General features: G+C 44.0%; 1 protein-coding gene across 2 annotated transcripts; it reads left to right on the top strand.

The window, feature by feature from the left end:
• Nucleotides 1–21,790: 21,790 nt before the first annotated feature.
• Nucleotides 21,791–55,887, top strand: znf131 (zinc finger protein 131). Of its 2 annotated transcripts, none has more exons than XM_072593546.1 (7): nucleotides 21,791–21,870; nucleotides 25,661–25,796; nucleotides 30,786–30,887; nucleotides 49,772–49,916; nucleotides 52,289–53,034; nucleotides 53,809–53,939; nucleotides 54,846–55,887. In XM_072593546.1, exons 2-7 carry the CDS (start codon nucleotides 25,670–25,672, stop codon nucleotides 55,098–55,100), a joined length of 1,506 nt encoding a protein of 501 aa, XP_072449647.1. In that variant the 5' UTR covers nucleotides 21,791–21,870; nucleotides 25,661–25,669; the 3' UTR covers nucleotides 55,101–55,887. The 2 variants fall into 2 exon arrangements, with proteins under 2 accessions (XP_072449647.1, XP_072449638.1); XM_072593537.1 differs by having other exon boundaries at nucleotides 21,794–21,925.
• The last annotated feature ends 16,202 nt before the right edge of the window (nucleotides 55,888–72,089 follow it).

Below are 72,089 nucleotides of genomic sequence, written 5' to 3'. Positions count from 1 at the left end.
TAGATCCCTGAAAGTTGCCACCCAGGTTGATAAGTGCTGCTAAGAAGGCATACAGTGTGTTCAGTTTTATTAGTAGAGGGATTGAGTTCTGGAGCTATAATATCATGCTGCAACTATACAAAACACTAGTGCGGCCTCACTTGGAATATTGTGTACAGTCTGGTTGCCTCATTATAGGAAGGATGTGGAAGCATTGGAAAAGTTGTAGAGGGGATTTACCAAGCTATTGCCTGGTCTGGAGGGAAGGTCATAGGGTCATAGAGCATAGAAACAGACTCTTCAGTCCAACCCGTACATGCCAACCAGATATCCCAACCCAATCGAGTCCCACCTGCCAGCACCTGACCCACATCCTTCCAAACCCTTCCTACTCATATACCCATCCAGATGCCTTTTAAATGTTGCAATTGTGCTAACCTCCACCACTTCCTCTAGCAGCTCATTCCAGACACATACCATCCTATGCGTGAAAACGTTGCTCCTTAGGTCTCTTTCATATCTTTCCCTTTCACCCTAAACCTATGCCCTCTCGTTTTGGACTCCCCCATCCCAGGGAAAAGACTTTGTCTGTTTATCCTATCCATGCCCCTCATGATTTTGTAAACCTCTATAAGGTCACCCCTCAGCCTCTGATGCTCCAGGGAAAACAGCCCTAGCCTATTCAACCTCTCCCTGTAGCTCAAATCCTCCAACCCTGCCAACATCCTTGTAAATCTTTTCTGAACCCTTTCAAGTTTCACAACATCTTTCCAATAGGAAAGAGACCAGAATTGCACACATTTTCCAACAGTGGCCTAACCAATGTCCTGTACTCAATACTCTGACCAATAAAGGAAAACATACCAAACACCTTCTTCACTATCCTATCTAACTGTGAATCCACTTTTAAGAGTGTGGATTGGGTTCATAGCTTTTAAGGAGCTATGAACCTGCACTTATTGTATCAAACACACAGTCAATCTCCACCCAAAGTCACATATCAGAGGGGTTCTGAATGAGTTAAGAATGAGCTGAGAAAGCCAGGGTAACTGCGTGTCTGACTGAAATAAAACACTCTAGTTTTGGGGGATGGAGTGGGGAAGTGGAGGGTTTGGGGTGAGGTGGGTCAAACTTTGGCCTCCTGCCATTCTTCACAATCAATGCAGACGAGATCAAAGTGAGGAAAGGCTGAGCGACTTGGGTCTGTTCTCATTGGAAAGAAGAAGGCGAAAAGGGGATTTGATAGAGACATAGAAGATCATCAGAGGATTGGATAGGGTAGACAGTGAAAGTCTTTTTCCTAGGATGGTGGTGTCAGCTTGTACAAGGGGGCCTAGTTACAAATTGAGGGGTGATAGATTTAAGACAGATGTCAGAGGCAGGTTCTTTACTCAAATGCCCTGCCTGCCAATGTAGTTAACTCAGCCACATTAGGGAGATTTAACTAATCGTTGGATAGGCACATGGATGATGATGGGATAGTGTTGGGGGATGGGCTTAGATTAGTTTACAGGTTGGCGCAATATCGAGGGCCGAAGGGCCTGTTCTGTACTGTGTTGTTCTATATTCTATGTTCTACATGATGGCTGCGTACTCTTAATCTTTGAGCTAATCTTCATTGATTGTGAAGAATGGCAGGAGGCCAAATTTTGACCCACCTCACCCCAAACCCTCCACTTCCCCACTCCATCCCCCAAAACTAGAGTGTTTTATTTCAGTCAGACACGCAGTTACCCTGGCTTTCTCAGCTCATTCTTAACTCATTCGGAACGCTTCTGATATGAGACTTTGGGAGGAGATTGATGGTATGTTTGATACAATAAGTGCTGGACACTGCCAATTAATCATGTTTAATAACTTAAAATGCACAAACAGTTTTTGCAACTGATGTTTTGCATTGTACTGTGGTAATAAATTGTATGGGCAAGCCTAAGAAAAGCTGAAGATCACTGCTGAAACATGATTGGTTACATCAACTACAAGGTATGTATGTTCATAGACAGAGGTAACGGTGGGTGTTTTCCCGAGGATGGGGGACTTCAAAACTAGGGGGCACATCTTTAAGGTGAGAAGGGAGAGACTTAAAAAGGATATGAGGGGCAAATGTTTTACACAGAGTGTGGCTCACATGTGGAATGACGGTGGATATGGGCACAATTACAACTCATTCAAAAAACATTTAGATAAGGTGAATAGGTAAAGTTTAAAGTGATGTGGGCCAGGAGCAGGCAGGTGGAACTAGTTTAGTTTGGGGTTAGACAATAGACAATAGACAATAGACAATAGATGCAGGAGTAGGCCATTCAGCCCTTCGAGCCTGCACCACCATTCAATATGATGATGGCTGATCATTCCCAATCAGTATCCTGTTCCAGCCTTATCTCCATAACCCTTGACTCCACTATGTCCATCATGGACTGATTGGACACCGAGGTCTGTTTCTGTGCTGTATGACTCTATGACTCTACCGAGGTCTGTACTTTTCTTAATGACCTTTCATTCCATCCTTAGCCAGTTACTCATTTTCTGGATTAAAATGTTGTCCTCTAATTCACTATTTAATTTTACACCAGATTCGGCCGTCCCACAGCAGCCAGGAAGTAGACCAGCAGACAGTCAGCATGAAAACATAAGAGATATAAGCTGGAGATGGCTATTTGTCCATTTGAACCTATTCCACTGTTCAACAAAATGATCGCTGATGATCTAAATCAATGCCACCTTCCTTCATTATCTCCATATCCCTTACATCACTTAGATTCCCAACAATCTGTCTACCCCTGCCATGGATGATCTCAACTCTGATGATCTCAATGGTCACTGGAGGAATTGGAACTGGCAGGTCCAGTAAGACACAGACAATAATATTCACTCACCACCACATGAGACAACTCTCTTCTTCAAAACAATGAGTCAACTTCTGCCTCTGAAGGATCAGGATGATCACCTTTATGACATCAAGCCCAATGCCAAGTTGGCAAAAGGGGTTTCGGTGTACAAAGTAAAATTCATTGAAGTGTATAACATTTGTGAGGGGCTCAACTGCATGATGCTGGCTTTCCACCTGCTCACCCTCTCCACCCCACAACAGCGAACCCCCAAACACAAAAACGCGCACACCACACACACCTAAAATGTCTAGAAATGTGGAGTAAAGTCTCAGGATAATCATTTAGGACTAAGATGAGGAGAAACCTGCTTTAAGAGTCTAATGATCACAATAACACCATTGCTGATTGTTGGAAAAACCCATCTGGTTCATTAATATTCTTCAGGGAAGGAAACTGTTCTAGTTTACATGTGACTCCAGGCCAACAGTTGACTCTTAACTATCCCCTGGGCAGTTAGGGATGGGCTATAAATGCTGGCCTAGACAGTGATGTCAACATCCTCTAAATGAATAATAAACAAATGCAAAAAAATTCTGGATCCTCTGAAATTCTATAACTTAGCAGCCAATGGATGCTCAGTAATTGAGTATCAACAGATATTCACGTACAAAGGAATCTGAAGGTAATTGTATTAAATAGATGGCACATTAACAGGCCATTTGGCCACAACCACCGACGGTTCAACCTAACCAGTCCATACTGATATTTACGACCTATTTGAGCTGCTTCAACTTTTTTCATCTGCATTGAACATTATTGTCCTCTGTTCATTCTTTCCTCCTATCCTCAGTTATGGGAAAAGGCTGGCAAAATGGGCTTGAGGCAAAAGATCAACCATAATTTTACTAAAGTGTAGGACAGGCTGTAAATGGCGTACTCCAGCTCAAAAGGTTTATATTCAAATGTTCAAAAGCTGCTGAGAGTGTCCTCCAGCACTAAATGCTTCATTTTTCTTTTGGATAGCAGAGTAGTTATTCCCACTTTAAATGGGTTTTATATGTTCACAAGCAAGCTCCTTGCTCCAAGCTTTAGTCTGAATTCAGGTCTAGATCCCTCAGGACCTCATCCAACATTCAGAAAATGATGTTTTTCTGGTTTAATCTAACACCGAGCAACAGCAGCACAACAGACAAAACAGAATTAGAGAGAGCAAAGCTTGTTCAATTACAGCATTAAGAAGAACGGTTTTTTTAAAAAAAATCATTGAATGTGGACAGCATGCCTTGAATTGAGTTGCTTGTTCATCATTTCTGACAATAGAGTCATAGAGTTATAGTTATTGAATGTACAGCATGGAAACAGAACCTTTGGTCCAACTCGTCCATGCCGACCATATATCCGAACCGAATCTAGTCCCATTTGCCAGCACCTGGCCCATATCCCTCTAAACCCTTGCTTTCATATACCCATCCAGATGCCTTTTAAATGCTGTCATTTGTACCAGCCTCTGGCAGCTCTCTGCGTGATAAAAGTTGCCCCTTAAGCTGCAGTGGTAGCGTTTGAACATACATCCAAAGAGCATTAGCCTGGGCCTCTGGATTACTGGTGTTATGATCCGAGCTGATGGTACAACTGGACAAGTCAGACGCCAGTGCGAAATCTAGCATGATAGATCTTACGTGTAACTTTTGAAGTTAGTTAACGTGATAGTCAGTCACTGAAACATTCACACAAAGCTGCAGATTTTCTTTCAACGACAAAACTCAAGTTTGTTTCACAAAAGAAGAAATTTAAAAAAAACAAGCTGCCCAAATATAGAAGACTTTATGAAAGATCTAAAGCACACTACAAAATGATGTCTCAATCTTTTGCCCAGCACCATCTACCATAGACTCTCAAGTCCAGAGAAATTATACCCAGTCTCAACTCTTCAGGTGCCTACTGATGCCTCATAGTTTATTTGTTGTGGACGATGCAGACAATTCAGTGAGTCCATTTCTCATCTGTTGGCATGACATTTTCACCATTCTGTGAGCTTAAACGTTCCTCATTTCTATTAACCTGCAGGCTTTGTACATGAACTACAGCGGTTCAAGAAGGCAGCCCACCACCACTTTCTCAAGGGCAACTAGGTACATGCAATAAATGCCTACCCAGTCAGTGATGCCCACAGTGAATAAACAACAAAAAAAGCCAAGTAGACTCTCCTGGCTTAGAAGCTTCAAAATGAAACCTCTCTACTGAGGTAACTGATTCCTTGAACTGCCCTGAAAAACACCTTCTAGGAGAGAAACTAAACTTGTTCCTGTCTTTTCGTTCAGATCAAGCTAGGCAACCCCACCACCCTGTGGCCAAACACTTTAACTCCTCCTCCCACTCTGCCAGGGACATGTGAGTCCTGGGCCTTCTCCACTGCCATACTCTAGCCACCCAATGCCTGGAGGAAGAACACTTCATCTTCTGCCTTGGGACCCTCCAAATGCACAGGATCAAAATGGATTTCACCAATTTCCTCATTTCCCCTCCCCCACCTTATCCCAGATCCAACCTTCCAACTCGGCCTCTCAAACTATCCAACCTGTCCATCTTCCTTCCCATCTATCCACTCTAACCTCCTCTCCAGCCTTCACTCCCACCTTCATCTACCTATCGCATTTCCAGGTACCTTTGCCCCAGCTCCAGATCCCTTCCCCACCCCATTTATCTCTCAGCCTCCTTGGGCCACCCCCTCATTTCTGATGAAAAGTTTATACTTGAAACGTCGACTCTCCTGCTCCTCGGATGCTGCCTGACCGGCTGTGCTTTTCTAGCGCCGCACTCTTTGACTCTGATCTCCAGCATCTGCGGTCCTCACTTTTTCCTAGATCAAGCTAATGGCCTAACATGTTTACCTATTTGTTGTAAAGCCAACGGGTTCTTTGACTGAAGGCAAATTTCCCTGAACTCCCCAGGGGAATGCAATCACCTGCTTTCTGACAAATGTTGGATCTGCTGTGGTTTTGTATTATTTAAAGGAAACTTTCCAGAGAAATAAGCGACACCCAATCACCTTCAATGTAAGTTATATACCATTCCTCACACTGGTCCTGTGACATCGCAACTAAATCACTGTCACCTCCAATCACCTCAATGATCCTGGCCAGTGGGGCAATTTTGCAATTTGCTCTGGGAAAGTTCCCAGCTTCTGCTTCCATTGGCCAGTCCCTGAATAACCAAACTAGTTCATCTTTTGGGAAAAGAACTAGATGGTGCTGGTTATTTCACAAAGCGGGAAATAGGCACAGTCAGGTGCTTGGGGGAGGAAGAGGAGGGAATGAGAGGATAGAAACGATATGCTTCGTGATGTACAATTGATATCCCCTCGTGATTTTTGGTGTCCGATCAATTCATGTCAGAATTTATAAATGTCATGCAAGTCTGAACACTTCTGTCATGAACATGCCACCTAGAAGTGCAGGAGTTGTAAATTCAAAAATAACTTTCCAAACAAATTGGATAAATCCTGGAAAAGGAAAGGGAAACGGAAGTAGGGGCACTAGGGAGTGGCACTAATTGGACTGCTTTTTCAAAGAGCTGCCACAATTAAATGAGGAGAATAGTTTCCTTCCTAAACTATGAACAGCTGCAGATATTTATGAAGTAAAAACGCATATGCTATACTTGTTGGAATTGTAAATGAAAATTATTAAAGATCTTGCCAAGTGCAAGACCTGGACAAGGTGCACTGCAGGAATCCACCAAGGCTCCTAAAACAGCACCTTTCAACCCACAAACCTTTTTGAACTTCATTCATGAGTTGTGGGCATAACTGGTCAGGCCAGTATTGCCCATCCCTGATTGCACAGAAGGCAGTTAAGAGACAACCATGGGGGATTCAAGATGGCGGCAACCCAGTAGGTCTGTGTTTGCTGATCTCTGCCCAGAGCCCAGACAAAGTGGGGCACTTACCCTCCCTTCATCTCTTAAACTGATAAAAATAGGTTTTTTTTTCCTGGCTACTAGAGTTACTTTGCATTTTGAGCAGTGTGGTGCATTTTAACATGATTAAAGGAAAAGGAGCACAGAGTTTGCAGCAGGCAGGGACCACCCTACACCCCCCCCCTCCCCCCCTGCAGTAACGGATGCAACTGCGGCCACGGTATCGGCCTCCTTGGCCTTCCTGGGGGACTTACCTGCAGAGAAGAGCTTGGTCTCGGAGTTCATAAAACTCCAAGAGAGGATCAATGCATCAATGGAGGAGAACTGGGCCAGGTGGGAATTGATATTGGTCATGTTGCAGGGTCATGACCTGGAGATTCAGAGTCTTGGACAGCGAGTTGGAGGGGCGGAGCAACGGGCCACAGGCTTCCGAGACTGCGGCTGAATCCTCAGCAAGTCTGGTCCAGGCTCTGGAATGCCGAGAGCGGGCCTTGGAAGAGCAGGTCGACGATCTCAAAGAATATCCCGTTGCTGGGGCTTCCCGAACGGGCAGAAAAAGGCCAGCTTGTCAGCTTTTTGGAGCAATGGCTCCCACAGTTTCTAAGGCTGGAAGTTGAGGTGGGCCGGGTCGAGCAGGCCCACCAGGTTGCAGTGTGCAGGCCTGGATTGGACCAGCGCCCCCACCCGGTCCTCGTGTGACTCCAACATTATAGAGCCAACCAAAGATGCTGGAAGCCTCTAGAGCACTGGCGAAGGATCTCCAAGCTATGGCGTTCAAGGAATCAAGAACTATGCTTTTTTACGACTTTTCCCCGGTCGTGATTCGCAAGAGGAAGGCCTTTGATGAGGTAAAGAAGTGTCTGAGGGACATGAATAGTCAGTATTCTATGAGATACCCAGCGATACTGTGTTTCAGCCACGGAGGGTCTGTGATTAACTTTGGTTCACCAGAAAAGGCAAAGGATTTCTTGGATGCTTTAAAATAGACTGATTGGCCTGAATTATATGGATAATTATTTTATTCTGCCCCTTCCCCCCCCTTTTTTTTTCTTCTTTTTGTTTTTGTCTGTAATTTGCATGGTTTACCTGGTTGTTGGGGGGTGGTATTGGTTTTCCTTTCAATATATGTCAGGATTATAATTTTATATAATTTTTTGTTATGTTGTTGTTCTGCCAGGAGTGCCTAGGGTTACAGTATGGAAGGGATGGGTTGGGTCCCCACTTTTAACTTTCTTGTCATAAGATATTGGTATCTGTTTTTCTTACTTTGTGTCATCTGGCAGGGGGCATGCTCCAGCTGGAAGGAGTCATGGTGGGATTATCGGGCGGTAGGGGTGCCCCCCCCCACCCCGTGGACAAGGGGGAAAGTCTCCTTTTAGTTAGTTACAAATCACACAACACCAGGTTATAGTCCAACGGGTTTAATTGGAAGCACTAGCTTTCAGAGTGCCGCTCCTTCATCCGAAAACGAGTGTGCTTCCAATCAAATCTGTTGGACTATAACCTGGTGTTGTGTGATTTTTAACTTTGTACACCCCAGTTCAACTCCGGTATCTCCAAATCCTTTTACTTACATTTTGTGTTGTTATTGTATAAGTGTAGAAGTAGTTGTTAGTTGTTTTGATTTAGTATTTTAAAAATTGTGTTTTTAAATCTGTGTGAACTGTATATGGTCTTTACTTGGTGTGCTATGAGTGGGGTTCTTCCTCCTGGGCGGGTCTCGTACTGTCTCAGATGATCATGGCTAGTCATTCATTTAAATGGTGCATCTGGAATGTTAAAGAGAGTTACTCACCAATTAAAAGAAAAAAGACATTGTCAAGTCTTAGAAAAGAGAAGGTCGATGTAGCCTTATTACAGGAAACACACTTGATTGATAAGGAGCATTTGAAGCTGCAACAGGAGGATTCAGCCAGGTGTTTTTCTCATCTTTTAACTCGAAAAGTAGAAAATGGCCATTCTCATCTGGAAGAACCTCACCTTTCAAATGCTAGGCCAAATAAAGGATAAGTCTGGGAGGTTCACAATACTTAAAGCTTTAATACATGGAGAGGAGTATGGGATTCTGAATATATACTGCCCCCCGGCACATCCCTTTAAATTCATAACAGATGCGTTCTCCAGATTGATGGCCTTTGGGGTGTGGCATACAATTACATGGGGCGATTTCAACCGAATTATTGACCCTGAGGTGGACAGGATGCCCAGGGGTTCTGTGGGTATGTCTCTGCAATCTAGGCAACTGGTGGACTTGAACAGGGAGTTGGGATTGGTGGATGTATGGAGATGTCTTCACCCCAAGGGTAGGGATTTTGCCTTTTATTCTCACCCACATAAGTGCCATATCAGAACTGACATGTTGTTTGTCGCATCAACCTTTTTGAAATTGGTATTGTCCTGCAAAATAGGGAATATAGCTGTTTCTGACCATGCGGCAGTGTATATAGAGGTTAAGGTGGGAGTTGGTGAGATGGATTCCCAGCACTGGCGAATGGACCCTCTCCTCCTGAAAGATAGTAAGTTTGTAGAATACTTTTCGCAGGAGTTTAAATTTTTTTGGGATATCAACTCAGGTAAGGCCAGCAACCCATCGGAGATGTGGGAGACTGCCAAGGCCTATGCGTGGGGTTTGATTATTTCTTACTCTGTGACCCGGAAACAACAGAGGGGAGAACAGCGATGTCTGTTCGAGGCTCGTTTGAAGGCAGCTGAGTTAGCATATTTTGACAGGCCATCCATAACTAAATTACAGTGGATTACAGCCCTCAGGACTACTTTGAATGCTGCACTTACCCAAACAGCAAGGAGGGAAATCTTATTTACGAAACAGAGACTATTTGAGTACGGTGATAAACCGGGTAGGTATTGAGTGTATTTGGCCAGAAAGAAGAATGCTCCCCAATCTATAGTATCTATTAGAGAGGGTGCTGGTACTTTGACTTGTGATGCCAAAAAGATTAATGCAGCATTTAGAAAGTTCTATTTTGAGCTGTATCAGTTGGAGGGCTGTGAGGATAGAATGAGGAAGATGGAGTCCTTTTTTAAGAATATGGACCTTTTGGGTGTAACCTCGGAGCAGGTGTCCTTTTTGAGTGCCCCCTTAACAATTCAGGAAGTGTGGGAGGTGGTGAGGCTGCTCCAGAGGGGTAAAGCGCCCAGGCCAGATGGATTTCAAAGTGAGTTCTATAAGGATTTTACAGACGAACTGGCCGGGCCACTCTTGGATATGTACAATTATTCATTCAGTCAGGGTAGCCTCCCATCCTCTTTGAGAGAAGCAAATATCTGTCTCATCCTTAAGAAAGGGAAAGCCCCAGAAGATTGCACTTTGTATAGGCCTATATCGTTAAGGAATGTGGATTTCAAAATCCTTTTGGGGCTGGAGAGGGTATTGCCGTTTATTGTAAAGGAGGACCAGGCAGGTTTAATTAAGGGTCGTAGGTCTGCCAATAATATTAGAAGAGTATTAAATATGGTTCAGGTATGTCAGCAAAGAGTGATATTGGACTTGGTAGATTCCCTAGACACAGAAAGCTGCTAGTGATCGAGTGGAATGGCCATACTCTTTTATGCCATGGAACGGATTGGTCTTGGAGAGGATTTTACCAAATGGGTGGCAGTGCTGTGTAGTGGCCCGAAAGCAGCGGTGCTCACTCATGGTATAAGATCAGATCGTTTTAGCATTGGCAGAGGCTGTTGTCAAGGGTGCCCACTTTTGCCACTATTATTTACACTGGTGATCGAGTCGTTGGCGGAAGCCATTCGGACGGATCCCAATGTAATGATCCCGATGGTCTAGATTTTCCAGACTTTAGGAAGTACCAACTGAGTTCCTTGTTATCCTTTGTGGCTGATTGGGCCTCTCGTGATCCGCGATCAATCTGGTTGGATATCAAGGTCTGTCAGGCAAAATGCCCCCTTATTAACGTGATGTTTATGGACAAGATGAGAATTGTTACGGATCAGTGTAAAAGTCCAATTGTCCTAAACACAGTCAAAACTTGGAGGATGATGTGGCAGGGTGAGGGCAATTTACAAAAAACCTCTCCTTTCACTCCTATGTTTGGAATATTAGGATTCCAGCCTCTGTTGGAATATTGCGTGCAATTCTGGTTTCCTTCCTATCAGAAAGATGTTGTGAAACTTGAAAGGGTTCAGAAAAGATTTACAAGGATGTTGTCAGGGTTGGAGGATCTGAGGCTGAACAGGCTGGGGCTGTTTTCCCCGGAGCGTCGGAGGCTGAGGAGTGACCTTATAGAGGTTTACAAAATTATGAGGGGCGTGGATAGGATAAATAGACAAAGTCTTTTCCCTGGGGTGGGGGAGTCCAGAACTAAAGGGCATAGGTTTAGGGTGAGTGGGGAAAGATATAAAAGAGACCTAAGGGGCAACCTTTTCATGCAGAGGGTGGTGCTTGTATGGAATGAGCTGCCAGAGGATGTGATGGAGACTGGTACAATTGCAACATTTAAAAGGCATTTGGATGGGTATATGAATAGGAAGGGTTTGGAGGGATATGGCCGGGTGCTGGCAGGTGGGACTAAATTGGGTTGGGATATCTGGTCAGCATGGACAGGTTGGACCGAAGGATCTGTTTCTGTGCTTCTCTATGACTCTGGCTTTAAGCTTTGGGAGTCCAGAGAAATCTCCTGTTTGGGAGACCTTTTCGATGGGGATGTCATGATGTCCTTCGAACAACTTCCACCACAGAACACACCAGATGGCCTCCTTCTTTAGAGACCGCAATTTCCCTTCCCACGTGGTTAAAGATGCCCTCCAACGCATCTCGTCTACATCCCGCACCTCTGCCCTCAGACCCCACCCCTCCAACCGTAACAAGGACAGAACGCCCCTGGTGCTCACCTTCCACCCTACCAACCTTCGCATAAACCAAATCATCCGCTGACATTTCTGCCACCTCCAAATAGACCCCACTACCAGGGATATATTTCCCTCCCCACCCCTTTCCGCCTTCCGCAAAGACCGTTCCCTTCATGACTACCTGGTCAGGTCCACGCCCCCAAACAACCCACCCTCCAATCCTGGCACTTTCCCCTGCCACCGCAGGAACTGTAAAACCTGCGCCCACACCTCCTCCCTCACCTCTATCCAAGGCCCTAAAGGAGCCTTCCACATCCATCAAAGTTTTACTTGCACATCCACTAATATCATTTATTGTATCCGTTGCTCCCGATGCAGTCTCCTCTACATTGGGGAGACTGGGCGCCTCCTAGCAGAGCGCTTTAGGGAACATCTCCGGGACACCCGCACCAATCAACCACACCGCCCCGTGGCCCAACATTTCAACTCCCCCTCCCACTCTGCCGAGGACATGGAGGTCCTGGGCCTCCTTCACCGCCGCTCCCTCACCACCAGACGCCTGGAGGAAGAACGCCTCATCTTCCGCCTCGGAACACTTCAACCCCAGGGCATCAATGTGGACTTCAACAGCTTCCTCATTTCCCCTTCCCCCACCTCACCCTAGTTCTAAACTTCCAGCTCAGCACTGTCTCCTTGACTTGTCCGGACTTGTCCTACCTGCCTATCTCCTTTTCCACCTATCCACTCCACCCTCTCCTCCTTGACCTATCACCTTCATCCCCTCCCCCACTCACCCATTGTACTCTATGCTACTTTCTCCCCACCCCCACCCTCCTCTAGCTTATCTCTCCACGCTTCAGGCTCACTGCCTTTATTCCTGATGAAGGGCTTTTGCCCGAAACGTCAATTTTGAAGCTACTTGGATGCTGCCTGAACTGCTGTGCTCTTCCAGCACCACTAATCCAGAAGTTCGGGCTACCTAATAAGGATCTCTTTCAATCTTTCCAAGTTAGAGACTTCATAGAAAAAAAGACCACATTGATGGTCAATCCTTACAAACCGGACATGGAGAAGAGGGTGCTCCGGTCAGTGGGCGCCCCCTCAGTTAGCGCTCTCTGTCATTTACTAGGTAGTAATGTGTTGAAGGACATGGAATGACTATATAAAACCTGGACTCAAGAATTAGGGGTGGAAATCTCCTCAGAGATGTGGGAGGACATTTGGGAAAATGTTAGGAAGATCTCTATTTGTAATAGGTCTCAGGCTAGTCAACTGAAAGTACTCCATAGGGCCCACCTGGCACCAAAACGACTTGTGAAGTTTAAGATGGATCTTCCCCGATGTACCCCAAGTGTATAACAGAGGTTGGTACTCTTACCCATTGCTTATGGACATGCCACAAGATCCGCAGGTATTGGGATGATGTAGCAAGTGCTTTGACAAAGGTTTTGGGAACTGAGATTGGGTTGGATCTGGTGTCCCTCCTTTTGGGTTTTCCAAATTGTCCCTCCCTGAATGTACATGGGAAGAAACTATTTACCATTCTTTCTTTCTGTGCGAGGAAGAACATTGAGCTGGGTATTGAAAAATCTCCCAGGACTCTTGAGCTGGCATAGGATAGTTATGGAACACATCCCCCTGGACTTCCTTACGAGTATGGCACACCAGAAAACGGAATTGTTCTATAGAACATGGTGTCCCTTTTTGAATTATATTGATGTAGATGTATCGGCTATATTATCCAAGGCCTTTGTCTAGCCGTGAGGAATGTGCCTGTCGGTTCAGGAACCTCTGGGAGGAAGAATCCCATATAAATATGTGTCCACTCACTATTGCTCCCAGTGTTGGAGGGCTGTGATGAGAGGACACTGAGTGTAGTAATTTAATTGAATGTGACTTAAGCTATCTTGTTATAACTTAGTACAATTTTATTTTGTCTGTTTATTTTTTTTTCTTCTTTCTTATTGGTTATTTACTGAACTTTAGTTTTTATAGACTCTTTTCATCCTTTTTGTGTTTTGATAGTTTGTGGAGTAGATGAGTAGTTCGTTTTTTTTTCTTTTTGTTTTATTGTTGCTATCATGTGGACAGTGGTCATACTATTTTGTACTAGTTTTGTAATTTTGTAAAAAACCTAAAATCTTTTTATACAATAAAAATATTTACATAAAAAACAACCATATTGCAGGGAGTCCAGAGTCACATGCAGACCAAATTTCCATCCCTAAAGGACATTAATGATCTCAACAATCAGCACTTGTGTCATAGTCACCATTAGACTTTTAAACCCAAATTTTCCTTTTATATTAATTTCATACTCCACCATGGCTGGATTGAATCCAGTCCCCACAATGTTCTAGATTAGTAGTCAAGTGATAACATCACTCAGCCTCACCTCCCCTGCCATTTAGAAGGTCAAAGGCAACAGATACATGGAAACAACACCACCTGCAGGTTTCCCCTCAAAATCACTCACCATCCTGATTTGGAAATATTTCACTGTTCCTTCAGTGTCACTGGGTCAAATGCCTGAGAATCCCTCCCTAATAGTATTGTGGGTCTACCCACAGCCCATCAACTGCAGCAGTTTAAGAAGGCAGCTCACAGCCACCTTCTCAAGGGCAACTAGGGACTGGCTGATCCAGCCAGTCTTGCCTACGTTCCACAATTGAAATTAAAACTGAATTAAAAAAAATGAGTTTTGGTGTGATGATTTCAGAAACTGATCCACACCTATCAATGGTGAATATTTTCTGATGAAGGTTCCCAAGTAGAGTTAGGAATTAGCAGCATGATGCATAACTCAATTATCTCACAGTTCCACCTCCAATTCCTGTGTGTGTATGAAGTGAGCTGGGTCACTGATAGAGGGATGCTTTTTTTTTGAAAGGTTATTTAAGCTTGACACTATTAAAGGCTGCAGTTATGAACCACCCCTGATATTTTGTTATTGTCAGAGTCATTATGGCACAGAAGGAAGCTATTTGGTCCCTCAAATTAATGCTGGCCCTCTGTAGGTTCATTTTCCTCAAGTATGTATCCATTTGTTTTGAAAACAATTATTTATAGTTCTCAATTCTATCCCCCTTGGGGGCTGTGAGTTTCAAGTCATGGCCACTTGCTGAGACGGATATATTTCTTATGGCTAAAGGGTTCAAAGGGTATGGGGTAAAAGTGGAAACCAGGTACTGCATTGGACGCAAAAACAGAAATTGCTGGAGAAAATCAGCATCTGTTGTGACAAATCAGACTTAACGTTTTGAGTCCAGTCGTTTGAGACTAGACTCTGGTTGTGAAAAATTAACTGTATTAGGTGATCAGCCCTGATCATGTTGAACACCAGAACAGGCTTGGCGGGCCAAATGGCCTAATCCTTCTATTTTCTAAGTTTCACTGAATAAAAGAGATCATCATCTCCACCACAGAGTGGGTCAAAATTGCGGGGTGCTGATGGTTTAGGAAGAAATTAGTGGCATATAATATGCTTCCTAGTATTAGTAATATCCAATAACTATAGGTAATTAGGATTGGGTTCTGCCATAAGACATTGACTCAGGCTAGCACACAAAGTACCATTATGCGCACCAGGATTTGTGCAAGAGCATGGATTAGCAGACAACATGGAGCTCAGACCCCAGCTGGGATTTGATATCCTTTGCAGAGGACAGTAGAATTATTCAGCATGGGAATATGGAATTCCCTGGTGCACCCAGATTCTCTAAATACTTACATTAATGATCACAGCCTTCGCATTAGAAAAATATGAATTCACTAATGTGCCTGCATTACACCTGTGAAAAATTGCAGTGATATACACGGTGTACCTTTGGCCAGCTACAGTGGATTAACTCATATCAAAGAAGTACAGCAAACACCCAGTAATTTAAACATACGTTTAAGCAAAGAAATGAATGGATTCATGATGTTTAAAATTTAGCGATCTTGAATTAAAGAGCAGAATATATCCTCAAAATGCTACATGTATTACATCCATAAATGTACATCAATAAATGCATAATAAACAGATTGAAAAATGTGTAGCCCCCACCACAAGCCTTTGTGTTGAAGCTTTCATAGAATCATAGAATTGTTACAGTGGAGAGGGAGACCATTTGGCTCTTCAAATAAATGTCATTATCTTGAGCCAATCTGTTTTATCCCCCTAACCTTGCACATTACTTCTCGTCAAATAATAATCCAATGTCTCAATGAACTTGCCTCCACTATAGGCAGGGCATTCCATTCCCTAACTACTCATTGTGACAAGAAGTTTTTTTCTCCCAATTCTCTTTGGATAATCATCCCATTCCCTTTTGAAAGCCTTGATTAAACCTGCCTTGACTGTCCACTCAGGCAGCAGATTCCAGTTCCCAAACACGTGCTGCGTGGAAAAGGTTTTGTTCATGTCTTTGTTGACTCTTTGGTTCCAAATCCTTCCATCAATGGGAATAGTCTCTCCTTTATGTACTCTGTCCTGATCCCTCATGATTATCAACACCTCAATTAAATCTCCTCCCACATTAATTCTCTTCTCAAAGACAAATGGGACCAGCTTATTCAATCCTAAACCTTACAAAGTCTTTATATCCTTTCTAGAGTGTAATATGATGCCCAGAATTGGCCTCAATACTTCAGTTGAGGCCAAACCCTTGTTTTATGTTCCTGATAAAGGGCTTATGCCTGAAACGTCGATTCTCCTGCTCCTCAGATGCTGCCTGACCAGCTGTGCTTTTCCAGCAACATACTCTCCACTCTGATCTCCAGCATCTGCAGTTCTCACTTTCTCTGTTTTTTATGTAGGCCTGGTCAAAACATCTCTTTACATTTAAAAAGATCAAGACGATGAAGAGTTTTTTTTCTCTCAAAGGGTCTTAAAAATTCTCTTCCCTCAGAGGAGTGGAAACAGGGTCTTTAAATATATTTGAGGTTGAAGAGGATAGATACATGATAGTGGAGTGGTGAAAGGTTATCAGGGTTATATTGTAACATGAAGTTGAGCTTGCAATCAGATGAGTTATGACCTTATTAAATGGCAAAGGAGGCTCAGTGGGTCAAATGGCCTCTTTCTCCCAACTGATATGTTCATGTGTCCTTTAGGGAAGGAAATCTACCATCCTTTCCTGGCTTGGTTACATGTGACTTCAGGCCTAGAGCAGTGTGGTTCACTCTGAACAGCCCGCAGAAATGGCCTTGCATGCCACACATTTCAAAGGACAATTCAGAATAGGTAGCAACTAGTTGTTTATGATGCCAATCCAAGAATTTTAAAATAACATTATTTTAAAATTTAGAATTCAAAAGGTTGTTTATTTTTTATTTAGTCACAGGAAGTGAATTAAATTGAATTAGCTTTACTATCGCATGTACTCAAATGAGCACAGTGGAAAGTTTATAATCACCATTCAGAGCACCATCTTAGGTCCAAAAGTACCTAAGTATACGCTGCTAATGAGTATCAGTGGTGAAAGGAATCAATGTTTGTGGATGTTGTGCCAATCAAGTGGGCTGCTTTGACATGGATGGCGTCAAGCTTTATAAGTGTTGTTGTAGCTGCACATATCCTGGGATGGAGAGTATTTCATCATACTTCTGACTTGTGCCTTGAAGACAGTGTACAGACTTTGGGGAGTAAGCAGATCAGTTACTCTCTGCAGGATTCCTAACTTCTGATCTGTTCTTGTAGTCAGTTTCTGTTCGATGGTAACCCGTAGCATTGTGGGGGAAATTCAATGATGGCAATGCCACTCAATGCCAGGTGGCACTGATTAGATTCTCTCTTGTTGGAGATGGTCATTGCTTGGCAATTATGCAACAAGAATTGTCCAGGCCTTGCTGCATTTCAGTATCTGATGAGTCACGAACGGTAGTGAATATTGGACAATCATCAGTGAAACTCTCCACTTCTCAACTTACGATGGTAGGAATGTCATCGATGAAGCAATTAAAGCTGATCCGGCCAGGACACTCCCATGAGGAACTCCTGCAAAGATGTCCTGCAGCTGAGACGGCTGACCTCCAACAACCACAATCATGTTGCTCTGTTCCAGTTATCACTGAAAGCAATGGAGAGTTTTCCCTGATTCCCATTAGCTCCAATATTACTACAGCTCTTTAAGAATCAGAGTTTTTACAGGAAGAGAAAACACCCTTTGGCCCATTGCCTCGATACCACACTCATCAAATGTGGCTTTGATGCCATGGACATGAAGAGGATGATCGATCAGGAAAAGTGGAGGGAACTTGTGCCAGGAATTGGAGAAGGTGGGGAGGTCCTGAATGAATACTTTATTTCAGTATTCACTACTGAGAGGGACCTTGACATTTGTAAAGACAGCTTGAAACAGACTGATATACTCGAACAGGTTGATGTTAAGCAGAATGTGCTGAAAATTTTGAAAAAACAGAAGGATCGATAAGTCCCCTGGGCCAGTTGGGATACACCCAAGGTTGCTGCAGGAAGTGATGGAAGAGATTGCTGTGCCTTTGGCAATGATATTTGTGTCCTCACTGTCCACTGGAGTAGTGCCAGATGATTGGAGGGTGGCAAATGTTATTCCATGGTTCAAGCAAGGGAATAGGGATAACCCTGGGAATTACAGATTAGTCAGTCTTATAGCTGTGATAGACAAACTGTTGGAGAGGATTTTGAGAGACAGGATTTATGATTACTTGGAAAACAATACCTTAATTAGAGAGAGCCAGCATGGCTTTGAGAGGGGCAGATTATGTGTCATAAACCTTATTGTATTCTTTGACAAAACACATTGATGAAGGTGACCAGTAGTGTTCCGCGGGGATCGGTTCTGGGAACTCTGTTCTTTGTGACTTTTATAAATGATGTGAATGAGGAAGTGTAAGTTTGCTGATGACAGTGAGGAGGGCTGTTGTAAGTTGCAGTGCACTGAAAGGATGCAGAACTGGGCTGATAAGTGGCAGATGGAGTTCAACCTGGAAAAGTGTGAAGTCATTCACTGTGGAAGGCCGAATGTGAATGCAGAATACAGGGTTATAGGCATGATTTGGAGGTGCCGGAGTTGGACTGGGATATACAAAGTTAAAAATCACACAATAACAGATTATAATCCAACAGATTAATTTGGAAGCACTAGCTTTCGGAGTGCTGTTCCTTTATCAGGTGGTTGTGGGATATAAAATCGTAAGACACAGAATTTATAGAAAAAAGCTTACAGTGTGATGCAACTGAAATGATATATTGAAAAAGACCTGGACTGTCTGTTAAGTCTCTTATCTTTTAGAATGACCATGTTGGTTTCAGTTCTTTCATATGTAAATCCCAGAAATTGTTTTAAAGTTACAGTTTCAAGTGAACTTTCACAATAGGTGCCATGTCAGCTCAGATAATGCATTGAATGTGTAAGGTTAAAGTCTGTCTATCTGTCTCTCAAGTTCAGACTGATTCTATTTCTAAAAAAAGGATTTACAGAATTTTACACAGATTCATACAGTTTTTGAGCAAAACAAAATGTAATTCTGCAAGTATAAATTCATCTCACAAACTTATGTGTGTGCATGGTGTGAGCGTCTGTGAGTGTGTGTATGTGCGTAAGTATAAAGGGGTATAAGTCTGTGAGAGGGTGTGTGTGTGAGGGGTGTATGGGTGAGCATATGAGGTAGCTTGTGTAGGAGACAGAGTCTGTGTGATTGTATGGGTATGTAGGAGTGTGTGTGTGTGTGTGTGAGTGAGAGAGAGAGAGTGTAGTTCAGTGGGGTCACCTGCAGTGTGTTTTGAACCCAAGGTCCTGGTTGAGGCCATCTGCATGGGTACCAAACTTGGCAATCAGCCTCTGCTCAGCCACCCTGCATTGTTGCAGTGTAACAATGCAGCTAACAATGACCAGTGTCTGACAAAAGGTGACAGATCATACAAAGTTAAGGAAGTCTTAGAAAAATCAGTCAGGAAAAATAATAAAGACAGAACGATAATGAAACAAGCTTTAGAAATGTTGTAGTACAGGTAGAGGCCATCCGATCTTTCATGTTGGTGCCAGTTTTCTTACTCTCACACTGTTTCCACTCTTCTTCCTCGTGCCCTGAATCTGTGCGACATCAACAAGATAGATGAATTAACAGATAGCCAATACAGAGGCGTGATTGTAAAGTGATCAGGTCTGGGAAAAGAATAGTCAACTATATTCCTGATGAAGGGGTCCAGCCGAAATGTCAATTTTCCTGCTCCTTGGATGCTGCTTGACCTGCTGTGATTTTCCAGCAACACACACTCAACTCTGATCTCCAGCATCTGCAGACCACACTGTCTCCCTGTATTTGGTATTTTCGAAGGGCAGGGAGAAAAGAAATGGAGGTAGGGTCAAATTGATAGAAGACTGAAAAAATCAAGGTATTTAATCAGTTTGTGTGGAGATCAGAAATATCAAGGCATTTGTGGGAGTAACTTGTCGGACAACTGCAACACTGTAGGACAAAGTATCAATGGGTTTAGTGACAAAGATACTGTAGTAATCAATAAAATTAATGCTCATATAATGAAAATGCCTGGTAAGATGGCAGTGGAGCAAGATGTACCAGCCACAGCTTATCTGCTCTCACCACTCATTCTTTTCTCCCTGTTTTCCTCCCTTCTCTCAGCCTTGGACACCCAGCCCAGTCCTCCGGAGAGAGGACACCAGCGACCAGCAGCCCAGGGCAGTGCTTGGTGGCCGCCATCAGTCAGATCACATGGAGACCCCCTGTTTTGGTCTGCTGCAGAGAGCCATTGGAGAGAGATTGTGATGTTTATCTTCTTGTTTTTCTGGCACATGGTTATACTATGTATAGCTGTAATTTATTTTTTTTGGGTCCAGCATAAGTTCTTCATCAGCAATGATATGTGCTTTTCCAGCACCACACTTTTTGACACTGGATGGATCAATATGTCAGTTCTTAGAATCCCTCCTGTGTGGAAGCAGGCCATTTGGTCCATTGAGTCCACACTGACCCTCCAAAGAACAACTCACCTCCCCAATCCTATCCCAGCTACCCTGCATATCCCATGGCTCATTCACCTAACCTGCACAACTTTGGACTGAGAGAGAAAACTGGAGCACCTGGAGGATACCCACACAATGTTCAGACAACAAAGGACACAAATTCAACTGGGACGGTGTAACAATCCTAGTGCGGCCAAAACAGAGACACCTGATGAAAGGCTTATGCCCAAAAGGTCAATTTTCCTACTCTTCGGATGCTGCCTGACCTGCTGTGCTTTTCCAGCACCAAGCTCTTGACTCTGATCTCATCTGCAGTCCCCCCTTTCTCCTAGTTGACTTCAACTATTTAAGTCATGGACTCTTTCATTGAGCTGGTGTGTTTTTCGTTGCCTCATGAGGTGACATCATCAGTTTGTCTTTGACGAGGTGTTGGTGGGCTGTCCTGCCTGGTATTTATGTGTTTCTGTTTGTTGGTACTCTGTCTGAGTGGTTTCTATATAGGGTTCAGTTCAATGTGTCTATTGACTGACTTCTGGTTGGTGTTACCAGGCTTTAAGGAATTCTCCATCGTGTCTTTGTTTTGACTGAGTTAGGATGGTTACATTGCTCCAGCTAATTTGTGTCCTTTGTTGTGTGAACATTCTCCCCGTGAAGGTGTGGGTTTCCTGCGGGTTTTCTCTCTCAGTCCAAAGTTGTGCAGGTTAGGCGAATGAGCCATTGGGAAGGCAGAGTAGCAGGGACAGGATTGGGGTGTGGGTTGCTCTTCAGAGGGTCAGTGTGAACTCGATGGACCGATTGGCCTGCTTCCACACTGGAGGGATTCTACGAGCTGACAGACTGATCGATCGAGAGTCAAAGTGTGCGGTGCTGGAAAAGCACATATCATTGCTGACGAACGAGGTAAAAACAATGACTGCAGGTGCTGGAAACCAGATTCTGGATGAGTGGTGCTGGAAGAGCACAGAAGATCAGGCAGCATCCGAGATATTCCAGCTTCTTGGATGCTGCCTGAGTGCGGTGCTTTTCCAGCACCACTAATCCAGAATCCATTGCTGATGAACAGCTTATGTTCGAAATGTGGCCCCTCCTGCTCCTTTGATGCTGCCTGACCAGCTGTGTATTTCCAGCAACACATTTTTCAGCCCTGATCCCCAGCACCTGCAAGCCCTCACTTTCTGCTGGTTGTCTCTGTGCGAGGTAGGCCCCGTTTCCCTGGTAACCAGTCGCGTTTCCTCCTCCCTCTCCTCTCCTCTCCCGCCCGAGGGCAGGGTGAAAGGTCATCCCGCGGTGGACGCCGGGAATGCGAGGCCACTCCAGCGTCGCGGTGGCGGAGCTGGCGGCGGCCGGAGCAGGACGCGGAGAGCGCGGGCTCGGTACGACTGCGGCTGCGAGTGCGAGCTCCGGGCGACGGGGCACCGAGGCCGGCGGGTGAGGGAAAGGAAAAAGCGAGGCGTTTGCCTGACAAATGCGCGATTTGATGACGTAACGGCTGTACACCGCCGCGGTCGCCTTCGTTCGGGGCGGAGGAATAAACCGCACCCCCCCCCCCCCCCCCCCCGGCAAAGCCGCTCCCCTCCTCCACCACCACCCGCCCGTTCACACCGGCTCCGCCTCGGACCTCGCACCCGACCGCCCTTTAACGGTCGCGTTCGTTCGCGCGGGCGCGCGCCGGCGTGTTACCGATCCCTGTTGAAGCCTTGGGAGTAGGCCTTCCGGTTGGTGACTGTCGATCCGCCCATCGGCCGGAAACCAGCCGGATGACCGGCCTCCGATTGGTCAGCGTGCTTTTGATTGACGTTCGCCGCTTCACGCTCTCCCTTTGCATTGATTGAGCTGGAGGTTGTGGTCCCCCAGATGGTGAGTTGGCTGCATTGCAGTGGAGTGCAAATCATTTTGGATGAAGAACCTTTGCAATGCAGCGGAGGCCATTCTGCTCAACCTGTCTGCACTGGCTATTATTGTGAACATTATTACAAAAAATAGGAGTAGGAATAGGCCAATCAGCCCGTCTAATCTAGTCTGCTATTCGATAGGGTCATAGCTGTTTTGACATTCCTAATCTTCATTTAGCTACCTTTTCCCTATCCCCATGATTCCTCTGAGCAAGACCTACCTATTTGCAACCTTAAGTGTAATCAAGTACTGTGCCCCTACAGTTTTCTGTGGCAAGGAATTCCAAAGACGGTCAATTGACTGAGAGAATAAATTCATCCTCATTTCAGTCTTAAATTGGCATCCTAAATAAGGAACAGTAAGGAAAATAGTCACCATTGGCTCTGGAAGAGTTGCGTCACTGAAGGGCAAAGTATTCATGGAATATTAAAATATGAGTAAAGCGTTAAAGAAATAATGGAGGCAACTATGAAAGGCACCACAAATGTGTGTTATTTTAATCTGCACATTTACTGGACAAATCAGATGGTCTCTCTACAAGGATAACAGGAAGGTGAATTGTTGAATGCGTCGGATTGGTTCCTAGTATGTTGCAAAGCCTATCCAGGAAATGTTATTTTAGATATAATAATGTGTAATGACAAAGGAATAATAAGAATTTGTGTAGATAAGGATCCTCTGGGGGTAGCAATCACAATATGATAGAAATATAGATTCGCCAACCAGATGACACAAGTTTCAAATGATTGCTAGAAGAACCATAACAATAATGATTTGCATTTATCAAGTGTTTTAATATAGTGCTGAAGTCCCAAGGCCCTTCACAGGAGCATTTATCAAATGAAATTGAAAGAGTTGTTAGAATTTCTGGCCAAAAGCTTTATTAGAAGTGTCCTGAAGAAAGGAAGAAGGAAGACAGAGGAGAAATTCCAAAGCTTAGGACCATGAAAGCTGAAGGGATAGTCTCTGTTAACGAAGTCAGTAAAATTAGACATTCTTAAAAATCCAGATACCTTGGAGGCATGTACAACAGGTGCTGAAAGGGATGTGGCTATAGCGGAATTTGAAAAACAAGATTGAAAAATTTTAAATCTTACTTGTTGTTTAATTAGGATTGAATGCAGATTAGTGAGAAAATTGTAAATATAAATGGCTTAATATGAGTGAGAACATGTGTAGCAGAGTTTTGGATAGTCTGTAGTTTGCAGAAGTAAAAATATGGAGACCAGCAAACCGCGCACTAGAAAAGTCGAGTCCATAAGTAAGAGAAGCTCAAATGACCTCTGGTGCTCGTGGAGTTGGACAATTATAACATTGTACCTATATGAATAGGAAGGATTTAGAGCGATATGCTGGTAAATGGGAGTAGATTAATTTAGGAGATCTGGTTGGCATGACTGAGTTGGACTGCATCATCTGTACATCTCTATGACTCGATGCAGGGTATACACATTCAAATCCCACCATGGCAGATGTTTAAATTTAACTTAGAATAGATTGGATTAGATGTAAGAGTTTAGATCAGAGTGGTGCTGGAAAAACAAAGCAGGTCAGGCTGCTACCAGAGCCACATTTGCTTCCTCAGTGCCTGTCTCCGAAACCAACTGATCCCACATGGATTCTGGACTACGTTCAACCCAGCACAGTTTGGAACTGAACAGGACAACCAGTACAGACTACAGATTCAAAACCACCAGAAACTGTTTTCTTTCCGGATCTACCGCTTCCGTAACTACCTGGTCAGGTTCACGCTGCACCCCCCCCCACCAACAAACCACCCTCCTACCCTGGCACCCACACCTGCCACTGCAGGAATTGCAAAACCTGCACCCACACCTCCTCCCTCACCTCCATCCAAGGCCCCAAAGGAGCCTTCCACATCCATCAAAGCTTCACCTGCACATCCACCAATGTCATTTATTGTATCCGTTGCTCCCAATGCGGTCCCCTCTACATTGGGGAGACTGGACGCCTCCTCGCAGAGCGCTTCAGGGAACATCTCCGAGACACCCGCACCAATCTACCCCACTGCCCCGTGGCCCAATATTTCAACTCCCCCTCTCACTCTGCCGAGGATGTGCAGATCCTGGGCCTCCACCACCGTCACTCCCTCACCACCTGACACCTGGGGGAAGAACGCCTCATCTTCCACCTCGGAACATTTCAACCCCAGGGTATCAATGTTTCCTTATTTCCCCAGTTTCCTTATTTCCCTTCCCCCCACCTTACCCCAGTTCCAACCTTCCAGCTCAGCACTGTCCTCATGACCTGTCCTACCTTCTAATCTTCTTTTCCACCTATCCTTTCCACCCTCCCCTCTGACCTGTTATCTCCATCCCACCCCCATTCACTTATTGTACTCTTTGCTACCTTCCCCCACCCTCCTCTCTGACTTATCACCTCCATCCTCACCCCATTCACCTATTGTACACTTTGCTACCTTCTTCCCAGCCCCCCCACCCACATTAATCTCTCTACCCTGGTGGCTCCCTGCTTCCATTCCTGATGAAGGGCTTTTGCCCGAAACGTCGATTTTCCTGCTCCTTGGATGCTGCTTGATCTGCTGTGCTTTTCCAGCACCACACTGATCTAAATTCTGGTTTCTAGCATCTGCAGGCCTCACTTTTGCCTACTAGATTAGATGTAATCCAGTCTATTCTAATTTACAGTATCCTACAGTATGGAAACAGGCCCTCTGGCCCAACAAGTCCACACTGACCCTCTGAAGAATAACCCACCCAGACCCATTCCCCTACCCTATATTTACCCCTGACTAATGCACTTAACACTATGGGCAATTTAGCATGGCCAGTGCACCTGATCTGCACATCTTTGAACTGTGGCAGGAAACCGGAGCACCCAGAGGAAACCCACGCAGACACGGGGAGAATGTGCAAACTCCACACAGACAGTTGCCCAAGGCAGGAATCAAACCTGACGCTGTGAGGCTGCAGTGCTAACCAATTCAGTTAATAAATATGGAATTTAAAATTAATAAAGTTAATGTCAGTAATGGATACCATGAAACTGTCATCGATTGTTGTAAAAGACACCTAGTTCCCAAATATCCTTTGGGAAATGAAATTTGCTATCTTTCCTGGTGTGGCTTAGTTGGGATTCCAGGCACTCTGCAATATTGTTGAATCTTAACTGGTCTCTGTTAGCTGAGCAAGCTAACAATAATACTGGTCAGTGGCATTCATTTCCAAGAAAAACGATAAATGAGAAGAAAGTTTGAACATTGGTGTCAAGTTGTGCTTTGTTTTGCAGTTTTCTGAAATGGAGGCGGAGGAAGTGTTGGTGGACCATGTTCATGAAGTACCAAGTCACTACAAGGTGGTACTGGACAGACTCAATGAACAGCGTCAGCAGGAACAATTTACCGACATCACTCTCATTGTGGATGGTCAGTATCTGGTTCTCAATCTGGGTACACGTATTAGATTTCTTGGAGAACGGTGTTATTTAGGTCGGGAAGGTTAGGGGCTATGTTACCTTCCTCAGGATGTACAAGTTGGATCTAACTTATTTGATTTTTAAGAAGATTGTTTAAAAAGTAAAGATAATTAAGGACTTGCCTCCGTTAGTAGCAAGGTCACTAAGTAGAGGAAGAGAATTTAAGTAATTGAAAGTCCTAAATGCTATACTGGTATCCTTTTCGTTGTGACCCCTTGTTTTGAACCCCTCAGTCTTTGGGAGCATCTTTCCTGTATTTACTGCAGTCCTGTTTGAATTTTATGGGTTTATGTGAGGTTCCCCCTTGTTCTTCTAAACTCCAATGAAAGTGGTCTTAAATAGTCCAGACTCTCTCATCCCCCACCCAGAGAACATTTTGCACCCTTGCCACCCTCAGTGCTTCCTCCAAGTGTTGTTCAGCATGGAGGACTATCGATTTATTTGCTATGATGTGGAGGTGCCAGTGTTTTACCAGGGTGGATAAAGTCAAAAATTATATGACCCCATATTATAGTCCAGCAGGTTTATTTGAAATCACAAGCTTTTGGAGCAACGCTCCTTCATAAAGTGAAGTCATCTGAAATCTGAAACCTCTGGGGCAGAAGTGACCTATTCAAGGTGGACGGGTTCTATCTGAACTGGAGGGTGTCCAATATCTTGGCAGCTAGGTTTGCTCGTGCTACAACTGGATTGGCAGGGATGCGGGATCCTTAACAGTAGGGAGGCAAGTGTGAGGCTGGAAGGAGCTACAGTAATCAGAAATAGTAAAGTGAAGAGACAGGTCAGGCTGGAACACAACAGGGAACAAGGAATGCCTGTTGGATTAAATTGCATCTATTTCAATGCAAGGGGGCTGACAGGTAAGGATGATAAACTCAGGGTGTGGATAGGTACATGGGACTGGGATATTATAGCCATTACAAAAACATAGTTAAGGGAGGGACAGGACTGGCAACTTAATATGCCAGTGTGCAGGTGGGACAGAGGTAGTGGAATGAGGGGAGGGGGAGTTGCATTTTTGATTAAGGTGAGTATCACAGTAGTAGTCAGAGACGAAATAACTGAAGAATCCTCCAATGAGGCTTTGTGGGTGGGACTAAGAACTAAGAAGAGGATGGTGACATTATTGGCATTGTACTAGAGACCTCCAAATAGTCAATGGGGATTAAAGGAACAAATATGCAGGGAGACTTGCAGGAGCAATATGGTTGTTATAGCAGGGGATTTTAATTTTCTTAACATTAGACTGCGACTGTCGAAGCATTAAGGACTTAGATGGGTAGAGTTGAGGTGCGTTCAGTAAAGTTTCCTCAAGCAATATATAGTGTCCTACTTGGGAAGGGGCAAAACTCGACTTACTTTTGGGAAATAGGGCAGGACAGGTGACTGAGGTGACAGTGGGGAAGCACTTTGGGACCAGTGACCATAATTTATTATTTTTAAATAGTTATGGCGAAGATAAAAAACGGTTCTCATGTTCAAGTTCTAAATTGGGGCAAGGCGAATTTTCATGGCGAGTTTCATGGAATTAGACAGGAGCTTGCAGGGGTTTATTGGAGTAGTTTGTTTACAGGCAAAGGGACCTCTAGCAAGTGGGAAACATTTAAAAATTAGCTAGCCAGAGTTCAAGGTCTAGGTTTTTCTGCGGGGGAGAAGGGCAAGGTTGACAGGAATAGGGAACCCTGGAATACAAGAGATATTGAGACTTTGACCAGAAAAAAGGAGGCGTGGCTTAGGCAGGCAGCTGGGATCAAGGGAATTTCTGGAGGCAAGGAGGGAATTCAAGAGTTTACTGAAGATGCAAGTCAGGAGGGCAAAAAGGGGACACAAGATAGCCTCGGCTGAGAAGATTAAGATGAATCCAAAGAGCTGCTTTAAGTATATTAAAAGAAAAAGAATAACTAGAGAGATAGAATAGGACCCCTCAAGGACCAAAGTGAACACGGATGTGTAGAACTGCAGGAGATGGGTGAGGTCCTCAATGAATATTTCTCTGCGTTTACCATGGAGAAAGACATGAAGACTTGGGAACTTAAGGAAGTTAGTTGTGATATCTTGAGGACAGTCAGTAGAGGAGGTGTTGGACGCATTAGAATGTATGAAGGTGAATAAATCTCCCGGTCCTGACCAGATACTGCAAGAGGCTAGAAAAGAAATTGTGGGGGCCCTGGCTGATATTTCTGTATCATCATTAGCCACGGGTGAGGTCCCAGAAGACTGGAGGGTAGCATTAAATGTTGTGCCCTTATTCAAGACAGACTGCAAAGAAAAACCTGGGAACTGTATACCAGTAAGCCTAACATCTGTAGCAGGTAAGTTACTTGAGAAGATTCTGAGTGATAAGATTTGAGATGCATTTGAAAAAACAGGGTTTGATTAGGAGCAGTCAGCACAGCTTTGTGGATGGGAGATCACACGTCACAAATTTGTTAGAGGTCTTTGAAGTGACGAGGAAGGCAGGGCAGTAGAGGTAGTCTATATAGAGTAAGGTCTTCGATAAGATTCTCATGGTGGGCTGCACTGGAAGGTTAGATTGCATGGAATCCAGGGAGCTGCAAATTGGACACACAATTGGCTTGATGGTAGGAAGCAGAGTGTAATAGTGGAAGGATGCTTGTCGGATTGGAGGCCTGTGACTAGTGAAGTGCATCGGGGTCGGTGCTGGGCCCGTTGCTGTTTGTTATCAATATCAATGATTTAGATGAGAATGTACAAGGCATGATTAGTAAGTTTGCAGATGGCACTAAAAAAGGCAGTATAGTGAACAGTGAGGAAGGTTATCAGAAATTGCAGCAGGACCTTGATCAGCTGGGGAAGTGGCCTGAGAAATGGCAAATGGAGTTTAATACGGATAAATGGGCGGTGTTGTATTTTGGAAAGTCAAATCAAGGTAGGAGTTTCATGGTGAGAGGTCGGGCCTTAAGGAGTGTAGTGGAACAGAGGGACCTTGGAGTTGAGGTGCATGGTTCTCTAAAGGTGGAGTGACTTGTAGTCAGGGCTTGACTAGTCTGTGAGACAGAACCTTCTCAACTTTGGCATGAGCCTTCAGCTGTTAGTGATTAGGACTTTGCAGGTTTGACAAGGCTATTTTTTCTCTTGTCATTTCCGGTGCCTTTATATCAGGTAGTCTGTCTGGTTTCATTTCTTTGTTGAGACTTTGTGGCGATTGATATAATTGAGTGGTTTTCCACTGTTTCAAAGAATCAACCATTTTGCTGTGAATCTGGAGTCACATGTAGGTCAGACCAGGTGAGAATGGTAGATTTCCTTCTCCTGAAGGATATTTGTGAACAAGATGAGTTTTTCAGGCAATTGACATTACAAGAAGATTCTTAATTCCAGATATTTTTATTGAATTACAAATGCCAGATTTCCAGACCATTAGCCGAGTTTCTGGATCAATAACCCAGTGATAATATCACTAGGCCAGCGCTTCTGAAACCTTTTTAAATAAATAACCATGGTGCAAAAGTGCTTGCATGTCAGTCATTAATTCCCTTCAGACATACACACACAACCTCATATGTCACAAGTTCAAAATTAATATGGAATAATCAGATCAACTATGATCTTTCTGGCAGGCTCAGGGGGCTGAGTGGCTTGCTTCTGCTTCTAATGTTCTTAGATAGAGACATAGAGGTGTACAGCCCAGAAACAAACCTTTCGGTCCAACTCGTCCAAGCCAACAAATATACTAAATTAATCTCGTCCCATTTGCCAGTATATGGTCCATATCCCTCCAAACCCTTCCTATTCATGTAACCACCCAGATGCCTTTTAAATGTTGTAATTGTACCAGCCTCCACCACTTCCTCTGGCAGCTCGTGCCATACATGCACCACCTTCTGTCTGAAAAAGTTGTCCCTTAACACTCTTTTAAATCTTTCCCCACTCACCCTAAACGTATGCTCTCTAGTTCTGGATGTCTCACCCTAGGGAAAGGAACTTGCCTGTTTACCATATCCATGCCCCTCATGATCTGGTCAGCCTCTACAAGGTCACCCCTCAGCTTCTGAAATTCCAGAGGAAACAACTTCAGTCTATTCGGCCTCTCCCTCTAGCTCAGATCCTCCAACCCTGGCAACATCCTTGTAAATCTTTTCTGAACCCTTTCAAGTTTCATAACATCTTCCTACAGGACAGAGACCAGAATTGCACACAATATTCCAAAGTGGTCTAACCAATGTTCTGTACAGTCACAACATGACCTCCAAACTCCTGTACTCAATACTCTGACTAATAAAAGAAAGCATACCAAAAGCATATCTAAATTAAACTCCATCTGCCACCTCTCAATCCATTAGCCCACCTGATCAAGACCCTGTTGTAATCTGAGGTAAGCTTCTTTGCTGTCCACTACACCTCCAATTTTGAAGTCATGCAATCTATGAACTTACGAACTATACCTCCTCTGTTCACATCCAAATCATTTATATAAATGATGAAAAGGAGTCGACCCAGCCCCGATTCTTGTGGCAAAAATATGTTCAAAAGATCCCACAAACAGCAGTGTGATGTTGGCAATTCTTACATTTGGTACTTCTATCTGGATGCAGGGACTACAACTGTAGAATTTTGGTAAAGTCTGAAAAGGTTTTCTGCTGCACTTTTGACAGCTGAATGTGATGTTTTGTTTCCATGAAATTGGTTGAAAGATAAATGTTTGCTGGCGCACAAGAAAGAACTTCCCTCAGAAATGAAATGCTATTTGGATATTGTACTGATATCTCTGGAGTGCTTAAGGTTAAAATAACCACTTGATTTCAAGTGCTCCAGCTGAACCACAGTAACATAGTATGAACAGCACTACTCTCACCAGCATTGCCTAACGAGTCACTTGTTTATTAGGGACGTCTGAGGACGCCTTGGCAGAGAATATCCAGGAAACAGTTTTGCTTTATAGAATAAAATGATTTATTTCTGTCCTTTCTGTTTGCAGGCCACCATTTCAAGGCCCACAAAGCTGTCCTTGCTGCCTGTAGCCAGTTCTTCTGTCGATTTTTCCAGGATTTCAGGGAGGAGCCCTTGGTTGAGATTGAAGGTGAGTTTTCATAGCTACAACAACTGCTTCACAGAGATCAGCTGACTTGGTCTTTCATATTACCTCCCTGCTTGGATATCCATGAATCCAACAGGGTCTACCAGTTCAAAGTCGTCTTGAATAACTTCAGAGTTTTTGTATCCTAGCTTAACTGGAGTAATTTTATACCATGTAGATTCACAGGCAGACAGGTAGCGAAGAAGGTATTTGGAACACTTGCCTTTATTGGTCAGTGCAATGTCTATTGGAATTGGGATGCTGTACAGGACATTGGTTCGGCCACTTTTGGAATACTGCTTTCAATTCTGGTCTCCCTGCTTTAGAAAGGATGTTGTTAAAATTGAAAGGGTCAGATAAGATTTACAAAGATTTTGCTGGGATTGAAGGGTTTGAGCTGAAGGGAGAGGCTAAATAAGTTGTGGTTATTTTTCCTGGAGTGTCAGAGGTAAAGGGGTGACCTTATAGAGGCTGATAATATCATGAAGGGCATGGACAGAGTGAATAGTGAAGGACATTTTCCCAACATAGGGAAGTCTAAAACTAGAGGGTGGAGGTTTAAGATGAGAGGGGACAGATTTCAAAGGGAACTAAGGGGCAACTTTTTCATGCAGAGGGTGGCGTGTGTATGGAATGAGCTGTCAGAGGAAATAGTACAAACTGGTACAATTGCAACATTGAGAAGACATCTGGTTGGGTCATGAACAGGAAGAAACTAGAGGAATATGGACCAAATGGTGGCAAATGGGACTAGATCAATTTAGGATATCTGATCAGCATGGATAAGTTGGACTGTTTCTGTGCTGTACAGTTCTATGACTCTGACTGAAGATGTGTTGTGAAATATATTCAAGACTTGGACAGATTTTTAATCAGTAAAGGAGTCAATGTTTCTGGGGAAAAAACAGGATAGGACTATCAAATGAACCATGATCTCATTGAATGCTGGAGCAGAGTTATTGGGCTGAATGGCCTACATTTGCAGCTCCATCTTATGGTCTTAGATGGTAGTGCCGTACCAGCACAGTCACTGCTTCCATGATAGCCTGCTGAGCACAGAAGAGGGAAGCAAGTGGTGACTCGGAGGTGTGGGGTGAGGTTTGTAGGGGGTTGCTGTCAACAGCCTCCCCCCATTTCCTGATGCAGTGTTCCTTGATCAGTCCAGAATTTGTTTACTCATTTTGCATTCTAAATAAAACAGGTCCCTGATAGGCTAGATAAAGAAAGAATGTTCCTAGTTGTGGTGGTATCTTAATCTAGGAGTCCTAAAAATAGCAGAGTTATGAATAATTTCAACAAGAAATTCATCTTTCAAAGAGTGGTTAGAATATGGAATCTGCTACCACACGAAATAGTTGAGGTGAATCACACAGTTTCATTTCAGGGTAATTTGAATAAACGCATGGGAGATAAAACAGCAAGATGTGTTATTTGGGTTAGACAAAGTTGGAGGTGGGGATGTGCTTAGAATGCAGTAAGTGGCCTGAAATAGTGCAGTATTTGTGTACTCGTGTTAATAACGAACATCATGAGGACATTTCACTGTGGGGGATGAGAGAGTTAGACATGCAGCTGAGGTCTTGGGGCATGACCTGAATTCAAGTTGAGGAGAGGAGCGTTGAGGTGTTTGGCATGAGTTGAAGTTTGTGTGCTTTGGTGCCAGGGGCATAAGGAGGGAATGTTAAAGGTGCTCACCTTGGAGATAGTGACTACGTGAGTGAGGATCTCTGTAGTACTAGAGGTGCTATTTGTACAACTTCTCTCTGCAATTCATAGGCAACAGAGGTGGTGGCCTAGGAGCAACTTAACTAACAACAGCCTTGAGCTCCTAATTGCCAGTCAGGTGCTGCCCATTGTGTGTCTCTCTCCAGTGCCGGTGTCTTGAATTCATGTCAATATTTGCAACTACACAGAATTAGCAGTGTCAGTTCCCCATTTGTGAATATGCTGGTCAAAGTTCTGCTTATAGTCAAACAATACTCAGTCAATGCAGAATAAGATCAATAATAATTCATGCTTCCCACAAATACACAGCAACTGATTCTATTGAATGTGTGTTTAATGGGGACACTATCTCATGATCTCCAAATCATAGTTTGCAATTGGCCAATCGATCTTCTGGCAAAACATAAGAAATTATTGTCGGGGGCAAAATTAATGAAGTAATGACTGGCTGCTGACTCAGACTTGAAGAACAAAGAAGGAGGATTAACGGTTGGGCAGAGCATATGACTTGGTGCTTCCAGAGTATCAAGACAAGTGGAATCTTTGGATATACGTTTCAGGACCTGAAGAAGTGAACACTTCTCACGACAGTTTGATGAACCCATTAACATGATGACACTGCTCTGCTGTTGTTTCGTGTGCATGGTTTTCAAAAATGTAACTAAAGCAGATCATTTTTCCCTACTGTCCCTTGGAGAGAGAACAAGAGGTGAAGATATCCACAACAAATTAAAAAGATATAACAATGTAAGAAATAGCAGCAGGTGTAGGCCAACTGCCCCCACAAGCGTGCTCCACCATTCAACAAGATCATGGTTGATCTTTTTGTGGACTCAGTTCCATTTATCCACCCACTCGTCATAATCCTTAGTTTCTTTACTGCTCAAAAATCACTCTATCTTGGCCTTAAGAACATTTTAACGAGTTATCCTCAACTGCTTCACTGGGCAGGGAATTCCATACATTCATAACCCGTTGGGAGAAGTGTTTCTCCTCTACCCGGTCCAAAATCTGCTTCCCCCTTATATTGATGCTGTGCCCTCCAGTTCTAGAACAACCTGCCAGAACAACCTCCCAGCTTCGCTCTTATCTGTTCCCTTCATAATTTTGTTTCTACAAGATCCCACATCATTCTTCTAAATTTAATGACTATTGCCCCAGTCTACTCCATTTCTCTTCATATGCCAACCCTCTCAACTCTGGAATCAATCTAGTGCTGCTCCTGTGCACACCCTCTAGTGCTAGTAAACCCTTTATCAAGTAAGGAGACCAAAACTGTTCACAGTTGTTATGGACTAGGCCAGACCACTCAAAACATTCTTAAGCAGGCAGCCAGACCATAACTTTGCAATTTGTTTCAGTCAGTGTACATTGAAAATTACCTGGAGTAAGGTAGCTAGGTTGACTACTAGATTTTAAAACAGACCAAAATTTTTATTCACAGAAGTACACCATGAAACACAAAGAACAAAACAAAGAATGCCTACAGAACTCAGTCTATCCAAACTAGATTTAAGTATGTTGTTCCGAATATACATGACAGTCCTAATAAGCAAACTCCCTTTAAAACCATGTATAAATAAAACTCCTGCTTGCAGGTTGAAGTTGAAGGGAAGAAAGAGAGAGAGAGTTTCCACACAGCTCCCTATTGAACTCCTCACCACCTCAGGACTGTATGAAACCACTCCGCGAGAAAGCTTACCATTTCCCTTTCATTGTACAGGTCACTTCTAAAACATGACCACTTTGGCCTGAAGTCTCATCTGTTTACATATAACGAGTTATCCTCAACTGCTTCACTGGGCAGGGAATTCCATATATTCATAACCCGTTGGGAGAAGTGATTCTCCTCAACTCAGTCCTAAATCTGCTTCCCCCTTACTTTGAGGCTCTGACCTCCAGTTCTAGCTTCACCTCAAAATTGTTTCCATCTCTGTACCAAACCAGACTGACTGCAGCTCGGCCTAGTTTATTACCCCTCTGAAAAAAATGTCAAGGACAGAGTATGCTTGAGCCAAGGAACAGCTTATAGAAAAAAAAGGACTAGCTTTTGTGACATAGTACTCCAAGTGTGGCCTCACCAGCATCATATACAGCTACAGCATGACCCCCTGTTTTTAGACTCCATCCATCTAGCAATGTATGACAATATTCCATTTGCCTTCTTTATTACCTCCTGCACCTGCAAGCCAACGTTTTGTCGTTCATGCACGAGGACACCTCGGTGCAATTTTGCACCATTTAAATAATAGCCCATTTTGTTGTTATTCCTACCAATGGATGATCTCGCAGTTGCCAATATTGTACTCCATTTGCCAGACCCTTGCCCACTCACTTAACCTATCTGTGTCCCTCTGCAGACTTTCAGTGTCCTCCGCACACTTTGCTCACCACTTTGAACCTTTGAACCTTTTCAGTACACTTGGTTCTCCACTCCAAATCATCTATTTAAATTGTAAACAATTGCAGTCCCAACATTGAACCCTGAGGCACACCACTAGCCACTGATCTTCAATCAGAAAAACACCAAATTATTCCCCACTCTTTGCTTTCTGTTTGTTTACCAATCCTGTATTGGTGCTAATACATTACTTATGACATCATGCACCTTTATCTTGTGCAGTAACCTTTTCTGTTACTGCCTTGTCGAGTGCCTTCTGGAAATCCAAATACACTAGTGTCCCCATTATCCTCGCTCTGGTAATGTCCTCAAAGAACCCAAATAATTATTCAAACATGACCTGCCTTTCATGAACCCATGCTGCATCTGCCCAATGGGACAAGCTCTATCTAGATATCTTGCTACTTTTTCCTTGATGATTGATGATAGGTTAAAGCATTTTCCCCATTACAGAAATTAAGCTAATGGGCTAATTGTCTACCTAATTTTTTAAACAGTGGTGTCTCTTTTGCTGTTTTCCAATCTGCCAGAATTGCCACAGAGTCCAGCAAAATTTGGTGAATTTTCTATTCCCTCACATCTCTTTTAGTACCTTTAGCCCCATTAGCTTGCCCACTTATGCTTGCGTGTTTTTTGTGTCTTCCACTGTGAATACTGTTATGGACTAGGCCAGACCATTCAAAACATTCTTAAGCAGGCAGCCCAGACCATAACGTTGCAATTTGTTTTGGTAAGTGTACAGTGAAAATTACCTGGATTAAGTTAGCGAGACAAAAATTTATTCACAAAATTACACAATGAAGCACAAAGAACAGAATAAAGAACCCCAACAGAACTCAGTCTATCCAAACTAGACTTAACTATGCTGTTCTGCATAGACACAACACTCCCAATAAGCAAATTCTCTTGAAACACAGTTAAAAAATGGGACAGATGCTTACAGATTAAGTTAGAAGGGCAGTGAGAGAGAGAGTTTGTTTTCATACAGCTCACTGTTGAACTCCCAGCTAGTTCTGGGCTGAGCTAAACTGCTCAGCTAGAGAGCTGACCACTCTTCTTTCATTAAAGAGATCACTTCTAAAATGTGACCACTTTGGCCTGAAGTCTCATCTGTTTTACATACAAACAAAAAAGACCTCCCAATACTCTTTATTTGGTGTACCAAACCAGTCTAATCTGGTTTATTACCCCTCTGGAAAAAAAACCAAGGGTATAGTATCCTTGATAAAAGGAACTGCTTTTAGAAAACAGAAACCAGCTTTGTGACAAGTCTGACACAAAATACCTGTTCGTTAGCCATTTTCTCATTTTCCATTATTAAAACCCCCTTCTCATCCTCTAAAGGACCATTGTTTACTCTGGCCATTCTTTTTCATTTTATCTATTTGTAGAAACGTTTGCTATCTATTTTTTATATTCTGAGCTAATTTACTCTCATAATGTGTCTTACCTTTCTTTGTAGCTTTTCTCATGGCTTTCTACTGACCTTTAAAGCTTTCCCAATCCTCCAATTTCCCACCAATCTTTGCCACTTTGTATTCATTAGCTTTCAATTTGATACCCTCCTTTATTTCCTTAATTATCCATGGCTGATTATCCTTTCTCCTACAATCCTTTCTTATCATGGTATATACTTTTGCTGAGCACTGTGAAAATTGCTTTGCACGTCCTCCACTGTTTCTCAGCTGTCCCACCAGATAGTCTTTGCCCCCAGTTGACCGGAGCCAATTCCTCCTTCATCCCATCATGGTCTCCTATGTTTAAGCACAAGACACTAGTATTGGATTTTACAGTCTCACCTTCCATCTACATTTTAAATTCAACCATTCTTTGATTATTCCTTCTGAGAGGACCCCTAACTATGAGATCACAAATTATTCTTGTCTCATTTTACAGGACCAGATCTAGGATAGCTTGCTCCCTCATAAATTTCATTATATACTGTTTGAGGAAACTATCGTGGATACATTCTGTGAACTTTTCCTCAAGACTGCCTTGACCAACTTGGTTTGATCAATCAACATGTAAATTAAAATCCCCTATGATAATGCTGTCCCATTTTTGCATGCATGGTTAATTTTTGGTTTATTATTTTTGGTTCTTATTTGGTGGCCTACAGACTAGGCCTATAAGTGACTTTTTTACCCCCATTTCTAATTTTCACCTACATTGATTCAACATTTTTCTCCATTGAACCTATATCATTTCTCACTACTGCCCTGATGTCATCCTTACATATTGAAGCTACATCACCTCCCTTTCTTTCTTGTCTGTCCTTCGGAATAGTTTGATACTCCTAGATATTTAACTCCCAATCATGACTACCCTGCCACCATGTTTCTGTAATGACCACCAAATTGTACCCATTGATGATGTTTTGTGCCGTGAATTCATTTACCAAGTTTCAAATACTACCAGCATTCATGTAACGTGCCCTTATGATAATTTTTGTACCTTTTTGAATTTTAACACCTCTACCAGAAGAATTGTTTTTAAACATTCTCTCTTTTTCTGTAACTACATGGTTTCCTCTTATCTTAGTGCTACACTGCTCAGCTACTTCTTGCTTTTTATTTAGTATTTTGATTCTCTTCTTCCTTAAGCCTTCACTCACTCTGGCTAACTCAGAACCTCCCCTTAGGTTCTCATCCCCCTGCCAAACTAGTTTAAAACCCACCCAATAGCGCTAGCCAAATCACCCACAAGAATATTTGTCCCATCACTGGATGAAGACCGACCCTCTTGAACAGGCCCCAGCTTCTTCAGAAATGCTTGAGAAGTTGGTTTACATCACAACTGATAGTGCATCAGCCATGCTTGGCCCAAATTTGAGCTTCGTTGAATTTTGCAAAATGATCCTGATTTCCTCTCTTTTGTCAATTATCACTGTATTTCAGCAGCAAGTATTGGACATTTTCTCATGTAATGAAAGTTGTTGTTCAGGTTGTAAATTTGATTCGAGGAACAGCCATTCAGTACCACTTATTTAATCCCTTCATCAACGATCTGTCGCGTCTTATGATCAACTGATCCTCCGTGCTGATATGAGCTGGTTAAGTCAAGCAGTTTGACTCCATCAAGGACAAATTGGACCGCATGAGTGACACCATATCCACAAACATGCATTCCCTCCACTAAAGATGCTGAGTAGCAGCATTGTGTGCAGTGTACAACATATACTGCAGAAATTCATCAAACATCCTCACACAGCTCTTGCCAAGCCCACAACCACTTCCTTCTAGAAGGGCAAGAGCAGCAGATATTTAGAACACCATTACCTGCAGGTTTTCCTCCAAGCCACTCCCCATTCAGACTTGGAAATATAACGCTGTTCCTTCAGTGTTGCCGGATCAAAATTCTTGGGCTCCCACCCTCACGGCTTTGTGGAGCCTATCTAGACAAGGACTGCAACGGTTCAGGAAGGCAGCTTACTAACACTTTTTCCAAGGACAATTAGCAATAGATCGTAAGTGTTGACCCAACCAATTACACGCAAGTCCTATGAGTTGAAGATATGGGCAGAGAAATGGCAGATGGAGATTAATCCAGGGACGTGTGAGGTGATGCACTTTGGGAGATCAAATGTGAAGGAAAAGTGCAGAGTTAATGGTAGGATTCTGAATAGCATTGATGTACTGAAGGATCTTGGAATTCAAGCAAGTAGATAGTGTGGCAAAGAAGACATATGGCACACTTGCCTTTATTCGTCAGGGAATTGACTACAAGTGTCAGGATGTCATGTTACAGCTTTATAAAACTTTGGTTAGGCCACGCTTTGAGTATTGCATTCAATTCTGGTCGCCACCTTGAAGGATGTAGAGGCTTTGAAGAGGATGCAGAAGAGGTTTACCAGGATGCTGCCTAGATTAGAGGGTATGAAATACAAGGAGAGGCTAGAAAACCTCAGGTTGTTTTCTCTGAAGTGGCGAAGGCTGAGGGGAGACTTGATAGAAGTTTATAAAATTATGAGATGCATAGGTGGAATGTGCTGCCAGGGATGGTGGTGGAGGCTGATACAATAAGGCATTTAGGGAACTTTTAGGTGAGCATACGAATGTGCAAGGAATGTAGGGATGTGGACCAAGGACAGGCAGAAGGGATCAGTTTAATTTGTCATCATGTCCAGCGCAACATCGTGGCTGAAGGGCCTGTGCTGTATTGTTCTATGTTCTATCTGATCACATCTGTAAGACCGTAATACATAGGAGCAGAAATTAGGCCATTCAGCCCATCAAGTCTGTTTTGCCATTTGAACATAGCTGATAGGTTTCTCAACCCCATTCTCCTGGTATATTTTGTGCCCCAGCTCCTGACTATTGTTTGGAGGCCTGTATATAATTCCGACTATGATTTTTTTACCGTTGCGGTTCCTCAGTTCAACCCACACAGATTCAACTCCATCTGACCCTATTTTGTTTCTTACTATTGACTTAATTTCATTTCTTACTAATAAGGCAACCCCCACCTCCTCTGCCCATCTGCTTATCTTTTCGATAGGATGTATGTCCCTGAATATTCAACTCCCAATCCTGACCCCCCTGCAGTCTCGTCTCCGTGATGTCCATCACGTCATACCTGCCAATTTCGATCTGTGCCACAAACTAATTTACCTTATTCATTATACTGCATGCATTCAGATATAACACCTTCAGTCCTGTATTAACCATCCCTCTTCTCATTGTCATTCATTGTGCTTGAAGTGCTAAACCTTTCCAAACATTCTGTCCTATTTGTGTCTGTGCTGGAGACTTTAATAACTTCTCCTGAGTTCTGCACTCTTACCTCCTCCTTTAATTTGGGTTTTCTAATTTCCCCTTCAACTGAACACGGCCCCTCCCATTTAGTTTAAAGCTCTGTCTACACCCCGAGCTATGTGATTCGCTAGGACTCTGGTCCCAGCATGGTTCAGATGAAGACCATCCAACTGGACCAGGTCCCTTCTTCCCCAGTACTGGTGCTAATGTCCCATGAATTCAAACCCATTTCTCCCACACTAATCTTTGAGGAACGCTTAATCTTATTAACCCTGTGCCAATTAGTTTGTGGCTCAGGTAGTAATCCAGTAGTTATTATCTTTTTGGTTCTGCTTTGTAATTTAGCTCCGAGCTGTTCATACTCCTTTAGCAGAACCTCTGCCCGAGTTTTATTTACATCACTGGTACCTATATGGACCACAACCACTGGATCTTTACCCTCCCAAACCAAGTTCCTCTGCAACCCAGGTGAGATATCCCAAACCTGAGCACCAGGCAGGCAGCACAACCTTCAGGTTTGTCGAACCCGGTCCCAGTTTCTATGCCTCTAACTATATTATCCCTGATTACAACAACATTTCTCTTCTCTCCCTCCACTTGACTGGCTCCCTGCACCAAGGTGCTGTTGTCAGTTGTTTCATCCTCCCTGCAGTTCCTATTCCTGTCCACACAGGGAGCATAGCTCTTGAACCTGCTGGACAAGGATTGGGGCTGAGGCTCCTGCAACTTTACTTCCTGGATCCCTCTACCTGCCTCACTCACAGCCATACCCTCATATCCCTGATCACTGGCTGAATTTGAGTTAGTGTAGGGGTGTGCCTGTCTCCTGAAACACAGCGTTCAGTTAACTACTCTTCTCCTCCTCTCCCCCCCCCAAAAAAATTGCAATGTTTGACTCTGAGCTGGAGTTCTTCCAGCAAGCAATGTTTACTACACACATGGTCACTGGGAATGATAATGGGGTCTACCCGCTACCCTCTATCCTTATTTAATTGGTTTTGAATTTGTTTTTTAAATTTTCAACTGTTTTAATATCTCTTGCTTGTGCAAGTTGTAACCAATAATTTACAAGGTTCAGTTTAACTCCGATTCAAATTTAGCAGACTCCCTTTTAGCCAATCAAATCACACAGCCCTCTTGTCACATTGCTTTTCTGTTTTCTCAGTCAAATCTTTTTGATTCAGAAACACTTAACCTTCCCAGGCTGCTCTCCGCTCACCCCCGCTCAGCGCCTCTCTCAAGGTGAAAATCTGAGAGGTAAATTTTTAAATCACTTACCTTCCCAGGCTGCTTCCACTCAGCGGCACTCCTGAAGTGCAAGCAGCAAATCTATGAGGTAAGTTTTTATACCACTTACCTTCCCAGATTGCTCTCTGTTCACTCCTGCTCAGTGAAACTCATCCTTTACTACAGCCTGTGAATATATTCAAATTGAAACTAGGTCTGTGGTTGTATATATCTGAGGAAGTTTGCAGAGGAATTTAACAGACTATTTGAGGAATTAGGTGTGTTGACACAAGTCATCATGTCAAATTCATTGCTTCAAGTAGATATTGCTGGGTTGACTACCAAACTCTGCCGGGTGTTTGATATACAAAACAGTGGAGTTGGTATGGCGGTAGTTACTTTGCAAAATGACATGAGCACTGAAAATAAACTACATTTTCTACATTCCTTTGGAGTGGATTCAGGGTTGCACACAAATTCAAAAAGTAACGTGCAGCTTAAAAAGGTTTCCGATTATTGGTGTCGAGGGTGCTTCATGGAGGTGACGCATTGCCATATGCAATGAACTAATTTTGAAAAACTGTTTTAAGAAGCTAGAAGCTTTGGGCACCACAAGATTCAAAGCAGAAGTTGAGGTCAAGCAGGAAACTTCTGTCAAAACATTTACAATGTAGGGGGAAGGAAAAGCATTTTGCAAGTCTCCTACGGTTTCAATTAGATATCCACCAGTCACTAGAAAACTTCTTGGCTGCTCCATGATGCACTTCCCATTTCAATGATAATCATCCATACCCAATGTTGCTCAAGTTTCAAATTAAAAAGCCTATTTTATACTTATAATTTTTTTCATATCTTTAGCAGCACACTTTCACTGTCACCATCTCCACCTCCCAGAACCCTGAGGGGAACACCACCCCTGCTCACCACTCCACCCCCATTCCCCCCACTACCCCACCCACTCCAGTTACAGGTTCTGCCCCCACTCCCAGCTCTACACCCACACCAGATCCCAGCTCCCAGCCCTGCCGAGTTTTCACCATTCCCCCTGACCTCCCCCTCACTGAGGACGAACGATCAGTCCTCAGGCAAAGGGCTGACCTTCATCCCCCTCCGTCCACCCATCAATGAATTTAATATATGCCGTGACGTCGAACACTTCTTCCGTCGCCTCCACCTCTGAGCTTACTTTCACAATCAGGACTCCCGCCCACCTTCCGAGGACCCCTTCGCTCACCTCCAACACACTGCATCCACCTGGACACCCCGCGCTGGCCTATTACCTGCCCTCGACCTCTTCATTTCCAACTGCCACTGGGACATAAACCTCCTCAACCTGTCTACCCCCTCCCCCACTCCAACCTCTCACCCTCACAACGCGCAGCCCTCCAATCCCTCTGCTCCAATCCCGACCTCACCGTCAAGCCAGTGGATAAAGGGGGCGCAGTGGTAGTCTGGCGCACTGACCTCTACACTGCTGAAGCCAAACGTCAACTCGAGGACACCTCTTCCTACCGCCCCCTCGACCATGGCCCCACTCCCCATCACCAAACCATCATCTCCCAGACCATACAGAACTTCATCACCTCAGGAGATCTTCCACCCACAGGTTCCAAGCTCATAGTCCGGGAACCCCGCACTGCCCGGTTCTACCTCCTTCCCAAGATCCACAAGCCTGACCATCCTGGCCGACCCATTGTCTCAGCATGTTCCTGCCCCACTGAACTCATTTCTACCTACCTCGACACTGTCCTATCCCCCCAGTCCAGGAACTCCCCACATATGTTCGAGACACTACCCATGCCCTCCACCTCCTCCAAGACTTCCGTTTTCCTGGCCCCCAACACCTCATCTTCACCATGGATATCCAATCCCTCTACACCTCCATCCGCCATGACCAGGGCCTCCAAGCCCTCCGTTTCTTCCTCTCTCGACGTCCCAACAGTACCCTTTGCACTGACACCATCGTTTGTCTGGCCGAACTGGTCCTCACCCGAAACATTTTTTCCTTCGAATCCTCCCACTTCCTCCAGACCAAAGGGGTAGCCATGGGCACCCCTATGGGCCCTGTCTCTTTGTTGGTTACATAGAACAGTCCATCTTCTGTAATTACACCGGCACCACTCCCCACCTCTTCCTCCGCTACATTGATGACTGCATTGGCGCCACCTTGTGCTCCCGCGAGGAGGTTGAGCAATTCATCAACTTCACCAACACATTCCACCCTGACCTTAAATTTACCTAGACCATCTCTGACACCTCCTTCCCCTTCCTGGACCTCTCCATCTCCATTAATGATGACTGACTTGACACTGACATTTTTTATAAACCCACCGACTCCCACAGCTACCTGGATTACACCTCTTCCCACCCTACCTCCTGCAAAAATGCCATCCCGTATTCCCAATTCCTCCGTCTCCGCCGTATCTGCTCCCAGACAGACCAGTTCCACCACAGAACACACCAGATGGCCTCCTTCTTTAGAGACCGCAATTTCCCTTCCCACATGGTTAAAGATGCTCTCCAATGTATCTCATCCACATCCCGCACCTCGGACCCCACCCCTCCAACCGTAACAAAGACAGAACGCCCCTGGTGCTCACCTTCCACCCTACCAACCTTCGCGTAGACCAAATCATCCGCCAACATTTCCGCCACCTCCAAACGGACCCCACCACCAGGGATATATTTCCCTCCCCACCCCTTTCCGCCTTCCGCAAAGACATCCCTGGTCAGGTCCACGCCCCTCTACAACCCACCCTCCCATCCTGGCACCTTCCCCTTACACCGTAGGAATTGCAAAACCTGCGCCCACTTCCTCCCTTCACTCTAAAGGAGCCTTCCACATCCATCAAAGTTTTACCTGCACATCCACTAATATCACTTATTGTATCTGTTGCTCCCGATGCGTTCTCCTCTACATTGGGGAGACTGGACACCTCCTAGCAGAGCGCTTTAGGGAACATCTCCGGGACACCCGCACCAATCAACCAGACCGCCCTGTGGCCCAACATTTCAACTTCCCCCTCCCACTCTGCTGAGGGCATGGAGGTCCTGGGCCTCCTTCACCGCCACTCCCTCACCACCTGACGCCTGGAGGAAGAACGCCTCATCTTCCGCCTCGGAACACTTCAACCTCAGGGCATCAATGTGGGCTTCAATAGTTTCCTCATTTTCCCTTCCCCCACCTCACCCCAGTTCCAAACTTCCAGCTCAGCACTGTCCCCATGACTTGTCCTACCTGTCTATCTCCTTTTCCACCTATCCACTCCACCCTCCCAACCCCCCCCAACCTATCACCTTCATCCCCTCCCCCACTCATCTATTGTACTCTCTGCTACTTTCTCCCCACCCCACCCTCCTCTCATTTATCTCTCCACCCTTTAGGCTCTCTGCCTGTATTCCTGATGAAGGGCTTTTGCCCGAAACGTCGATTTTACTGCTTCTCGGATGCTGCCTGAACTGCTGTGCTTTTCCAGCACCACTCTAATCTAGACTCTGGTTTCCAGCATCTGCAGTCATTGTTTTTACTTTGCCCTTTCATTTCCCTAAGTTGGATCACTGTCTCAGCTACAGCCCTCAACTTTACACCTGTGTGCTTTTGACTACAGTAATGGCCATGTATTATTTTACTAGATCCATGACAAGAATTCACAAAGTCTCGTTTGAGAGCATCTTCCAAACACACAACCACTACCATCTGGAAGGACAAGGGCAACACGTACAAGGGTAAACCACCACCCGCAAGTTTTCCTCCAAGCCATTTACCATTCTGACTTAGAAATACATAATTGTTTCTTCAGTGCTACTAGGTCAAATTCCTGGAACTCCCTCATTAATAGCATCAAGGGTGTACCGAAATCAAATGGACTACTGTATCCAAGATGGCAGGCCATTCCCCTGTTTTGAAAGGCAATTTGAATGGGCAATAAATGCTGACTCAGTGAGCGACACCCAAATCCGTTGAGTATAGAATTAAAGAATAAAGTCAAATTGATTCCTGTCAGTCCTCTGGAGAGCTCCAGAGCCTATCAAGATATTTTGATTGAAAGAATCATTTATTAATGTGTGATAATGCTGGTGCCTGTGACAAATTGAGGTGAACTGAAATTCCTGTTGTGGCAAAGTTGTCATCCATTCATGCCAGTAGAATGGGAAATCCCAGAGATGGAGCCGGTGACCAGTTAGAGTCCCAGACTGGTAGGTCTAGATGAGCCGAACTTGTACATGCAGGTCATGTGACTGTGCCAATCAAATGAAAGGAAGCTATGCCCTCTTGAAGGGTGAAATCATGGGGAAGCTTTCATCACTGGATGGCTGGACCAATTCATGACCAGGCATTCACTGTTTTCTATGTGGTGAGGGTATGGCAGTTATGGTAGCAATGACATGATTGACTGCAAAATTATCTCGACCATGTTATGTGGGAGCACACACCCCAATAGATGCCCCCGATAATGTATGTGAACACAGAATGTTTTAACATCTTTTGCTGAACCTCATTTCAAATGTATTAATAGTAATAGATTAATGGAGTATAGTACGGAGCCCATAAGGAACAAGTAGGGTAAGCTGCTCACTAAGGCAAAGGGTATGCAGAGATAATAAATGAGTCCTTTGTTTCTGTCTTTACCAAATTAGAAAATGGTGACAAAGGCCTCATTGAAAATGTCGGTGTTGAGCAACTGAACAGTACAGAGATAGGTAACGATGAGGTGCTCAAAAGACTGGTGGCACTCCAGGTAGAGAAGTCACCAGGCCCGGATGGAATGCATCCTAGCTAGACAAACACCTAGCAGATGAATTTCAATGCAGAGAAACGTGAGGTAATTTGTTTTGGTCAAAGAAATATGGAGAGACGATACAGACACAATGGTACAACTTTAAGTGGAATACAAGAGCAGATTCACGTGCAAAATTCTGTGAAGGTGACCAGCCAAGTTGAAACAGTTGTTAAGAATCCTTGGGTTTACAAATAGAGGCATAGAGTATAAAAGCAAGGAAGTGATGCTACACCTCAGCAAATCATTGGTCAGACCACATTTGGAATATTGTGTCCTGTTCTGCGCACCTTATTTAAGGAAGAATGTTAAAGCCCTGGAGAGAATGCAAAGGACATTTACAAAAAATATACCAGGAATGAAGGATTTTAGATGCAAGGAATGATTAGAGAAATAGGAGCAGAGAAGATTAAGACGTGACCTTGTTGAGGTTTTAAAAATTGTGATATTCTGAAAGATATTCTGCTTCCATTAGTTGGTATGTCAGTAACTAGGGATCATAGTTTCAAGATTTATTAAAGTACCTATTCGAGATGGCTCAGGGAATCCATGATGGACTCGACCTGTAAACCTCTCTTGGTTCATCCCGGAGATTGTACTCTGTGGTAGTCTGGAATATAAAACTCTGACAGACAGTTTTGTTTAAATTATTACCTTTATTTACCAATGGTATCAATGTTACATTAAAACACAGATACCTATGAGCCAGGCTTGAGCTAAGGTTCCAAAACCATTAGCAGGGTCGTGGAATCAACCTTTACCCTTGAGAGCTCTCTTTATTGCTGCAAACAAGCTATCTACACAGAAAGTGGTATTAAAATTACAAAAAACACCACGTGTCCTTCATCAGATAAGCAGCAATAAAATTTCAAAAGTTTGCAGAGGAAGAGAAACTCACTGACAGGTCTGAGTATGCTTGACTAATTAAGCTACATACACATTCAAAGTGGGAACCCTGGATCAAGCCAGATAGTCAATTGCTTTGGCTATTACATCATAACGAGAGACTAGTGAAAAGGTCATGAGGTAACCTTGCTGAGCTAACATGTTCAGTATCATTGACCTACAAAATGGCTTTTTCTTTTAAAATCATCTTAGATTCCCAGAAAGCAAGTTGAATTTATAACATTCCAAGATCTCGAGCTCCCAGGGAAAACACAAACATTCAACCCATGACACAAGCCAGTGTTCACTCAAATCTGACTATAAAGGGTTAATTTTCTACTATCTCTTTATATACACACACACACACACACACACACATCTTCCAACTTCCTTGTTGTGTCAGTTTTTTTCCTAGCCTATAAGGGTAATGAGACATTCACATTCCACAACAGTCAAGATGAGGGAACTGAGCTTCATAAATTCTAATCTGCTCAGCGTGGGATACATGAAAATGTGTCAAGATTGTTCTATGACATGCATATTCCACTCAGCTTGTTAAGTTGCAAGTTCTTTTCCTATTGAGTTTGAGTTTTGTTAAGAGTCTGCGATATAAACAGAGATTTAGTTATCTGACACCGGATGGTGAAATATGTGTGCCTCTGGCGTGAGAAGGCGTACTGCTCCACATTCCACAAGTGAACAAGTGTTATTACCTTATTTACACTGATCCATTGACACTAAGACCAGATGAAGGGCTTTTGCCCGAAACATCGATTTTCCTGCTCCTTAGATGTTGCTTGATCTGTCATGCTTTTCCAGCACCACATTCTCAACACTAAGAACAACTGTCCCCAATTCTTCTGAACCAAGCACTTTCCTGCATTCTCTGCAGCAAATATGTCACATCTAAGGCTACACGCTTTCTCAGATTGTCAGCAAGAGAGTACAAGAAAGATGAGGAGAAGCTTCTTTACTCAGCGAGTTCTCAGAATTTGGAATGTGCTGTTTGGGAGAGTGGTAGAAGTGAATTCCATAGGAATGTTCAAAAGAGAGCTTGTTATGTATCTGAGGGCTACAGTGATAGGGCTGGAGAAGGTGATTAGCTGGGTAGCTCTTCCAGGAACAGGTACTGACACACATCAAATTGACTCTCTCTGTTCTGTAAAACTCTATGATTAATGTTGGAAAATGAAGCAAGGAGCACGTCATTGCCCTATTGTTACCCTATCAACATTTCCTCCCACCTTTGCAATGTGGTAACAGTGTGTATCATGTACCATTCCAAATCCTTGACCTGTACAACCAAAATATTCAAGGGCTGCGGATATCTGAGAGCACCACCACCTGCAGCTTTTCTCCATGAATCATACTATTCTGACTTGGATCAGTATTACTGTTTCTTAACTGTGGCTGGGTCTAAATCCTGGAACTCTTCCCCACCCACTCCACAACCTCGAGCATAGTTGGTGTACCTGCACCACCTGGACTGCAGCAGATCAAGAGGCAACTTTCTGACTGCCATTAGGCCCAGTCAGGTCCTGTGAATGAATAAAAAGCAACATGGATTATGCTGAAAATCTACTGCTTCTTATGTTGGGAAAGTCCATGGAGCCACATTGCTTTGCATGTCTGGATAAGCTACTCATGCAGTATGAAGCAAATAGGTCTGCCTGGATGACCAACATTTTTGCTGCATAGATCAGGAAAGTGGACAAAATGTATTGATGGAAGAAAAGGAAGCTTATCTCCCTGATGACCTTGAAGATACCATTGAATGCCATTTTGCTCTCACACCTGTTTCCCGAGCTGAAGCTGCAAGGGCTGTTGAGATGTTTCATGATTTTGCAGTGCAGCTTGAAAACATGGAAGACACGTTTGGCTGGATTGATGATATGGCATATATCACACTCATTCAAAGCACACTAAGCAGAATAGACTCCTAGGCTTTTCCAAAGCTAACTCCCAATATTTTTCAGTATCTTTTTCCTATTCTGTCTTGTCCAGTCTTTGTAAATTGTAAACACATTGAGAAATAAAAACATTTTTAATGCATTTGTTAAGTTACTGAATTTTCATTTTCTTTGACACAGCATATTGGTAGGCAAGTTGGCTTACCTATCTATCCTGAAGCTCTGTCCACACTGATTATCAAGTATTGATTTATGTGCTATTTTACTTTGCATAGTAAGCCTATTACATATTTAAAATGAAGGTAATCATTTTTAAAAATCCATCTTAAGTTTAAAAACTAAAACGAGATATAAAACTGTCTCTCAGATAAATCTATCCCATTTGAAATTGTCTTCACATTTGCAGTAAGTCATCAAAGGTGACTTTCCTGAAGCACTATGTTTATGTTAGCCTGGGGCCAATTGTTCAATCTTATCTTTGATAGCATGCAGCCAGAGACATGATCCCCACAAGCATGGATACAGATATCTTTCATTACCCACACTGAAGCAGCATGAAATATTAATACCTCGCATGGGTAATTATTACACCTAGCTAAATTTGTACTCATTGGAGTTTAGAACAATGAGAGGAGACCTGATTGAAATTTATAATATTCTTAGAGGGTTTGATAGAGCAGATGCAGAGGGAAAGTAGAACCAGAAGGCATAATGATAGAGAAAGGGTCACCCTTTTCGAACAGAGATGAGGAGGAATGCTTTTTCTCAGAGTATGGTGAATTTGTGGAGTTCTTTAAAGCAGAAGACAGTGGAACCTGGGTCATTAAGTATATCCAAGAGAGATTTTTTAAAAACTTCATTAAGGGAATCAATGATTTTGGGGAAAAGGCAGGAAAGTGGATTTGAGGATTATGTGATCAGCCGTGATCTCATTGAATGGTGAAGTGCACTTGATAATCCAAATGGCCGCCTTCTGCTGTTTCATCTTATGGTCTAAACCACAACTATTTATTAGAAAGTAAATTCAATCATACATAGCTTTACTTGTCTATAATTCCACTGAGTTTATGAATGCAGGTTGTTTGCTGGGGGACACAGTTTTGAGGCTTGGCGATTGAGGTTAAACAGGTTGCATTGAGACTTGTTGCGAATCAGTGTCGATGTTGCTGGACTGTCTTTTTGACAACTGAATGTTCTCTTACCTCAGGAGTGAGTAACCTTGCATTCCGACATCTGATTGAGTTTACTTATACTGCCAAGCTGATGTTACTGCAGGAGGAAGAGGCAAGTGATGTATGGAAAGCAGCAGAATACTTGCAGATGGAAGAGGCGATGAAAGCACTCAACAACCGGTAACAAATCACTTCTGTAATTTTGTGTGTTCCTTAATATTAGATCGGAACATTTTTAAATAGTTGCTATTTGAAAGCTATAGTAACTGATTGAAATTTGAGGCATTGGCAAAATCCTTTGTAGAATGATAGGTCACTTACCTTCTGTGCTCTATCGTGTCCTTTCTGCTGACAGAGACTTGTTTTTGTCTAACACATTTCTCAAGCACTTCGCAGTGCCTCCTAAGCATTGACTTACTTTAAAGTGCAGTGTTTTCTAATGCAAACACGTGATAACCAATTTCCATATTGCTAGAGCCCACTAACAGCAGTGGGGTGAAGGCCCCATTATTTGAGTGTTGTTTGTTTTCTTATGTCTCACTGGGGTGGTATGCCATCAAAAAGAACTTAAATTTTTTAACATGCAAAATTCTCTGATGTACTTGTTTTTTAGATCCAGGTTGACTGAAAGCACAAACCAGGTTTCTGAACTTTACAGGAATCACTATTTATTACGAGTAAATAGACTGTAGCTGCAGATAAATAAATACAAACAGTCAACATAAAACCACATCCAGTTAAAGTTCTAATTCCCTCCTAAACCTCTCCTTACAAACACAGGCAGATACAACAAAATGGGTGATATAGAAGGAAGGGAAGCAGTTTCTATTCACATCTCTGAGATTATTCTTGTGCTGATTGGAGTGCTGTTTCTCACTTATCCTTCTTGCGATGTTTCTACTGATTTGTGGGAGGCACAGGGTACCTGCTTCACGTTTCTAATGAGCCTGAGACCCTTTACTTAAAGGCGCAGTTTACTATATCTGCTAAAAGAAAAAGAAGCTGGCTTTCTTAAAGTGGGTTTTGGTACAAAGAACAGACAATGCTCCTGAGATAGTGGAGATCTAACTGCTTCTCCCTATCTTTATCTCAGCTCCATTATATTCAGTTATCTATTAACCAGTCACATAGTTATTGGCAAGGAGGAAGTCTTTGTCATCAATAACTGCTCACTTGTCCGCGGACCAATCAACTTCTTATCGCTGGACGAATCTCCAATTGTACACAGCTTGTCTGCACCTTCTCCCACGACTGCTATACCAGCAGCTGTGTAAGCAATGCTTACAATGACAATAGTTTAAAAGCTACTGTCATCCTTAACAACCTTTGAATTTAAAACCATTCTTTTCCCATTTCAGTCCACAATCAAAAATACAGAAAAATAAAAAAGAAGTATTTGGTGATTTTATGAACAGGCTTGTTGGTTGAATGGGAGAGTCTAGATTAGAGTGGTGCTGGGGGCTTTTGCCTGAAATGTCGATTTTCCTGCTCCTCGGATGCTTTTCCAGCACCACTCTAATCTAGACTCTGATTTCCAGCATCTGCAGTACTCACTTTTGCCTTGTTTGTTGAATGGGTCATTCATTCCATTGTTTTAGGGTTATTGCAAACACTCACCTCACTTAAACGTCTCCAATGAATTGCTTTGGAGAGCTGTGATCTGGTGCATAGACAACGTATTCTTCTTTATTCCTAAACTGGTCCTATTTTAATCAAAAACATAATTGGGGAGATCCTTATTTCCTTTTCAGGACCTGATCTGGTTGCTATGCTGTGCTACATGCTTGTGTTGTATTACAGTAAAATCTCATTCGTAAGTACATGTATTTTAAAAAATTCATTCATGGGATGAGTGCATTATTAGCCAGACCATCACTTATTACCCATCTCTAATTGTCCAGAAGGCAGTTAAGTGTCAGTCAACAATGATTTCATGGCTATCATCTGACTCCTAATTCCAGATTGTAATTTCACCATTGCCATGGCAGCATTCGAACCCAGGTCCCTAGATCATTACCAGGGTCTCTGTATTGATAAGTTGAATCCCTGATGAAGGGTTTTTGCCCGAAACATAGATTCTTCTGCTCCTCGGATGCTACCTGACCTGCTGTGCTTTTCCAGCACCACACTCTTGACTCTGATCTCCAGCATCTGCAGTTCTCACTTTCACCTAGTTGTTTTCCAGTGGGATGTATTTAAAATTAAATATTTTTTATTACACGTATAATATGTTATATGTAAAATATTTTTTGACCGTTGGAACCTGTCTTATTGACTGTCATAAAATATGTTTGCCATTTGGAATTTGCCCATTGTGAGATTTTCCAAGAACATAACTCTTTCTGAGCTACAGGATTCTATTGTACTCTTCCTTATCTCACTTATTCCCTTGCTCTATGTCCTTGTCTGTGATACTCTTCCTGATGCCATTCACTCCTTCGTTATGTGTTCTTATCTGTGTTACTGTTCCCTGTCTCACACACTGCCTCGCTCTGTGTCCTTATCTGTGTTACTCTTCCTTACCCCACTCATTGTCCTGCTTTGCTCTTCAGAGACAATGCAGACTCACCGGCAAAAGCAAAGACATCTGGCAAGAGGAAAGCCAAGAAGCGGACAATAGCAGAAACCTCGAACGTCATTACGGAAACCCTGCCATCCATCCAAGAAACAGACACCGTAGAAATTGACCAAGAGAATGTCTTTGCTGCGGAGATTGTGGAGATCAACGCGGAAGAGATGGGAGAGGAGGCTGGGACTACTGTAATGGAAGCAGTGGAGAACCTGCCGACGGCAGATGACTCGATGCAGCCATCTGGTGATGCGGCGGGCTCAGAACAACCAGCCGAATCGGCACTTGCCTTGCTTGCCGATATCACCAGCAAATACCAACAGGATGAGCTGGACAAGGAGCTGGAAAAGGAAGGGGAACGGGAGTCTGCAGGCCAGTCCCAGGAGGAGTCTGAAACGTCCATTGTAACAGAGGATGGGATCCACATTGTGGAAGTGCTGGCGCAGGGTGACAAACTGTTCTGTTGTGAGAAATGCAGTCGCTCCTTCAGACTCTTTTACCACTTCAAGGAGCACCTAAAGGTGCACTCGGGAGAGAACTATGTATGTCACCTTTGCAGCAAACAATACACACGGGAGAGTGCCTGGAAGCAGCACCTGTCCTCCCACCGAGAAGAGGAAGGTGGGAACAAGAAGCCACGGTGTGTCCGCAAAGTGCATGTGTGTCAGTACTGTGAGAAACAGTTTGACCACTTTGGACATTTTAAAGAACACCTTCGAAAGCATACGGGTAAGGAGTGTCAACAGTACTGTGGCTTTTCCCACCAATATCTTACTTTTATTCTCAAATCATTGAATGATACAAGACAGAAGATAGCCATTTGGCCCATTTTGTCTGTGTTGGCTGTTTGAATTATTTGGCCCTGTCCCCTCACCTGAAAATTCTTCTCCTTTGACGATTTATCCAGTTCTTTTTTGAAACTTATTATCAAATCTGCTTCCACTGTATCTTGAGCAAGTGCATTCAGTTCCTAACAATTAATAAAGGTGATAGTCACCTTAAGTCTGCGCTAATCCTCTCTGCTAATTCTGTTGCTTGTTGAAAGAATTTCTCCTAAGTTGCTCAGTCAGTTTCTTCTCATCTCTGTCGTAAATGGGCAACTCTTTACTTTGTAACTATGAACTCTATTCCTAACATATCTCACAAGAAGAAACAACCTTTCCACATTTTGATTAGTAAGGAATTCGAAGGTTACGGGGAGAAGGCAGGAGAATGGGGTTAAGAAACATATTTGCCAGAATTGAATGGTAGAGCAGATTAAATGGGCCGAATGGCTGAATTCTGCTCCAATATCTTATAGTCACATGCAACCTTTCATTTATTACTTTATCTGGAGGACAGCAAGGTAACTATTATTCTGGTTTCTGTTAGAACTTTAAAAATGTGTAATTGTTTTTATTCTGGGGGCGGGGGGGAGAACATGGTATTTGGATTGTTCATTTCGCAGATGTGGACAAAGTCTTGGAGCATTGAATGGCAAAATCTACTCTTTTACTTCCTCAGGTGAGAAGCCCTTTGAGTGTCCAAACTGTCACGAGCGATTTGCCAGGAATAGCACACTGAAATGTCACCTAGTGGCCTGCCGAACGGGTATGGGTGCAAAGAAAGGAAGGAAGAAGATGTACGAGTGTCAGGTACAGAACATTGAGTGGTACAGAGTACTGAGCAACAAAAGCTACCTATTTCCTAAAGGCCCACAGAGAGCAACATCAGCTTGCCTTCCTCTAGCCGCTGACTGGTAACAAAACATTCCAAAATGCTTCGTGGGCATATACGAAAGAAAATTTATACTATATAGTGAAATGAGATAGAAGACTTGAAAATGCTTAGCCAAGTTTTTCAGAGACTCTTACAGAAAGATATGATAGGTGGAGAGGTTGAGGGCTTGGAATTCTGGACCCTAGTGCCCAGTCAAATGAAGGCTTGGCTGTCTATGCTTTTGGAATTCAAATCAGAGATGCCACAAAAATCAGAACGACCAGGAAGCAGAACCAGTGAAATACGGTGACCTTGTAGGGTTAGAGAAAGATATAGGGTTGGAAAAGTGAGGCTATGGACATAATTGAAAACAATGATAAAACTTGTTAAGTGATACGTATTATTACATGCCATGATGGGTGATGAATATTAAGAAATTACTGACTGCGCATTTCACTACACTCTACAGAAGTGCCATTGTCATGAGTTGCAACATTGGACATTTTGTAATTGCTGCAGGTTGATAAAGCAGAGCAGTATTCTGCATCAGATTAAACTGTGATGCCCCAATGCATTTCTGAATCAGGTTTGCTGCTGCTTTTTATTTTTTGGGCAGTGATGAGGCCACTTAGATCAGTGTCGTTATCAACGGGGCAAATCAAAGGCACTGATATCAGCTATGATGACAACTAGCAGTACCTGTGCCAGCGTGGGAGCCATTCAGAGGCTGCATTTCCACCATTGTCGGACTACAAGTGGCGGCCAAATTCCTTTTGCCACCTGCGTGGGTATTCTGATTTTGGGGTGACACCGCTAACTTGACTTGTTATTTTCAATCTCAGGTTTGCTCCAGCGTCTTCCCCAGCTGGGACCAGTTTAAGACTCATCTGGCAGTGCACACAGGCGAGAAACCCAATCACTGCACCATTTGTGATATGTGGTTCATGCGGGCTGGCGAACTGCGGCAACATGTCAAGGACGTCCATGGAGCTGCTGAGCAGGAAGTGGGTGAGGTGACGGAGATTGTCGTGCCCGTGGAGGTCATTGACACTGAGGCGATGGAGGGGGAGACTATCATTGAGCAGGTGACGGTGTAGGAGATGGCCATGAGAGTGGGGGAGGATGGGTTTGACACCCAGATTGAATTCTTCCATTCTCAACCAACCAGGCTGAGTGTGAGTGAGTGTGAGAAGTTGCCAACCTGCAGTGGGGTTATCAACGGGGCAAATCCAGAGGCACTGATATCAGCTATGATGGCAACTAGCAGTACCTGTGCCGGCGTAGGAGATGTTCAGAGGCTGCATTTCCACCATTGTCGGACTACAAGTGACGGCCAAATTCCTTTTGCTGCCTGACTGGAAAGAGCTGCAGTGCAAGACTACACAAATTAAATCATCTTGCCTGAACTCGTTTGGACTTCCATTGCTGCTGAGGTATTTACGTTGCCATCATTTAGTCCAGGGATGTGATGTTTCTCGGTTATCAGGAACCATGGTAATTGATCAACTTGCATCCACTGGCTGAAAATCCCAGCCCACCACTTTTTGACTCATAGCAAAGCAATATGGATGCACCACAGATTGTACATGTGGCACTTTTGGTGGAAGCACCCTGTTGCAGTCACAGACACGTATACTGGGAGTCTTTGTCAATGTTAACTTCAATAGCCTGTGCTTTGTACATAGCTGGGGTTGCAGCCTGTCTGGTTTGCCAGAAGTGCTGGAATGTTTTTGAATGGATTATTGGTGCAAAGGGGAGAGGACCCTACTCGTGCTGGGGTCATTCCAGTCATCCAGCTCACTTCTGTAAACATTCACAATGAACGCACAACAATTAAATCCATTTACAGGCCTATCAATAAAAAACAGTGGCTGGTTCAGTAGACAGCAGGTCTATTGTCTTTCATTCACATAATTTCACATTGCTTCCTGTTTCCTCCTCCTCTCTCCTTGCAGCTTAACTGATTAATAGCTGTCCAGGGAAGTCTGCAGCTCTCAATAACAATTGGTGTAAGGAGTGTGGCGATTGCATTCTGCCTTCTCTGCATCAATGGTTTAACCACTTAAAAAAATGCCTTTAGGTCAGAACAAAGTATGACACTGAATCACAATAAGATCCTGGGGCAGATGGCCAAAAGATTAGTCAAACTGGTAAGTTTTTAAAAAACTATTAAAAGGACAGAAAAATGGTGTGTCTTAAGAGGGGAAATACAGAGCTTGGGTCAGAGACAACTGAAGGCATTAACCTGTAAGCACTGTAGATTGGCCGGCATAGGGTGCCAGATGAGCAAGACTTGGTGTAAGTTAGGCAGTGGAGATTTTGAAGCCGAAAGTGAGGACTGCAGATGTTGGAAACGAGAATTTAGATTAGAATGGTGCTGGAAAAGCACAGCAGGTCAGGCAGCATCCGAGGAGCAGGAGAATCGACGTTACGGGCATAAGCCCTTCTTCAGGAATGAGAAAAGTGTGTCCAGCAGGCTAAGATAAAAGGTAGGGAGGAGGGACTTGGGGGAGGGGCGTTGGAAATGCGATGGGTGGAAGGAGGTTAAGGTGAGGGTGATAGGCCGGAGTGGGGGTGGGGGCGGAGAGGTCAGGAAGAAGATTGCAGGTTAGGAAGCTGGTGCTGAGTTCGAGGGTTGGGATTGAGATAATGTGGGGGGAGGGGAAATGAGGAAGCTGGAGAAATCTGCATTCATCCCTTGTGGTTGGAGGGTTCTTAGGCGGAAGATGAGGCGCTCTTCCTCCAGCCGTCGTGTTGCCATGGTCTGGCGATGGTGGAGGCCAAGGACCTGCATGTCCTTGGCGGAGTGGGAGGGGGAGTTAAAGTGTTCAGCCACAGGGCGGTTGGGTTGGTTGGTCCGGGTGTCCCAGAGGTGTTCTCTGAAACGTTCCGTAAGTAGGCGGCCTGTCTCCCCAATGTAGAGGAGGCCACATCGGGTGCAGCGGACGCAGTAAATGATGTGTGTGGAGGTGCAGGTGAATTTGTGACGTTTATGGAAGGATCCCTTGGGGCCTTGGAGGGAAGTGAGGGGGGAGGTGTGGGCACAGGTTTTGCATTTCTTGCGGTTGCAGGGGAAGGTGTCGGGAGTGGAGGTTGGGTTGGTGGGGGGTGTGGACCTGATGAGAGAATTGCGGAGGGAGTGGTCTTTCTGGAACGCTGATAGGGGAGGGGAGGGAAATATATCCTTCGTGGGATCTGTTTGCTATCAGAGATTCCCTGACTATGACTAAATAGATATAGTTGGAATCAGAAAATTGGAGCCTTGCCCAGCTGGAGGACAATGGAGAGGCAAGGAAGGACCAAAGTATAGTCTCACTTATGGAAACCCTTAGACTCATCGAGAAGGCTGAGGAGGGATACACTTTGTTCCGATATAACACAATAGTTCCATTCTTGTGCAATCTCGCGTTAAAAGAAAATAACACAATAGTCATGCCAATTAAAACTAATGGGGCCAGAATTACATTGTAGCCAATACAGGTACGGAAAGTTCACGTTCTACAAATAACGATCTAAATTCTTCAATCACGTTGAAGAAGCAAGTGTTATAGCAGAACTGACTTGTAGTTTATCTTTGCTATCTGTGAGCTTGATGAGAACTGATTTAGTTACTGTTGATAGGTCAGAAACCTAACCACCTAGGTTTCTGAAGAGGATGTTAAGTGTAGAGTTCCAGGAAAGAGGGACATGGATTTGGAGACAACATTATAGATGTGGCACTATAGTGATTATGTTATTGGTTTCGTACCCCAGAGGCTTAGGTAATGGAGATACTGATGAAATTCCACCGCAGCTGTTGGGGAATTTAAACTTAGTTTATTTGTTTGATGATGTAGAGAACCTTAAGGAAAATTTAGGCAGGCTACTTGCATGGGCAAGAACATGACACGTAATACAATATGGAAAAATGTGAGTCGATTTGTGGCACAGTCATTAGCACTGCTGCCTCACAGTGCCAGGGACTGGGTTCAAACCACCCTTTGGTGACTGTTTGTGGGGAGTTTGCACATTCTCCCCATGTCTGCATAAGTTTTTTTCCAGTGTTACTGTTTCCTCCCACAGTCCAAAAATATATAGGTTATGTGCATTGGCCAGGGTAAATGTGAGGTTACAGGAATAGGGTAAGAGGGTGGCTCTGGGTGGCATTCTCTTTGGAGGGTTCGTCTGGACTTGATGGGCCAAATAGCCTGCTTCCAAACTGTCAGGATTCTATGTGTCCTCTTTGGTAGGAAAACAGAATTACAATTTTTTTTAAAACTGCGAGAGTTTGGAAACTCCAGATGTCCAGAGGACTTGTGTGTCCCTGCACACGAATCATTGAAAGCTAGTGCATAAATGGAGAAGCAGTTAGGAAGGCAAGTGGTATGTTGGCTGTTACCACAGATAGATTGGAGTCCAGAAGTTAAAATGTCTTGCTGCAATGGTCTAGAACCTTGGTGAGATGATACCTGGAGTTTTATCGACAGTGTTGGTCTCCTTTTCAAAGGAAGAATGTACTTGCCAGGGAGGAAGTACAACAAACATTCACCAGACTGATTTTTAGGGTGGCAAGGTTGTCTTGTGAGGAGAGATTGAAGGGACTGGGCTTATTCTCTAGAGTTTAGAAGAATGAGAGGTGATCTTATAGAATGTACTAAATTCGAACAAGATTCAACAGGGTAGATGCAGGTAGTTTGTGACTCACTGACTAGTGAGTGGTACCATTTAAGAATAAGTTTTGTACAGAGATAAAGAGGAAATTTTTTGTATGAACATGCAAATTACAAGAAGGAGTAGGCTACCTGGCCTCAAGCCTAAATGAAATTATGAGCAGATTAGTGTATTCAGCCCATGGAGCTTGGAGCACCATTCAGTATGATCATGGCTCATCCTCTGTCTTGACACTAAACACCATACATACCCTCTGATGCCTTTTATGTCCAGAAACCTGTCTATTCCTTTCTTGAATCTATTCAGTGATTTTTGCCTCAATGGTCTTGTAGCAGAGAATCCCACAGGTTAACCAACCTCTAAGTGAAGTTTTTTTTTTCTCATTTCAGTTCTTCATGGCCAACAGCATATTCTGAGACTGTGATCCCTCATTCCAGGCCCCTCAGATAAAGGAAACCTCATCCGTACACCCACTTTTCCCAGCTCTGTTAGGTTTTTATGTATTTCATTGAGATCTCCTCTCAACATTCCAAATTCCAGTAAACATTAGGCTTGGTCAACCTAGACCCCTCTTAACATCCCAGGAATCAGAGTTTGATGAACCTTTGCACTCCCTCAATGGCAAGAAGGGGCAGGAACAGAAACCATGAGCTTTGTTGCTGCTCCTGCCCTGGGTCCTCAGGTCCCAGCATGAGCACAGTGGCCTCTCTGAGGCTTGGGTAGAGTGGGTTCCTCAGAACCTGGACCATCTTGTGTAGGGGAACCAAAATTACATACAGTATTCCAGATGTGATCTTTCTCAGACCTTTACAGCTGCAGGAAGGTATCCTTGCTCCTGTACTCCAATCTCTTCACAGTAAAGATCAGTGTATCATTTTACCTTCATTGTTTGTTGCACTTACATGCTGGCTTTAGACTGGTGTATATGAACATTTCCTAATCTATCACCTTTTAAATATTACTCTGTATGCTATTCCTCCTACTGAAATGGAGAACTTCAAATAACTTTGTGGGCAGCACGGTGGCACAGTGGTTAGCACTGCTGCCTCACAGCGCCAGAGACCCGGGTTCAATTCCCGCCTCAGGCGACTGACTGTGTGGAGTTTGCACATTCTCCCTGTGTCTGCGTGGGTTTCCTCCGGGTGCTCCGGTTTCCTCCCACAGTCCAAAGATGTGCAGGTCAGGTGAATTGACCATGCTAAATTGCCTGAAGTGTTAGGTGTAGGGGTATGGGTGGGTTGTGCTTTGGCGGTTCAGTGTGGACTTGTTGGGCCGAAGGGCCTGTTTCCACACTGTAAGTAATCTAAGTAAAAATTCATCCATGTTATACTGTATTTGGCCACCAGTTCAATTTGTCAAAATTGCTTTGAACTTCGTTCTGGCACCTCACCTCTCAATACCATCTCATTTGTTGTTCTCAGCAAACTTGGAAATATTACCTTTTATTATCTAATCCAAATCGTTGACGTATATTGTGAATAGCTGTAGTTCGAGCACCAGTTCCTATGGTACTCCATTAGTCACTGCCTTACAATCAAAGAAAGACCAATTTATTCCTGTTATGTTTCCTGTTAACCAATTGTCAATTCTTGATATCCCCAATCCTATGTACTTTAACTTTGCCTACTAACTTGTTACAAGGAACTTTGTCAAACCTCAATGATCCATATCCATTGGTTTTTCCTTTTTAAGCTTTTCATTTAGCCATGAAAGTGGTGGTGAGTTGCTTCCAATTTGCTGTAGGCAGGTCCCATAATAACATTAGGGAGGGACTTCCGGCATTTTGATCCGCAACAGTGAAGGAACGAAAATATGTACCAAAGTCAGGATGATGTGGGGTGAGCCTGCAAGTGGCAGTGTTCCATGTGTCTGCTGCTCTTGTCCTTCTAGATGGTAGTAGTCATGGGTTTGGAAGATGCTATCTAAGGAGCCTTAGTGAATTTCAGCCATGCATCTTGTAGGTGCTACATACTGTTGGTTGTGGAGGGAGTGGATATGTGTGTGTGGCTCCAATGATGTGAGCTGCTTTTCCCTGGATGGTGTAAAGTTTCTTGAGTGTTTTTGGAGCTGCACTGTTCCAGGCAAGTGGGGAGTATTCCATGACACACCTGATTTGTGCCTTGTAGATGGTGGACAGGTTTTGGGGAGTCAGGAGTTGAGTTACTCGCAGCAGGATTCCTGGCCGCTGACCTGTTCTTGTCGCCACAGTATTTATATGACTATTCAAGTTCAGTTTCTAGTCAATGGTAACTCAGGATTTTGATAGTGTGGGATTCAGTTAAAACAATACCATTGAATGTTAAAAGGTGATTTAAATTCTTGCTTGTTGGATATGGAAATTGCCTGGCAGTTGTGTGACACAAATGTTACTTAACACTGAAACCACTCAAACCTGAATACAATTTGTCTTGCTACTTTTGGAAATTGACTTTATCAGGATGTGAGCAGCCATGAATGGTGCTGAACATCTTCATTTCTGACCTTTGATGGAGGTTACGTCATTATTGAAACATGTGAAGGTGTTTAGCTGGGGGTTCTTCCGTGAGGAATTCTTGCAGAGATCTGCTGGAGCTGAGCTGACTGATGACCACCCACAACAATCATCTTCCCCTGTTTCGGGTAAGACTTCAACTAATAGACAGTATTCCCCTCCTTTCCCACTGACTTCTGTTTCGTCTGGCTCCATGCTGCCATACCTGGATAGCTGTAGTTATGCTGTCAAGGGCAGTCACTCTCACCTCACCTTGGGAGCTCCACTCTTTTGTCAGTGTTTGAAATAAAGCTGTCATGAGGTCAGGAGCTGAGAGGCCCAAGCAGAACTCAAACTGAGCATCATGAGGAAGCTATTGCTAAGCAAGTGCTGCTTAATAATACTATTGATGACCACTTTACTGATGATCGAGAATAGACTAATGTTGTGGCCCAAATGGCTCAGCATTTTAAATCCCTCCCTCCTATACAATCTCTCTTCAATCCACTCTATTCTCCGTTCCCTGATTTTCACCAGGATGTGGCACTGGGAGTACTCTTGAAATTATTACCTAAACTTGGTTGCAGAATCTCATCCCTTTTTCTATGTCATTAGTTCTGGCATGGTTCCAAACCTTTCAGAAGGTCATGTGGGAACTCTGTGATATCCTTGATCTTGGCATTGGGGAGGCAGCGAATAGTACATGTGTTACATCTGTAGCTGCAGAAACATCTGACTGTTCCTCCTATGATAGAATCCTCTATCATTACTCTCCCATTGTTTTTTCTTAATCCTCATCTGCCCGTGTTGTTGAGTTGTGTGCAGCAAAGTTGGCACTCTCTGCATTTCCCTGAGAAGCCATCTTCTCCAGTCGTAACCAAAGTGGAAAATCTGTGAGAGAGGGAGATTAATCCAGGCCCTCATGCACCACCTGCCTTCGGACTTTGCAGGTAAAGAGTGCGGTGGGATTAAGTAACAGTGTGGCTATCTCTCTGTATGTGATCATCTCAGCAGTGCAGATGTTACACAGTGATCCCAGCCGATGCTCCGGATCGAAATGTAGATTTCATGTAATTACAGCTGAAGACACTTTCTAAACATTTAGTCACCCTGGACACAAAGTATCCCTGATTTATCACACTGTGCATGTGGCCAGGCTGCCCTGCCATAGCATACCCTTAAATCACTCCCTGTACATTTACTTACTAATGTTAAATGCATACAGGTAGGTAATGACCCCTGATCTCAAGACAGTTGGGCATTGATCTCTGCTGTCCATACAGGTGGGTATAGATCTCCTCTTTCTGTATACAGATGGGTATGATGCCCACTCTCTTTACACGTGTGTATTGATCCCCACTCTCTGTAAAGATGTACCTTGATCCCTGCTCCCCATACAGTTGGGGTATTGATCCTCGCTGTTTACATAAGTCTGAATGCTAGGCATTTTGATCAAGGAGCGCATCTCAGTATTGGCAGCCTGATCTTGCCATCCAGTCTGGAGCTGTTTATACAAGCAAGGCATGGTGTGGCTTCTTTACATAAACAATCTGTTTTACAAGCACATCAGACTGAGAATAGTTAGTCTGTGAAACCTGAGTTTTATTGGGAGACAAAAACTTCTTCAATCTCAGACCATTTTCTTTTCATAACAAAGCCAACACTTGCCTCAGTTAAAATCAAACGAAGAACTGCAGATTCTGGAAATCTGGAACAAAAACAGAAATTGAAGGAAAAAACTCCAGGTCTGGCAACATCTTGGAGAGAAAGCAGAGTTAATGTAACTGACACTTCTTCAGAACTGATGGTAGCAAGAAAGAGATGTTTATGTGGAAAATGGGAGGTAGTGGGAGGGATAGGGGTAATTGGCGAGAGATGGAAATGGCCTTAGCCATTGTCGATGTGATCTATTCTGGATAGGGTGCTGTTGAAATTCGTATATCTACTGACGACTTCCTGGACTATTTTACTTCACTTTTTTTTAGGGCAGTGGTATAGGACTGCCCCAGAGGGCAGTGGAGGCCCAGTCTCTGGATTCATTTAAGAAAGAGTTGGATAGAGCTCTCAAAGATAGTGGAATCAAGGGTTATGGAAATAAGGCAGGAAGACGATACTGATTAGGAATGATCAGCCATGATCATATTGAATGGCGGTGCAGGCTAGAAGGGCTGAATGGCCTACTGCACCTATTGTCTATTGACTTGATTCACTTTGGTGTTGGTGGGCTGATTTTCATCACAGGCCAAGGAAGTGGTCCATGCAGGCAATTGTGGCATTGTTGTTATGAATGGGAAGCTTTCAACCACACTCTCGCACACTTTTACTTTAGTCTTTTCAACTTGAAGAATTTATCTTCTGCACAATATGCATGTGGAACTTGTGTTAATTTTTTATTCATTTAGGGGGGATTTGGTTCCTGTTACCTGGGCCAGCATTTATGCCCTAACCCTAGTTGGCCCAGTGAAGCTGGTGGTGACCTGCTTTCTTGAACTGCTGCAGTCTGCATGCTGGAGGCAGACCCACAATGTCGTGAGGGAAGGAATTCTAACACAGAATGCTCTCGAAGGCATGTGTTATGACTTAACTCGGAAGCGTGTCCTAATAATGGAAACACTGTATTCTTCAAGCCATGAAAAGTTGAGAATTACCTCACTTCAACCTCCAAAGTGATCAGTGTGGTTTTTGGGACAAAAGTGATGTCCCTCAGAAGCTAAGTTTCAGCAGAAGCTGGCAAAATGTCATTTTAACGAGTTTCATGGTGGGTGCTTTCTCTCCATTAAGACCTAGCATGTTTTCTCGCGCTAATTTGCTTCATTACTTATGGACCATGTCCCTGGGTTGTCCTTGTCGTGTTCTCCATTTGCTGTACTCAGCACTGCAGCGACATCCCAGGATTCCTGCCAGCAATATCATATTTAAAAGTTTGTTTTGTACTAGATCAAATGCTTCAGTCCAGAGCTGCCCTGCATAGTTCCTGTTATTGGCCCAGGTGTAAGTAAAAGAAAATTGGCATTCACCTGGAGATCCTGGTGGGTAGAGAAGTGGCTTTTGCCCGAAACGTCGATTTCGCTGCTCATTGGATGCTGCCTGAACTGCTGTGCTCTTCCAGCACCACCAATACAGTATTTGGTTTCCAGCATCTGCAGTTATTGTTTTTACCTAGTGCAATGTAGGACCATCCTCATCCCCCAGGAGCAGGAGAGGAAACTCTTGACACCAGACCCTGCCAGACTAGTCGAAGGCTACCATTCGGGCTACTAAGCTGTTGATGGACTGAAGAAATGACAACCAATGCTGTAAGAAGGTCAATGACCTCCTCCACTCCACACTGGGGAGTGGCTCCATCTTCCACCTATCTCGCCTCCCACCATAAAACATCTTAGTTCACATGTGCTCAAGCACCCAGGCCCTCAAACTACTAACCCTGCATAGCTTTTGCACCACACACTTACCCACCCATCACCTTTTCTCCACTTAGACCAGGGCCAACAACTTTCCCAATCTTTAGAGAGAGCCAAGTTGGGTGGTCGGTCACCTGACATTCAGCATTTTGTCCCCAGAAGGAGAGGATCCTGGATATATTTGGGGAGGACTGTGACTGATCATGTGGTAATGTTGAAACATCCATGGCTCAGCAATCAAGAAAGAAACATGGTTTGTAACTCTGCTACCTTCCCAGTATTGCCAATTCTTGATTTTTAACGTTCGTGATCGCAGTTACCTAGTTATAGGTAGTCAACTATTTGCAGCATTTTTTTGATAGTTTGAGTTTGCTCAGAAGCACAGTTTAGACACAATGCATTCATTAATTCGATAAAGAAAGTGTTTAAATGGAGCAAAACTACAGAAAGTTGCAATGCAAAGGGATTAGGGTTACTCATGCATGAAACACTGAAAGCTAGCACATGGGTATAACTGATAAGGCTAATGAAATGTTGGCCTTATTTCAAAGTTGTTGGAGGATATGAGTAGGGAAGTCTTGCTGCAACTGTACAAGGTTTTGGTGAGACCACATTTAAGAGTAGTGAACAATTTTAGTTCTGTTATTTAAGGAAAGATATTATTTTGCAGGAGGCAGTTGAGAGAAGGTTCACTGGGATGATCACAGGTAAGCAGGGATTATCTTATGAGGGTTGGGACTCCACTCACTGGAGTTTAGGAGAATGAGAGGTGATCTCGTTGAAACATGTGATTCTTAAGGGGCTTAACAAGGTAAATGCTGAGAAGATGCTTTCCCTCATGGGAGAGTTTAGGACCTGAGAATATAGTCTCAGAGAAAAGGGGTGTCAATTAAAGACTGAGAAGAGGAAGAATTTCTTCTCTGAAAGGGTTGGAAGTCTGATGCTCCTTGCTACAGAGAGCTGTGGGAGCAGAGTCCTCGTGTATATTTAAGGCTGAGATAGATTGATCCTTGTTCATTAAGGTAATCAAGTGTTATGGGGAAGGGGCAGGAAAGTGGATGGGAGGAATGTCAAATCAGCCATGAACCTATTGAATGGTGACCAGGCTTTAGGAGCTCAATGGCCTATTCCTGTTTATTTCTTATGGTCTCAGTATGCAGTTGTGACAGGTGAGAATGTCGCACTGACCTTGAGCCCATTTGTGAAATGGAGGAGTGGGTTGATGATTTTGAAGTGGTGGAGTGTAACGCAGGTTTTTGTGGTTAGTGTTTATTCCTCTCTTCTCCCAAGAAGATGGTGGCTTGTTCTCATGGATCTTGTGTGTCTCTCTCTGTGTTCTACCCATCTCTGTTAATATATCTTATTTCGGGGTCTGGAAATCTATACTGTGACAATCACCTGTCTAAACCCTCTTGACTACGGGCTGCTGTTCATGATGGCAGAATGACTACTGCCACTTTACCCACCTGACCTCTATTTAGGTTAGCTTTCATTCCCAGGATAAATTCTCAGGGTGGCATGGTGGCTCAGTGGTTGGCACTACTGCCTCCCAGCGCCAGGACCAAAGTTCGATTCCAGCCTCTGGCGACTGTCTGCGTGGAGTTTGCACATTCTCCACATGTCTGCTTGGGTTTCCTCCGAGTGCTCTGGATTCTTCCCATAATCCAAAGATGTGCAGGTTAGGTGAATTGGCCATGCTAAGTTGCCCATAGTGTTCAGGAATGCGTAGGTTAGGTGCATTAGTTCGGGGTAAATGTAGAATAATAGGATAGGGAATGGGTCTGTGGGTTACTCTTTGGAGGGTCGGTGTGGACTTGTTGGGCCAAATGGCCTGAATCCGTGTAGGGATTCTGTGATTTCCATAAAGTCAAGCTGAGGCAGATTGATGAGGTTGAGTGTTTTTTTCCCACTTGTTGGTTTCTTCACCTGCTACAGACCCAGTCTCGCAGTAATATCCTTTTTGACTTGACCAGTTCACCCAATAGAAATACTGCTGAGCCACTTGGTGTGGACATTTATTCGGCGCGGGGGGGCGGGGGGAGGTGAGGTGCGATTTACATGCTAGTCAGCAGGTTTCCTTGCTCCTGTTTGACCTGATGCCATGAAATTTCATAGGGCCTGGAAGCAGTTTTGAGAAGAATTCCCTCCCGACTACACCACTATGCTGTAACTCTTGCTGCGTCTGACCTGTGGTGGGACAGAAGATGTACAGGGACAGTGATGGTGTTGTCTGGGATGTTGTGTGAGATTATTCCATGAGCTGCTCCTTGAACAGTCTTAAAGTGTCAGATGTTGGACTGCAGGATCCACAGTGCTGTGTTGTCGTCGTTGTTTTTGATGTCTAAGTTAATAGCAGGCAATTGGCCCAGTTTCATTCACTTTGGAGAATTTCTTCAAGGTTGATACAACTTCATGATTTGCTAGGCTATTTAAAATGTCAGTTAAGAGTCCACTACATTGCTATAGGTCTGGAGTCACGTGTAGGCCAGTGCAGGTGAGAATGGCAGATTTTCTTCCCTGAAGAACATTCGTCAATTTGATGGATTTTTACGGCAGTTGACAATCGATTTCATGATCATTGTTAGATTTTAAATTCCAGATTTCTACTGAATTCACATTTCACTGCCTGCCATCCCAAAACATGACAGGGTCTTTGGATTACTAGTCCAGAAAAAAATCACCATGCCATTGCCTCCCCAGTGCGCTGGGCTATTAGGCCACAAATTGTGGTTCGATATAGCTCTGCCGATTGTCTCAGCATCTCATGGGTGCTCAGTGTAGTGTTCCTAGGTCTGTTCAAAATCTATTCCCAAGTTCATAGTTCCTTAAAAGTGGAGTCGCAGGTAGGTAGGATAGAGAAGAAGATGTTTCATATGCTTTCTTTTATTGGTCAGAGTATTGAGTATCGGAGTTGGGAGGTCATGTTGCAGCTGTATGGGACATGGGTGAGGCCACCTTTGGAATATTGTAATTCTGGTCTCTCTCCGATAGGAAGGATGCTGTGAAACTTGAAAGGGTTTAGAAAAGATTTACAGGGATGATTAGAGGCTTTGAAGCTGCGGGGAGAGGCTGAATAGGCTGGGACTGTTTTCCTTGGAGCATCGGAGGTTGGGGGATGACCTTTATAGAGGTTTATAAAATTTATAAGGGGCATGGATAAGGTAAGTTGACAAGGTCTTTTCCTTGGGGTGGGGGAGTCCAGGGCTAGGGGGCATAGATTTAGGGTGAGAGAGGAAAGATTTTAAAAGGGACCTAGGGGGCAGCTTTTTCACACAGAGGATGATGCATGTATGGAATGAGCTGCCAGAGGAAATGGTGGAGGCTGGTACAGTTATAACATTTAAAAGGCATCTGGATAGTTATATGAATAGGAAGGGTTTAGAGGGATTTGAGGGATATTTAGAGGGAGTGTACCCTTCTCTCATTTATCTCTCCACCCTTCAGGCACTCTGCTTTTGCCTGAAACGTCAATTTTCCTGCATCTCGGATGCTGCCTGAACTGCCGTGCTTTTCCAGCACCACTCTACTCCAGAATTTGGTTTCCAGCATCTGCAGTCACTGTTTTTACTTAGAGGGATATGGGCCAAATGCTGGCAAATAGGACTAGATTAATTTAGGATATCTGGTTAGCATGGTTGAGTTGGACCAAAAAGTCTCTTTTCATGCTGTACATCTCTATGACTCTGTAACGTGTTGGTGTCATACAAAACAATGGAGGATATCCTCCCTGTGAGGATGGGACCTTGTCTCCATGACAATGTCTACCTATACAATCAATAGGTGCCTTTGTGTGAAAGTTAGTTTTATGAGGTCAGTCAGCTTTCTCCCTCTTGGTTCCCTTGATACCTGCCGCAGACCTAGTCGAGCGGCTTTATCCTTTCAGATTTGGTCATCTCCACCTGTAGTGATGTTACGGCTGACCCCAGCCAACTTCCCAAGATGTGGTCCCTGATAACCCCTCCATTTGACATTTAGTGTACAGACCCCAGTCCTGACTGTGGACTCTCCCCTTGAGAGGTTGCCCTTGATTTAGTGTTTCAGCTCTGATCTCCCTGACTGAAGGGTGTGTCCATGGGCCTACCTGAGCACTACTCCCCTTAGACTTTGAAACTTGACATTTCCTTGCATCACATCCAATATGTTTCTTGCATATGTTGCTGGCATGTGGTGCATATGTGAGATTGATGTAGTATTGTGCCACACAATAACATGCACCCTGTCTTTCTGATGACTGCTGACCAGCATGACCAGCTGCCTAATCTTTTCTCTGCTCTAAACTGCAACACAAGATAAGTATTGTGAGCCATTAAGGTGTGGCTGAGACGGCAAAGCATAAAACGCAAGGCATGGATTCTGGAAGCGTCCAGTTAGGCCTAAAGTGGTGAGGGCAAAGAGAGCAAGCAAGCAAGCAGACCTGAGCTACTGCCTGGTCCAATCCTTGAGCTGGGTGCCTGTCCTTGTGCCTGTAGAGTCCTTACAGTAACATTCTTATAATGCCAGTACAATCCAAATAGGGGTTCTCAGATATACCATGAAGGTGCAGTGAGGCTAACACAGAGCTGAATGCAGCTACTAACCATGAAGTGTATCTGTAGTGATTGGAGTGAGGTTGGCCATGTGGATCTCATTGAAAATGAGTTCTCTGATTGGCCAAGGTTAACAGACCCAATTATAAAACTCTGGCTGAATTAAATAATCAGGCATTTAGATCAGAGTGGTGCTGGAAAAGCATAGCAGGTCAGGAATCTATTTCTGATGTAGGGCTTTTGCCTGAAACGATGATTTTCCTGCTCCTTGGATGCTGCCTGACCTGCTGTGCTTTTCCAGCACCGCTCTGATCTAAACTCTGGTTTCCAGCATCTGCAGGCCTCACTTTTTCCCCATACATAGACAGGAGTCTCACAGCATTGCCCTTTGAGAAGGGCAGTGCTTGTCCCTGGCCACTCTAGTGTTTCCTTTCTTCATGGTGGTGGAATATAAATAAAGATCTCCACCCTTGTTCTTCACTGTGTCCGACACCTGCACACACACGACATGGTTGCGGGGGAAAAATAAGCACTACCACTGTTAAGCAGTAGTGTGGGGGGGGGGAGAAAAAAATAAGCAGGAGTCTGAGGAATTCTCCTCACTGTGGGGACGAGCTCTGAGCTAGCTGGTCAGAGTCCATGTAGTGCATGTGTAAGTCGAGCGTGACTTGGTGACAGGATATTGGCCTCTGTGGAGCTATTTTAGTTCATGAAAAAAATTTGCTTGAGATAGTCATTTTTGAGATGGGGGTAAGCATTTCTGGCATCATCCTTCATTTGGGAAGCTTGACCTGTTTGATCTTGCCATCGAAGACTGGGCCTAGTATGTGGAAAGAAAATGCGATAATCTTTCCAGACAAATGACACTGGGGCAGATGAAAAGCAACTGTTATTAGGAGCCTTCCCTGAGGCACCAGATACTAAAAGCTCTCAAGAGTTGACTGATTTAGTTATGAATATTACGACCATGAGCCTCCTCGCATTCTGAGACACTATAGGTTTTATTTGGCAGTTCAAGAATCAGGAGAATCCATATTGGAATTTTTGACAAGGTTAAAATTACTGGCAGAGGCATGTAATTTTGGTTTAACCTTGATTGAGATGCTGAGAGATTGTTTGGTATGTGGGATTAATGATGTAACCCCCATGCAAAAGCCCAACTGGACTTAAAACAAGAGTTGAGAGTGTGGTGCTGGAAAAGCACAGCGGGTCAAGTAGCATTCGAGGAGCAGGAGAATCGACGTTTTGGGAAAAAGCCCTTCATTAGGTAATGTTGCTTTTGCCTGAAATGTTGATTCTCCTGCTCCTCAGATGCTGCCTGACCTACTGTGCTTTACCAGCACCACACTTCCGCCTCTGATCTCCAGCATCTGCAGTCCTCACTTTCTCCTGGACTTAAAACAAACGCTACCACTGGTTTCATCATTAGAAAATGTGGCAAGTGGAGCATGTGACCTAGTATGCCAATGGAAGTGGCCACCTTCACTTGTCCATCTGAGCTTTGGGCACACCACTCGAGTGTAAGCAATCGCATAGCCTCACGCAGGACGTTTCCTGAACAGAGGGACCCTAGGTTAGCCCACAGCAAAACCCAAAAACAAAGCTGAGCTTTGGCCAAACCTCTAAAACGTTCTTCAGGATCTGGCCCGGCAAGCCATTGTAGTTGCTGCCAGTTATGGACTCAAGACAACAAAAGAGTCCTATGAAGCCTGACTTGAATAAGATAACTCATTGGCTGCTATCTAGGAGAGTGCACATCCTAGAAAGTGCACTGACATGTGGTTTGGAACAGTTAAATTGCTTAGCAACATCCAAATTAGAAACGATTAAAACAAATGTTTGGAGAAATGGTCAGCCAGTTCTAATGGAGGTGAATACCAGCGCAAAACCAGTCTTTAACAAGATTTGCTTTGGACTCCAAGCCTTAATTTTGAACATGACCTTGGTATATGTGATCATATATCAGGAAAATGTTACAGATTAAAAATACTGATCTCCAATTCTGATCTCCTAGAAGAAGCAGTGAGTGCAGTTACCACTGGTTGCGGTAAAAGGCTTCGGTCCAAGCTTGATGAGGGGGAATTGGTTGCTGAGGGGTGACCTTATAGAGGTTTATAAAATCACAAGGGACATGGATAGGATAGAACATCTTCCACCCTGACATCAAGTTCACCTGGACCATCTTGGACAACTCCCTCCCCTTCTGGGACGTCTCCATCTTCATTTCTGGCGATCAACTCAATTAGGATATCTACTTCAAACCCACCAATTCCCACAGCTACCTGGACTCCTCCCACACTGCCTCCAGTAAAGACGCTATCCCTTATGTGCAATTCCTCCGTCTCTGCTGCATCTGCTCCCAGGAGGACCACTTCCACTCCAGAACACCCCAGATGGCCTCCTACTTCAAGGACTGCAATTTCCCCTCCCACGTGGTCAACAATGCTCCCCCCCCCCGCCCCAGTGCATCTCCCCTACTTACTGCACCTCCGTCCTTGAGTCCCACCCCTCCAATCGCAATAAGGACAGAACCCTCCTGGTCCTCACCTTCCACCCCCACCAACCTCCCAGATACAACACATCATCCACCAGCATTTCTGCCATCTCCAAACAGACCACACCACCAGAGATATATTTGCCTCCCCACCCCTATCTGCATTCTGCAGACAAATTGTCTCCACAGCTCTCTTGTCAGGTCCACGCTCCCACTGACACCCCCACGACCACCCCACCCTCCACTCCTGGCACCTTCCCTTGCCACTGCAAGAGATATAAGACCTGCACCCCCTCCCCCCCTCCCCCAATGTCCATTGGCATGTAAGGATCCTTCCACATCTGGCAGAAATTTTCCTGCATCTGCAAAGACCTCACCTACTGTATCCATTGCTCTCTCCTCTGCATTGGGAAGACAGGATGCCAGCTTGTGGAACATTTCAGAGAACATGAGTCAGGGGTAAAGGTAGGGGAATGGGTCTGGATGGGTTACTCTTCGGATGGTCGGTATGGACTTGTTGGGCCGAAGGGCCTGTTTCCATACTG

The sequence above is a fragment of the Chiloscyllium punctatum genome, chromosome 2 (assembly GCF_047496795.1).
Source record: "Chiloscyllium punctatum isolate Juve2018m chromosome 2, sChiPun1.3, whole genome shotgun sequence".
In the NCBI taxonomy this organism is placed as follows: domain Eukaryota; kingdom Metazoa; phylum Chordata; class Chondrichthyes; order Orectolobiformes; family Hemiscylliidae; genus Chiloscyllium; species Chiloscyllium punctatum.
The sequence above is the reverse complement of the archived record's forward strand: the minus strand, read 5'-3'. Positions and strand labels throughout refer to the sequence as shown.

What these genes read in the sequence shown, in the direction of transcription:
- znf131 (XM_072593546.1), top strand. Translation starts at nt 25,670, where the DNA reads ATGGAGGCGGAGGAAGTGTTGGTGGACCATGTTCATGAAGTACCAAGT. An exon ending in CATCACTCTCATTGTGGATG is followed by an intron (nt 25,797 to 30,785) that starts GTCAGTATCTGG and finishes TTCTGTTTGCAG; the next exon opens with GCCACCATTTCAAGGCCCAC. An exon ending in AGAAGATGTACGAGTGTCAG is followed by an intron (nt 53,940 to 54,845) that starts GTACAGAACATT and finishes TTTCAATCTCAG; the next exon opens with GTTTGCTCCAGCGTCTTCCC.